The sequence below is a fragment of the Phoca vitulina genome, unplaced genomic scaffold (genome assembly GCF_004348235.1).
Source record: "Phoca vitulina isolate PV1807 unplaced genomic scaffold, GSC_HSeal_1.0 scaffold10, whole genome shotgun sequence".
NCBI lineage: Eukaryota > Metazoa > Chordata > Mammalia > Carnivora > Phocidae > Phoca > Phoca vitulina.
In genome coordinates this window covers 48,470,007-48,542,095 of record NW_022589713.1, presented here as the reverse complement: position 1 = coordinate 48,542,095, position 72,089 = coordinate 48,470,007, and the positions used below count along the sequence as shown (strand labels likewise).

At 35.4% G+C, this 72,089-nt stretch overlaps 1 long non-coding RNA gene and 1 other non-coding gene across 3 annotated transcripts; one reads left to right on the top strand and one right to left on the bottom strand.

The window, feature by feature from the left end:
- Positions 1-6,067: 6,067 nt before the first annotated feature.
- LOC116635369 lies at positions 6,068-6,170 on the bottom strand. The gene has a single exon (XR_004300151.1). It is a non-coding gene; the product is annotated as a U6 spliceosomal RNA (small nuclear RNA).
- A 12,268-nt stretch (positions 6,171-18,438) lies between these two features.
- On the top strand, positions 18,439-47,057 carry LOC116635322. 2 transcript variants are annotated; one of them, XR_004300135.1, is made up of 3 exons: positions 18,439-18,526; positions 29,570-29,717; positions 46,976-47,057. It is a non-coding gene; the product is annotated as an uncharacterized LOC116635322 (long non-coding RNA). The 2 variants fall into 2 exon arrangements; XR_004300134.1 differs by lacking the exon at positions 46,976-47,057 and adding an exon at positions 35,121-35,246.
- The last annotated feature ends 25,032 nt before the right edge of the window (positions 47,058-72,089 follow it).

Genomic DNA, 72,089 nt, shown 5'->3' with positions numbered 1-72,089 from the left:
ACAACAGATAACTCAAGCAGCTGGGACATTGGTAGCCTATCGAGAAACTCAGCCTTCCTTTGTGAACTTTACCTTCGATTTGTAGATGTTTGCCTTTGGAGGTCTCATATTCTTTCTCTTGAGAGGTTTTGGCAACTTAGATCAGTATGCACCAACTTAGGATCTGGGAAAATGTTCCAAAGGGAACTAGATACAACCAACATTTTGACATTATACATATTACTGTCCTTGCTTCTATACAGACTCAATAGACCCAAACAAGAAATTAAATAAATTAATCTTTTATACTATCTGAATAAACTGAAAGGTAGTGGAGAGTGAGTTGTGTTACTATTTAGGGAAAAAGCAATCTAGTCAAGAGACATCAAGGATGCATGAATCTTAAGACGAGAGCACAAGGAATGTTTGACAAACAACACAGTGATGTGTCTGGCAGGAGAAGAGAGAGCAAAAGGAAGAGTGGGAGTGGAAGCTAGAACACACAGGGACACATATGTCTTTGTGAGGCTTTTGGCAGCTGTTCTGCATGACATGAGAAACCATTAAAACGTTTTTAATTGAGGTAAAATGCACATAACTTAAAATTAACCATTTTAAAAAATAATTTTTAGGTATAATGAACATATAGTGTTATATTAGTTTCTGGTATACAACACAATGGCTCAACATTTCTATATATTACTCAGTGCTCATCACAATAAGCATACTCTTAATCCCTTTTATCTATTTTAAAATGAACAATTCATTTAATACATTACAGTGTTGTGCAACCACCACCTCAATGCAGGTCCAAAACATTTTCATCAGTCCAAACTAAGACCCGAATACATTATAGAATTACTCCCCATGCCTTCCTACCCTCAGCCCCTGGTAACCATCAATCCACTTTCTGTCCTATGGATTTACCTATTCTAGATAGTTCATATACATAAAGTCTTTCTGTGACATTTTGTGACTTACTTTTCACTTAGCATACTGTTTTTGAGGTCCATCCATATTGTAGCAGGTATCAGCACTTCATTTCTTTTTATGGCTGAAAAATATTACATATGAATATACAACCATTAGTTTATCCATTCATGTGTTGATGGACATTTGGGTTGTTTCCATGAACATTCATTTACAATTTTTGTTTGAACACCTGTTTTCAATTATTGTGGATATATACCTAGGAGCAGAATTGCCTAGTTACATGTAATTGTGCATTTAACTTTGTAAGGAACCAAAACTTGTTTTCAGTGAAGGGTTTTTGGTCAGAGAAAGCACCTGATATAATTTATGATTTAAAAGATTATTTTTAGTGCTATGAGGAGAATAGTTTTCAGAGGATCAAGGCAGAAGCAATGAAACAATTCAGAATTTAACTTCAGTCATCTTCCTTGAAGCAGCATATAAGCAATGGAGAATAGAGAGAAGTGTTCCAATTTAGGGTATTAAGGAAGAGCCATCAAGATTTGTTGATGGTTTAGACATGAGGGAAAGAAAGGTTGTAAGGATGATTGTAAAATATCTGGCTTAAGGAATTAGAAGATATTGACCAATATTTTATAAAAGGGAACTTGTGAAGTACTAGGTTTAGGGGATATAAACAAAGGTTCATCGTTGTATATCTTAAATTAGCAATATCTCCTCAACATCTGTATCAGATACCTATAAATATGTAACAAACTGCTAACCACAAAACTTTGTGGTTTATTTAGTTATGAATCTTTGTGTTATCAACTGGGTCTGAGTTCAGTCAAGTGGTTCACAGGCTTCATTTGGGGTCACTTGTAGCTGCAATAGGCTAGTGGATTAATTGGGGCTTGTTGACCTACGGTACCTCAGATGGGATGGATCATTCTCCTCCACATGGTCTTGTCCTCCAACAGACTATCCCAGGCTTTTTTTTTTTTTTTTTTTAAGATTTTATTTATTTACTTTGGGAGAGACAGAAAGAGTGAGTGAGAGCACAAGCAGGGGGAGGGGCAGAGGGAAAGGGTAAAGCAGACTCCCCGCGGAGCAGGGAGCCGGATGCGGGGCTGGATCCCAGGACGCTGGGATCATGACCTGAGCCGAAGGCAGATGCTTAACAGACTGAGCCACCCAGGCGCTCTGATCCCAGGGATTTTTATGTGGAAATTTCAGGGCAAGAAAAGAGAATGGAAACTGCAAGTTCCTTTGAGTTCTTGGCTCGCATCGTATATAATGTCACTTATACTGCATGCGACTGGTCAATGAAGTCACAGGTTCAACCAAGATTCAGTGGGGCAGAGAAGAGTCAACCTCTTGATGGGACCATCAGCATCACATTGCAAAGATGTATATAAAGCAAGGGTAGAATCAGTGGCTTTTTAAAAATAGTCTAATCTATCACACCGTCAAAGTTGAGATATTGAAAACATAATCAGTCACAAGTTCCTGAAGTTCAGGAGGGAAGACTGGGCTGACAAGTGAATGGAGATTGATGAAAAGATTCTTTCCAAATGCTGATCCCTGATGTCTGAAAATTTAAAAAACAATGAAATAAAGAGGAAACAGAAAAGTGAATCAGAAGGATCTATCAGTAAGGTAAGAGGAGACCACCTAAAAGTTGTGTTCAGGAAGTTAAATTTGGCATTGAAATACACCAAAGGTGACTGTGCATGTGTTGTTTATGCAGTACATAGTAGCTTTTCTGACAGCTAAGTATCTTTGAAGTTACCTGACCAACATAGTGACTGTTTTCTCTCTAGCCCTAGGCTGAGAGAGGGGCAGGAGTTTATGTGACTACCAAAATTCTTCCTGTACCAAGCTCATTAAAAGATCTGAACTTCCATTAATATCCAGGGAAAGTAGGCCAGAAATTGTCTGCAATGCTAATGGGAGCTATGAATTTGAATGTTCATTGAAGTAATAAGGCCATGGGTTTTAAACAGTGGTAAAACTCAGTGGCAAGGGCAATTGAAAGACATTCACCTTATAACTATGTTGAAAAGCATAATATTTATTAAACATCTTCCTATTCATAAAGTTGTTCTAGGTCCTCACAATTACACGAAATTGAATGAAGCACTTGATCATGTTTTTCAATGAGTTGCCATTTAAATAAGACTTCATAGATAAGATAATAAATTGTATAAATTGCTAATGAGAAGAGTGATCATATTCATACAGAGACATATCTATGCAAATCGTGGAAAGATATGCTTAGTAATAGAGTACAGAAGAGAAGGCATAGTAAAAAAAAAAAAAAAAAGAGTAAGCACCGGGGGGCCAGAGCAAAATCCTTACCAATTAGTAGTGTCTATAAACAAGTCTCTTAGTCTAATAAAAACATCAGCTGCTATTTATGGTTTTTACAATGTTTGGAGCACCATTCTAAGTACATCCATATCAATTTACTTAGTACTTAGTACTCACAACAATCAATAAGACATTCTTTTGTGCCTGTACCATATGCGATTGGCCCACTTGTATTCAGCGCACTTGGCCAGCACCCACCTCCCACAAATGCCTGCTTTGGTGGCTCTCTGCTTTCCTGCCTCCCAGGCTTCCTCTGAAGTCTTAGAGCCACTCAACCCGCATGCAGACACAGAGCAGTCCTCAACCAATGGGGGACAGGAGTCAGTGGATAAATACCTCAGCTTTCCTCCCTTTGGAGGAATCATTTTGAGATGCATTCTATGGAGTCCCCTGCACAATTCCCAGAACAATTGAGTTTTAGTTGTCCTCCAGGGAAACTAGCTTAGAGATGCATCTTTCATTACCTTTTCTTCTCTTACTATTTCATTGCTCACTGCTTTCTGTGATTACCTTCCAGATTAACTGTATCCAAATCCATGTCTCAGGCACTGTTTGTGGAGAACCCAGACTAACCCAAACAAATTGTTCTGCACTTTAACAGATATAAAAAGGAGCTTATAAACATTTAAGAACTTGATCAAAATCATCTACAGAAATTATTAGAATCCAGATTGGCCCCTAATCTTCCAGCATTAAACAATACTGAATCTCTCAGAATCAAGGGTTTCATGATTTAATTTTTACAGACAAATAAAATATTTATAGACCCCACTGTGAGATTCTATGATTCCAAATTATAATTTCTTATGCATAAAAAAAGGAAAATATATTTCCTTGATAAGAAATTAAGACCTAGAACATTAAATATTCTGGGACAGAAAAGCTCTTATTTCCCTACTCTTCTCAAAATAAGTTATCAAAGGAATATTCTATTAATCTGAATGTTTTACTGCAATAGATAATGCATTGAAAGACCCTGATTTTAGGATTTGTAAAAGGTTTTCTTTGCAATCTCTAACTCTTGGTTAAGATCCTTCCTCCTGGATTTACAGGGACTTAGATGACAATTATAGCCTGCACTTATATGCAATTTCATTGTTTAAAGTGCTTGCACACATGTTATTTCCCTTAACTGTTACAACAACATTATGAGGTACATGAAATCATTTTACAGATGAGGAAACTTAATGGCAGTGATTGAATCTTGCCCACACTAATGTACTTGGCATATAGCAGAACCAGGTAATGAATCCACATCTTCTTATAACCCAAGGCAGGGCTTTGTCTCCTGTAGCATTGATTATTATGTCTCCTATTAGCATTGATCCTGAAGACTTTGATTATGGCCAATGCTGAGGAAAACAGTAAGGAATAAACTCTCTGGGTGGGCCATATGGAAAGGAGATGGTTTAAGTGAGTTTATAAATAGCTACTTCCTATGAATTGGAGCCTTTTATTCTCTGCATTTCCAAAGTCCATGTAGATGCATGGAGAAATTGGGTTCTAATAGAAGTTACAGAAAAGAAACATAGTGTTGCATTACCAAGTACTCACGTTTTAGACCCTGACAGGAATAGGCAATTATTCAACTCCACTGGAAATGCCTACCCCTTGTAGTTCTTCAGTCTCGCCTCACCCTCAGTTTGTTAATCTTTAAAGTGATACTGATAATGTTGTTTCAAATAAGTATAAATATGAACTTAACTTGAAACCATAAAACAGAGTCAAATCATAAATGGCTGTGGTCACCTTTTGCTAATTTCTAGCTTCTGGTTCTCAACATACATGAAAAGGAGAAAACAAGAATCTGTGTATGATTACTTCACATTGGTCCTTTCTTAAAAGTCAGTGAAATCATTTTTAAATTAGTTTTTTTCAGTCTTTTATATCTGCATGACATTTTCATGTGATATTAACAAGCCAACAATACCTACTCTGATCTATAATACCCCAAGTTCTGTTCTAATCTGTTGACACCATGTCTTCTTTTTTTTTTCTACAAGTTACTGATACCTTTTAAAACATTTATTTAGGTAAAATACACATAACATAATATTGTCATCTCAACTATTTATAAATTTATAGTTCAGTGCCGTTAAATACATTCACATTATTGTGTAACCATCACCACAGTCCATCCCCATAAACCCTTTCATTCTGCAAAATCAATACTTTATACCTATTAGACAAAAGCTCCTCTTCTCCCCTCTCATCAGTCCCTGACAAGCACCATTCTACTTTCTGTCTCTGAATTTGACTACTCCAAATACCTCATATAAGTGAAATCATGCAGTATTTATCTTTTTGTGACTGACTTATTTCACTTAGCATTATGTCCTCTAGGTTCATCCCACATTGAAGCATGTATCAAAGTTTCCTCCCTTTCTTTTAGAGCTAAATAATATTCTACGGTATGTATAAACCACATTTTGTGTATCCATTTATCCATTGATGATCCTTGGATTGCTTCAACCTCATGGCTATTGTCACTGCTCTGAACTTTGTTGTATAAATATCTCTTCTAGATCCTCCTTTCAGGTTTTTGGATATAGAAGTAGAATTGCTGGATCATTTAGTAGATCTATTTTAATTTTTTGAGAAAACTCCATGCTATTTTCCAGAAAAGAGGTTGCACCTTTTTTCATTCCTACTGACAGTACACAGGAGGCATGAGGTGCCTGCTCATTATAGTTTTGATTTGCAATTACCTAATAATTACTAATGTTAAGTATCTTCACAGGCTTGTTGGCCATTTGTATATCATTTTTGGAGAAATCTCTATACATCTCCTTTGCCCATTTTTAAAAATATGGAATATTTCATGTGTTTGCATGTTGTCTTTGCACCAGAGCATGTTAATCTCTGTATCTTTCTAATTTTAGTGTATGTGCTGCCAAAGCAAGCGCCTAAGTTGTTGATTCTTAATTTGAAATTTTAGTGTTTCATTAACACATTTTCCTCTTCCCAACAAACCACCATCCCTCTCTATGCACCTACACTCAACAATTTTTTCCATAAAAAATATAAAAGAAGATTTGCATATATTCTTAAACTTATTTCTTTTTACGTGCAAGTTATTGCCTCTTTCCATTGATTGATTACTGATAGTCTTTGAGTTTTGTTTTGCTTTGTTTTGTACTTTTTCATGTCCCTAGGTTTAGGGAAGTAGAAAATTTAAAGGTCTGACTTAATGATGCCACGTTAAACAGCCTGATCAAGGTAGAGATGAAAAGGAGCAATATTTCAACCTTGCATCTAAAGGGGATATTAATCTTGCTCTTTTTTAAAATTTTTAATCAGAAGTTCCTAATTTTCTCACCATTGATGTAAAGATCATTTATGCTTGCAGCACAACCAACATAAATCACTAACACAAAAAAGAATAGTAAGCAATCTTTAATCAATATCACTTCCTTCTATGAGACACAGTGGAAATGAAAGAATACAATTTGTCATTGATCAGGTGTCTTGCAAACATTTAGCCAGGGCCCCATATCTTCCCAGTACTTACTTTGCTCTAGCCATGCTGGCCTTCTTTATGTTTTTAAGACAAATTGAGGTCATTTCCTTCCCATGAACTAGGCACATCTTGTTTCTTTTTTTCATTTCATCATTTCATTGAGGTTTTAGCTTAATGCCATCTCCTTGGAGAGGCCTCCTGACACCTAACCCAGTGGTGCTGCTTCCTGGACACTTTCTATTGTTGCCTCCACTTTTTATTCACAGCACAAATGATTTTCTGGAATTATCTTATTAATTATTTATTGGTGTGCTGTTTATTTTCAGCCACCCTCCCTCATTATGATATATGTTCTATAATTGCAGAGGTCTGTGTCCTTGGTTCACTTCTAGATCCTTAGTGCCTGACACAGTGCCTGATTAATAGCATATGTTTAATAAATATGTGTTGAATGAATACCTGGTTACAATGTCAATTAGGGGTCAAAAACTTTTTATGTAAAAGGCCAGATATTTTAGGCTTTGTAGGGCATATGGTCTCTGTTACAACTGCTCAAATCTGCTACTATAAATCAAAAGCAGCCATTAAATAATACAAAAAAAAAAAAAAAAGAATAAGCTTGACTGTGTTGCAGTAAAATTTTATTCACAGAAACAAGGCATGGGCTAGATTTGGCCTATGGATCATAGTGTACAGACTGCTAAACTAGATCACCTCTTGTCAATTTTGGTGTCAGAGCACACTTGGATGTTAATTAATTCATTTTCGCTAATTTTGGCTAGTGTTTGAAAAAAATGTTAATAATAATAAAAAAAAGATAAAACTGGATTTACTTCAAAACTATAGGTAATAATTAAATAAAGATTAAGAGAATATTCCCGATTTTTCTGTGGAATAGTATGATTCTTGTTCAATCAGCAGCTTCAGTGAGAAAGGGCAATTGATGTTAAAGATAACGTGTTGGTAGGAGGGAATATTTGAAATCATCTTTAGTGTATAGCAGTGGTTCTCATATTTGAGTGTGCTTCCAAATCATCAGCGATTGCCCGACTACACCACAGAGTGACCAGTAACTCTGGGGTGATGCCTGAGAATTTGTGTTTCTATCTAGTTCCAGGTGATGCTGATGCTGGTGGGGTAGAGGTCGGAAAGCGGAGAGGAGATGCATGCGAAGATGTGAGTGAGGTGATACAGGTGAGCAATGGTCTGTATGATGGTAGAGGCTGTGGAAATGATATGCAGGGCACAAATGAGAGGGAATTATCCAGGAGAGTAGCATACACAGGAGTTAATTTATGGAAAAGCTGAATTTATGGGAAAAAGATGAAATGGCCCTTGGGGGATGTATTGAACAAGAAGAGCATAAAGCCTCAGAAATAAACTGTCAGACTAACTACATTTTCTTCTTTAACTGAAGTACTAGACTCTAGTCATATAGCTGCATTTGATTAAGCATGACATTTGATGGTATATTTCCTGATATTATATTGGATGAATTGAGCCACTCACTTTGACAATATATGGCATTAATACCTGGTTTTATGAATGTAGGCAAAGGATATTGACACAAGGGCAGAACAATGTGATGGAGGATGACTAATGGTGGCAGTGTCTTCCCCTAGCTACATCCCATTGACAGATATGTCAGGATGGATAAATTGATGTTTTTGACATAAAACTAGAGGAAATGTGTTAAATGAGAGAATGTTGGTGACATGATGGAGTAAAAAGTTAAATCTCATCTGATCAGGATATTTTTAAATAAACAAATCTAGCTCTTCCTAGAAGGAAGAGAGAAAAAAAGAACAGATGGAGCTGAAAGATATCAATACTAAGATGAGATACACAAATTTAAGTGTTTATGTAATCTTATTAAGTATAAATGGACCAAACTTTCCAATTAAAGGAAGAGAGCTTCAGACTGGCTTAAAAAAAAACTAAAATTAAAAGTTAAAAAAAGTCAAGACTGAACTATATGCTGTCTACATGATAACTTCAAAACAAGAGAATAGAAAAAATATGGCATACACACTATAACAAGAAGAAAAAATACTAAGCAAAGTATACTTTAAGACAAGTTTTATTACCCAAAATAAGGTGGAATATTCTATCATGATAAAAAGGGAAGTTTATTAGGAAGATATACTGATGCTAAAGCCTCAATATGCAAACAGCAAAATTATCAGAATCAAAGGGAGAAATAGAAAAATCTGCAATTAAACTTATTAATTTTCATTCCTCTCCTTCAGTCATTGGTAGAACAACTAAAAAACAATTCAGTACAAATATAATGGACTCAACATAATCAGCTTGAATTAATTGACATTTAAAGAATCTTCTGAAAGATCAAAAGCTATAAACTTTTGCAGGAAAAGCAACAAATCCCTGAGTGGCTCTCCACATTTTTTATTTTCCAGGCATATCAGACATGGCTGTAGGGTTATATATCTTCTTCAGGACCTGTGCACCTTCTGTAGCCCACTTCTTACTGAGAGCTGTTTTAAGACTTGCCAAAATAATAACAGGATTTTCAGATGAAGTTAATGTTCTTTGGCAACTTAATTTCTTCAAAACCTTATTAATTTTCTTATTTTTTACTTCCAGTCAGTTTTATGTATGAGTAACCACACCAAAATTTATTTTTGAAAGAGATCTCAGATGGTCTTCATTTACTTGCTTTCCAGTTTCCTTATACAGCTCAACTTAATAGCAGCTACCTGAGGAGATGAGGCCTGAATATAGCACACCTCAAATCTGATCACTTTATTGAAGTAAAAATTCTCATAATGTCTTTGTCAAGACAAAACAACAACAAACAACAACAACAACAAAAAACAGCTTCTAAATGTTCAATTTCTAGTTCACTCCTGAACAATGTAATTGTGGAGGGAAGTTCCATATCCAAAATAATTATATTTTCTAACTATTGACAAAGGAGATAAGTTCTGCTTAACAAGCACTTCATTTATCTGTTGCTATTAAATTATTTGCAAATAACAATTTCATTTAGTTACATAATTTTATGGCTTAGGAATGTGGGAAGGGCTCAGATGAGCAATTTTTCTGCTCCATGTGGTTTTAACAGAGTCATTCAGTGCTGTTTAACTGGCAGGTGGATTTGACTGGAGCATCCAAGATGGCTTCACTTATATGGCTGTTGTCTGCAAGGCTGATCTTAACTAGAACCTCTCCCTATCAATGGAATCATAGGGTTCCTTTGTATTATCTCTCTATCAGAATAATGGAACATTTTCCAGGTGGCTCAGGTCTCCAAGAGAAAAAGACAGAAACTATCAGTCTTCTTAAAGGCTAGACTGGCATAGAATCACTTCTGCCATAATCAACGCAAAGGAAATATTCTTGTTACCTATATTTTGCATAGGAGATAGTTTTGTAAAGGGGACATCTTGCCACATGTCCAAGCTTGCAGGCAGAATTAATCAGTTTAGCATATGCTCATGAAAGGGCTCAATGCTTTCTTTAGCAAGTCAGCATTTTCAGAAACAGAAACCAAATAGCAACCAGGCTTGAAAGCGTGAAATTCTGTTTTTCTGATCATTTAATTTCAAACAATAGAAAATATAAGAAATATCACCCATGTATTCAGACAATTACTCAAACAGCACTCTAAATTATACCTTATTTTGGAAATTGAGAAATGGAGCACAGCCATATATGAAACCCCACATGGGTGTAATCCAGGGGAAATGCTGTTCAGTTCAGGCATATGTTTAGCTTTTGTGCCTTTCCTTCAACAATGCAGAGAATCTGGGAAGCTTTAAACACTAATATGATCTAATTGGGGCTACAAAATCTTAAGCCGTTTACCTTGTATCTGAAGTGTATCTACCACCCACCCTTTAACTTGCAACACCCTTAACTTGTTCCTTGTCTCAGCTCACTAAGCCTTCCTGATATATCCCCATCCTTCTTTTAAGAAGCTTATTATTATCATTATTATTACTTTGCTTTAGTAAGAGGTGGGAAAGAAGTCTTCATTATGTAAAATGTGATATATAAATCTGTGTGGAGTGCTTCTAAAAGTAGAATGTCTGCCAAGTTCTCTAGCAACGTTACCAGTGTATAATTAAGTACTCATTTAAACTATAGTTTATGTTTGTGTGAAGGGAAAGTGTGGAACTCAGAAATAGAAGTTGTTGTGGGGTGGGGTTTTTTCTGTATTTTTAAATTATATGTTAGATTCTGTTTTTGACAACTATGACTTTTAAAGTAACAAAGCTGGATTTTCAGTTCTAGCAATATGGTGGTCTTGGTGACCAGAGCAATCCTTGTGAAATACAGTACATAAAAAGTCCTGGATAAAATATAAGATGTAGTATGATATAAGACAATCTATAGAGGCTAGAGATTGAGAAAGAAAGGAAATTTAAAACAGTGCTGAATATTGACTATGGCACATTTTCCGGAGCATTGATCATCTCTGATGGCCTAGAGCTAAGTATTTAAGTCAGTCTTTCTGTGTTAACTGGAGATAAAGCCAGAGATCCATGCAATGCACGAGGGATTCATACAACACCTTGATAGTAAGTCTGCATTTATGAAAGCCAAAACGCATAGTAAACTGAAGAAAAAATAATATAGGGGGAGATGGACAAGATAGCTGTGTCTCATCCTTGATTTTGAATGGAGGGTATAGTAATATATAATAAAGTAAATATAATTAAATATACATGCGCACACATACACAATTATTTTGAGAGTTGCTAAAAATAGAGATAAATTTAAATATCTGTGTAATGAACCCCTCTCAAAGACAGAAGGTCATTCCACATTGGTTAAATGCCCCTAAGTGAAGAGAAAAGGAAATAAAAATACCCTGGAGAAACATAACTTAGAACTTAACACCCAGGAGCCAAAGATGTTTTACAGATGAGGTTTCAGTAAGTGTGACTTCACAATAGCAACAATAGTAATAATAAATAAAAATATCTAATATACAAAAAACCAAGCCACTATGAATAGAGATTCTGGTGAGAGATTAAAAAAACAAAACAATGAGATCAGATATATTAAGACAGCAGCAGCAGATCTTGAATTTATCAGATAGAATATATTTAATTAAAACATATTGGTATGACTATTTAAAATTCCATTATATGTATGAAGAAGGAATAAATAACATCGAATTAACAGATGTATTTGTAAAAAAGAATAAATCTTCTAACAATTATATGTACATGGATATAGATAGAGATAAATGTATAGTTTTAATTTTTATTTTCATTTCAGTTTATATATATGTAGTATATATGTAACTGGGAAATGAACAATTTAGAGAGCATATTAGACAGAGTGAGAGAAATAGCCAAGTGCCGATATGTCTGATAATGCAGCAGATTACAGACATTAAAGACATGACAAAAATACAAAGAAAAATGTTAAATGATACTGATGAGTGAGGAGTCTAACTTTCAGACAAATGCAATTCTAAGGAGAAAACCTCAGTGGGAAGAAGAGTTAATATTTAACTGAAGATTTTCCCAAATTTTGAAAGAAAGAAATCATCAGACTCAAGATAACAAAAGAATCCCCTAAACTCATTTTAAAAAAATCAACTAAAATAAAACAATAAAAATACCTATACCAATATATCATAATTTAAGTAACAATACCAAAGCAACAGAAACCATAAGTAACCAGAGAGAAAAATAGATTATCATAAAACAATAAATAAAATGAAAGTTGACTTCTCAAAAACATTAAAAGAAGGCCCAAATCAGTCTGATAAACCATCAAAATATGGAAAGAAAAAAATTGCAAATCTGCATATATATTTAACCTTACATTGTGGTAAAATGTTGACATTTTAAAAAACTGAATATATTTTTGTATTTAAAGACACTCGATGAAATATCTAAAAATGTGTTTCTGAGATGAAAGAAGGCTTGTTAAACAAAGGAGATAGTAAATATGTGAATAAATCTAAATAAATGTTTACAACAGCACTAAGTGTCTTTTAGTGTTAAAAAATAACAAGGTAAGGCACACCCGGGTGGCTCAGTTGGTTAAGCAGCCAACTCGATTTCTCCTCAGGTCATGATCTCAGATCCTGGGATCAAACCCAGCATAGGGCTCAATGCTCAGCAGGGGGTCTGCTTGAGGATTTTCTCCCTCTCCCTCTGCCCCTCCCCTGCTCATCCGCTCTCTGTCTCTCTAAAATGAATAAATAAATCTTTAAAAAAAAGAAAAAATAAGGTAAATTTTAAATGTACGCAGCCTATAACATAAATAAGGGAGGGATTCAATTAGTATTAATGATATCTAAGATCTTTATTGGAACTTTAGACTTGTCTAAATGTGTAAATTCTGATCTGTCTTTACATTTGTTTTCCTCTCTGTTTCGTTTTGGACATTTTCCTATTGAAGTGTTTTCAAATTTCTTAATCCCACCTTTTACTGTGACTATTCTATTTTTAAACATATTTCCCAACTTAGATATTGTATTGTTCATTTTTGGAATGTCCCTTTAGTTCTTTAATATAGACCCCAATCCTGTGTTGAAATTCAACCCTGTTATCCACCTTTTCTTCTATTTCCTTTTACCTAATAATTGTAATTTTTAAGTGGGCTAGGTATATTGTCAGCCCTTTCATTGATCATAAATGATTTATTTCCTTCTTTACCTACCTAGTAATTTTGAATTTTATGCCAGACATTGTAACAAAAGAGCCCTCTAAGCTATAGATTTCTGTATTTCATCAATGAAAATTCTCTTTACTTTTGCTAGGAAAAAAGAGAAAGAAGTTAATACACTTAGTTCAATTTTAAATTAACTTAAGGCAGGGGTACAGTATAATTTAAAAGACTCAATCTTTTGAGTTTGACCAACCTTTGGATGAGCCCAACCAGGATTTTAACCCACTCCTTGTGTCTTGTGGGTCTCAGTTGCTTCAGCTTTAAGGGGTGGACCAGAGGTGGGTGTGGGAAGGGGGAAAACCATAGGAGACAGTGTTCTGTCATCTGTCATTCAGAGTTTCCAGCTCAGGTTCCTGGTATCCTAATGCTGTAGGTCTTTGTTTCTTAGAAGCACAAAAGAGATTATACTCTGTCTTTCAGAAACTTTTAACTTGAATCTCTAGCTTTCCAAGCAGCCATAGCACCCATCAAATGTCCCATAGGAAAAACTGACCATGATTTGAGTTCTCTCAAATTTCTAATTTGTCATGCTAGCACCATTAACTGTTAAATAATTTGCAATTTCTGTAACTCCTACTAGAGTTTCCCTGCCTGAACAAGCTGGATCCTCAACTTGCATCCAGAAACAGAAAATTTTCTGAGAATAATTTTTTGAAAGTTAGAGAGTTCTAGCTTGCCTCAGAGATGTTCTCTACCCTGTGAAATTTTAATTTCTAACGTTCATTGCTTCCATTGCTCTACAATGCCTTTAAATTATGAAATTTATATATTTTTTTCTAGTTGTTGCAGGAAAATTGTTGTTCTGCAATGAACTTTTACATCCTACCTAGAAATCTTGAATTTCCTTGATGGCTAATGATGTTGAGCAAATTTTCATAGATTTATGACCATTTGGATATCCTTTTTAGTTTCTCTTGTCCAGACTTTATTGTTTTTTCTTTAATATCAGTTCTTGTTAATTGATAGGCATTTTAAAAAATATAGTGAATGATTCCTTTGACATTTATAGATGTTGCAAATATCTTCTCCTGGTTTAGAGCTTGGCTTTTTACTCAGTTAATTGATAATGAGTTTCTAGTTACAATTTACTTCAAATGTGTAAATTATTTTCTTAGTAGTTAGTGATATTTGAGTCTAGTTATATATACCTTTTCCTATTACATGATCATTAGTATATTCTTCTATGTTAAGTCCTTGAAGATTTATTGTTTCATTTTTCACATTTAAGTAAAAAATTCACCAGGAATGATTTTTATATAGGGTGACCTAGTTACATTACATTGTTTTTCTATGTACATATCCAAATAATCCAACACAATTTGGTGAGAAGACTGCCATTTTTACTGTTTACTTACCAACTATATCATAAGTCAAAAGTTCATACATGTGTGAGTCTGCTACCAAACACTATTGTTTCATTTGTCAGTTTGTTTATCCTTCACCAGACAACATACTGTCTTAATTAATATAAATGTTTTATATCTTAGTATATAGTATAAGTCTTCCAACATAATTCATCCTCAAGATTATCATAGCTTTTCATAGCTCATTTCTTTTTGTGAATGTGTTGAAATATTATTTACTCAGAGTAAAATGCACATATCAGTAACTGTATAGCTTAATAAAATTTTACATATGTGTACACCTATATAACTATCACAATAAACTCAATTTACACACACAAAAAAATAGTTGCTGGGATTTTGAATGGGTTCTGTGGTAGACTGACTTCTTTATTGGCCCTAATTATTGATCTCCCTCAATCCATCCTATGTAATGTAACTTCACAGTTTATCTCAAGAAATAGTCTATTTCTACTCTTCTTAAATCTGGGGTAGCCTTATAATTTGCATGGCCAATAAAATGTAGCAAAGGTGACACTGTACCAGTCCAAATCTGGGCCTCAGGAGGCCTTGCTTACTTCTAGTCAGTCTTATGAACCTCTTCCTTTCCATGAAAGAATTGCCAGACTAGTCTCTTGGAGGGATATAAGAGCAACACCAACAGTGAGCAAATCCCTAGAAATAAAGCTACCTAATTGTGAAGCATAACAGAGCCTAGCTAAGATAAAGAGTGTCCAGCTACACCCACACACCAACATATAGAATTATGAGCTATACAGGACATTGTTATTTTATGTCACTGTATTTTGGAGGTACCACCCCACACATTATTTTGGCAATAGATGGACAAAATTGGTTTCCATTATTGCATTATAAATCATTTGAATATAATCAACATCTTTATGATATTGAATTTTCAGTTTCATGAATATGGATTACTCTTCCATTAATTTAAATCTTTAATTTCTCTCAATAAAATGCTGTATGTTTGTGTAGAAGGTTTACATTACACACAACCTTTTAAATTTAGTTCTAAATATTGATTATTTTTATGCTGTATCTAATCATCTCTCAGACTTAGTTGATGATCATTACTATAAGATAAAATATAGTGTGTGTATTGACATTGTATTTCATCAAATTGCTAAATTCACTTATTAACTATAACAATGTATCTAAATTTTTTTATTGTCTATATAAAGAAAATCTTTGCAATTAATGCCATTCTTTTTGTTTTGTTTTCAATCCACATATCTTTTTTTTTTTTTTTTTTAAAGATTTTATTTATTATTTATTTGACAGAGAGAGACACAGCGAGAGAGGGAACACAAGCAGGGGGAGTGGGAGAGGGAGAAGCAGGCTTCCCACGGAGCAGGGAGCCCGACGTGGGGCTCGATCCCAGGACCCTGGGATCATGACCTGAGCCGAAGGCAGACGCTTAACGACTGAGCCACCCAGGCGCCCCCACATATCTTTTTTTAATGTTTCAAGTTTTTATTTAAATTATATCTAGTTAACATATAGTGTAATATTAGTTGCAGGAGTAGAATTTAGTGATTCATCACTTAACATATAACGCCCAGGGAATTACCAACTTCATCACATCAAGTGCCCTCCTTAATACCCATAACCCATTTAGTCCATTCCCCACCCACCTCCCTCCATCAACCTTCAGTTTGTTCTCTATGCTTTGTTTCTCTCTAGCTCTCTCTCTCTTTTCTTCCCCTTCCTGTATGTTCATCTGTTTTGTTTCTTAAATCCCACATATGAGTAAAATCATATGGTATTTGCCTTTCTTTGACTGACTTATTTCACTTACTATTAATACTCTCTAACTCCATACATGTCATTGCAAATGGCAAGATTTTGTTCTATTTTATGGCTGCATAATATTCCATTATATATACACCATTTCTTCTTTATCCATTCATCAATTGATGAACATTTGGGCTCTTTCCATAATTTGACTATTGTTGATAATGCTGTTATAAACATCAGGGGGCATGCATCCCTTCAAATCAGTATTTTTGTATTCTTTGGGTAAGTACCTAGTAGTGCAATCCTGGTTCATAAGGTAGTTCTGTTTTTAACTTTTTGAGAAACCTCCATACTGTTTTCCAGAGTGGCTGTACCAGTTTGCATGCCACCAATAGTGTAAGAGGTTTCCCTTTCTCCATATCCTCGCCAACATCTGTTGTTTCCTGAGTTGTTAATTTTAGCCATCTGACAGGTGTGAGGTTAGATCTTATTGTGGTTTTGATTTGTATTTCCCTGATGATGAGTAAGGTTGAGAATCTTTTCATGTGTCTGTTAGCTTATCTGGATGTCTTCTTTGGGAAAGTGTCTATTCATGTCTTCCACCCATTTCTTGACTGGATTATTTGTTATATGGCTGTTGAGTTTGATAAGTTCTTTATAGATTTTTGGTACTAACCCTTCATCAGATATGTCATTTACAAATATCTTGTCCCATTCCTAATGTTGCCTTTTAGTTTTGTTGATTGTTTCCTTTGGTGTGCAGAAGTTTTTATCTTGATGAAGTCCCAGGAGTTCGTTTTTGCTTTTGTTTCCCTTGAGTCCAGAGACATGTCTAGTAAGAAACGACTACTGATGTCAAAGAGGTTGCTGCCTCTGTTCTCCTCTAGGATTTTAATGGTTCTTTGTCTCACATTTAGGTCTTTCATCCATTTTGAATTTATTTTTGTGTAAGGTGTAAGAAAGTGATCCAGTTTCATTCTTCCACATGTTGCTGTCCAGTTTTCCCAACACTGTTTTTTGAAGAGACTGTCTTTTTACCATTGGATATTCTTTCCTGCTTTGTCAAAATTTAGTTGACTATATAGTTTTGGGTCCATTTATGGGTTTCTATTCTGTTCCACTGATGTCTGTTTTTGTGCCAGACTATACTGTCTTGATGACTACAGTTTTGTAATATAGCTTGAAGTCTGGAATTGTGATGCCCCCAGTGTTGCTTTTCTTTTTCAAGAGTGCTTTGGCTATTCAGGAAATCAGCAAGGAAGAAGTCAAACTTTCACTATTTGTAGATGACATGATATTCTATGCAGAAAACCTAAAAGACTCCACCAAGAAATTGTTAGAAGTATTTCACGAGTTCAATAAATTTGCAGGATACAAAATCAACATACAGAAATCTGTTACATTTCTATACACAAATAATGAAGCAGCAGAAAGAGAAATCAAGGAATCAATCCCATTTACAATTGCACCAAAACCCATAAGATACCTAAGAGTAAACCTAACTAAAGAGGTAAAAGATCTGTATTCTGAACACTAGAGAATACTTATGAACTAAATTGAAGATGACACAAAGAAATGGAAAAACATTCATGCTCATGGATTGGAAGAACAAATGTTAAAATGTCTATATTACCCCAAACAATCTACACATTTAATGCAATCCCTATCAATCCACTCATCTTCATTATTCTACTTACTTCATTGTACTGGCACAGATTTCTAGTCCATTGATAAACAGACCATTCAAAAGGATGTTTTTGTTAGTCATTTACAGATAACGCTATATGAGATTAAGAAAGTACTCTTTTATTTCTGGTTTTCTGAGAGTTATTTTTTCATAAATTTCTGATAAATTTTATCAAATGTTCTATTTGTTTCTGTAAGATGGTTAAATTAGATTTATCTACATCCATGGGAGAAGTTGGTCTATATTCCTCTTCTTTTCAGATATTCTGTCGGGATTTGGGTATCAGGTTCTGCTCTACTCATAGTTACCTAAGAAGACATCACAGATCTGTGTGGTAGTATTTACCACTGAAAGTAGGTAAGCATTGAGATTTCCATGTTCAAATGACTCACTTGTAGAATCAATTAAATAGCTATAGAATAAGTTGGTATTTTATTTCTTCTTATATTAGTTCTTAGTATTTATCTGTTTTTTGGTCAATTTTCAAATGCATTGCCATATTTCATATTTTTATGAAATTTTAAATGTTAGTTGATTAATATTTCTGTCTCTATTATTCTTCCTGATATCAGTCACTTAAAAAAAATCTGTCTTATAAGAATTTTTTTTATTTTTAATAGTCTTTTAGAGCATAATCATTTGGCTTTGATGGTTTTCTCTAGTGTTCTATATTTTATTAATATCTAATTATTATTTTCTTCTTTTTATTTATTTTAAGTTTACTTTGCTATTCTTTTCTTTTTTCTTTTTTAAAGTAAACTCTACACACAAAATGGAGCTCAAACTCACGACCCTGAGATCAAGGGTCACACACTCCACTGACTCATTCGGCCAGGTGCCTCTAATTTGCTATTTTATTTCTAACTTCTCTAGATGATAGATTTTTTTTAACCTTCCTTTTCTTATAATACATGCATGTAAGGCTATACATGTCCTTGTACACACATCTTTAGCTCTTTTCCAATTTTTTTCACATATGCTATGTTTCTTTCACTGAATTCAATGTTTAAAATATTGCCTAATGTTCATTATTAGTTAATCTTTTATCCATTCATCATTTAGAAGCACAGGACCTAATTTCCAATTAGTTCTGAACTTTTATGTTGTTCTATTTGTTATCAATTTTTAACTTAGTTCTATTTCCATAAGGGAGTGTCTCCGTATAGTTTCGATCATGTGAAATTTGTTAAAATCTGCTTTGTGGTCTAGCATAGTGTTAAATTTTCTAAGTGTTTTATGTGTGCTTAAAAAATATGTATTCTACAGTTTTGAGGTTTGGTGATTTATATATCAGTTACATTTATTCATGTTACTCAAATCTGGTACATGACTTGGGTTTTTTTGCATTTATTTGATGAGTTACTGTGTGTTAAAATCATCCACTATGTCTTCAATTATTATGTTCAGAAGGAGAAAAGATAAAGAGGTACAATAAAACTTTCAAGAGTGATAGATGTGTTCATCATTGTGATTGTAGTGGTGATCTCAAGAGTGTATACACGTTACAATTTTCAAATGATATGCTTTTAACAGGCCAAATTTACTATATGTAAACTATATCTCAATAAAGGTTTAAAATGAGCCATCATGTTTCATTACTTAACAAAGTAAAGGAGATAATGCACAAGATCATCACAATGGATACAAAAATTCATTTGATAAATTTTAACATTCATTTGTGAAAGAAGATTTTAGTGTATTAGAACTTGATAGAAAATTTCTTAATCTGTTGTAGAAAATAGTATACATACATACACATGCACAACTATGGCTATCATGATGTTTAGTGATGGAGTATTCAAAACCTGAGAATGAGTTAAGGTCACCCTCTATTGCTATATATATTATATATTAAACACAGTACTAGTTAACTTATATATAGTTAAACCTATACACAAAGTAGTGATTTAATAAATATTGACAAATAAATAAATAAATGCATAAAGGGTCAGAAAGTATATTTCTAAGAATACTTCTAACCTCTAGCAAACCTTTTTAACTGTGTTTTTTATTTTGTTTTGTTTTGTTTTAGATTTTATTTATTTATTTGACAGAGAGAAACACAGTGAGAGAGGGAACACAAGCAGGGGGAGTGGCAGAGGGAGAGGGAGAAACAGACTTCCCGCTAAGCAGGGAGCCTGATGCGGGGCTCGATCCCAACATCCTGGGATCATGACCTGAGCTGAAGGCAGACATTTAACAACTGAGCAACCCAAGAACCTCTTTAACTGTGGTTCTTAAAAGGACTAAGCTTTAATGCCCTAAGTCATCTATTATGTTCAATGAATGAAATTCCATGGATCTAGGTGGGCACTAGTTCTATATCATTATTAGAAGAACCTGGAAAGTAGTCACTGTAATCATTTTCTGTGCTCTAAGGCTCAAATGAAGAACTCAGGTTGAGTAAGGTTGATAGAGACCATGATTAAAGATTCTATTCACACATTTGTGAAAATATCTTAGTACAGCTCTTCCTTGACTTATTATGGGGTTACATCATTGTTTTTAAAGATTTTATTTATTTATTTAACTCACAGAGAGAGAGAGCACAAGCAGGGGAGCAGCAGGCAGAGGGAGAGGGAGAAGTAGACTCCTTGCTGAGCAAGGAGCCCGATGTGGGGCTCGATCCCAAGACCCTGGGATCATGATCTGAGCCGAAGGCAGACACTTAACCTACTGAGTCATCTAAGCGCCCCTATGGGGTTACATCCTGATAAACCCATCCTAAGTTGACAAAGCATTTAATACACTCAAACTAAAGAACATAGTTAGGCCCAGCCAACCTTAAATATGCTCAACACACTTACATTAACCTAAAGTTGGGCAAAATCATCTAACACAAAGCGTATTTCATAATAAAGTGTTGACTATCTCATGTAATGTATTGAATATTGTGGAAGTGAAAAATAGAATGATTGTGTGGGTACAGAGTGGTTGTAAGTGTATTAGTGGTTTATACTTGTGATTGGGTGGATGATTGAGGGCTGAAGCTTCCTGCCACTGCCCAGAATCATGAGAAAGGATCATATTACATATCACTAGCCTGGAAAAAGAACAAAATTCAAAGTATAGTTTCTACTGAATGTGTATCACTTTGGCACCATTATAGAGTTGAAAAACTGTAAGTAAAACCATTGTAAGTCAAGGACCATCTGTACTATACCTGTGGGTGTAGAGCAGTTATTATGTTCAGTGACTCCTCTTCTAAGGTTTACTTTACTTTTTTTTAATTTGATTTTATTATGTTAATCACCATACATTACATCATTAGTTTTTGATGTAGTGTTCCATGATTCATTGTTTGCGTATAACACCCAGTGCTCCATTCAATACGTGCCCTCTTTAATACCCATCACCAGGCTAACCCATCTCCCCAACCCCTTCCCCTCTAGAACCCTCAGTTCGTTTTGAAGAAGTTTCTTGGTGGCACATAGAACATAGGGTACTGATACTTAAGAGCAAGTAAAATAGCTACCAGTCATTTCATTAGATGATATTATAAATCGAGTGACAGTCCCCAGAAATATTTATGAGTCTTTCCTTTAACAAATGTTTCTATTGTTCTGAATCTCCTCCACCTCCTCGAAAACTTTTGAATACTTTTGCACCGCCCTCAGTGTTTTGTCAGCAAGAAAACTTTATAAGTTTCTGCTCAAATGCAACAATCATTACTTGTTATTTTTCAATTCAATTTCAGTATAAATTAACTTATCTCTGTGCAAGTAGCATTAAAGCTAATAACCCTAAAAAGGATTAAGATTAGAAAGTAATGCTGTCAGTGACAAAGCTCATTAACAGCCTTTATCACTACAAGCTGATGAACTACATCTAGGATAATTGGTCTAATTATAATACATTTGTTTCTTTAGCCAGGTATTCTTTGCTTCACTCTCTACTGATTACTTATGGGTCTCAGTTTGGCCAATTAAATTTCTCTTCCCACTCTATCCATTTCTAAAATTGATAGCGTATAGCTCAGATGTCAGTATACCTGTGCTCTTAATAGAGCAGCATTAAGGAGACAAGAAATAGAAAGGCAAAGGGATAGCTTTATCCTAGGGCGTGGGCCATAAAACAAGATATACAGTGAATAACAATTCTTTTAGGGTTTCCACACTAAAATTTTAAGTGGAGTTGCTAAAATGTATTTAAAACTTAACTATACAATAGACCCTTAATATATTCTACTTGATTCATTCCCGTAGAACACTTTCAGTTATTTTATTTTCATGACAAGCAACAGAACACCCACATAAAAGTGACTTAAAACAAAAAGAATTAAATTATTTTATATAAGAGATAATCTGGAGTTAGAGATTTTCAGATTTGGAAAAGTAGCTAATGAGTATCTCTAAGATTTTTCCTAGGCTTCTACTCTACTATCCTCAGGATATCAGTTTTTCTTTTTTGTGCCTACAAGTCCTCACTGTCTCAAGATTATTTCCATAGCTCCAGGTATCTGGATCACACTCAAAGGCTAGAAACAAGGCAGAAATGAGAACAGAGAAAGTGAATCATCACATGATTTTCTTTTCTATTATCAGAAAAGAAAAATAGTTCCACAAGACCTTCCCTTACATTTTGTTGGCCAAAAATTGATAATATATTCATGTCTAGTTGAGTGACATTGGGAAAATTCCTGATTTTTCAGTGTTTTTACTTAGAAAGGCATGGAATAAAAGTGCTTGGTAATAACTTTTGCGTTTCCATCTAAAGGTGTATTTAAGAGGAAGAATGTCCCTTTTTTAGTAAATGGAAATCTCCATGGAACTTTATTTCTCCCTATTCATCCTGAGTGTATTGTGTGTGTTATAAAAGGATGAATTTGAATTCAAGTACTTGGAGATAGATCAGTATTTCCAGCTGAGTTCTTCTTGAACATTAGGATTCACTATAATGAGAGTGATCAAGTCATTCATTGTCCAGAATAGACATATTTGAGACTGAAAATGGGGACTAATTACTCTTGGACAAGTGAAAGCTCAGTAATGTCCCAAGCAAACTGGTACATGTGGGACCTTATCTTTAAAAGCCCTATTTATATCAGAGCCACAATATCACTGGTTCCTGACTGTTGGTTTTATGACCAAGCCAGGTAAAAATGACAGATTAATAACAGATAAAACCCTTGGTGAAAGAGAAAAGCAACTGCTACCAACTGGTGTGAAAATACATAAGTGATTAATATAAAAAATCAGCCTAAAGCCTCTCCTCTGTCCTTCTCATTGCCATTGTGAACCAAAAGAATAGGTAAATCAAAGGAAAAGTTTCCAAATCTGAAGGTCATCAATACTCCTCAGGCTGCCCCTGACAAAAGCTCTCACTCTGACTACAAGGCTTATTCATGATCTAACGAATAAACAGTGGGATACATAGATAAAAGTAAAAATACCACTTAAACTAGATTTAAAAAAGTGGTTACCTGCAACCCAGACCTATCTTTGGATTGATCAATCTATCTCTCCACTCAGCCACATTCAATTTAAAAAAAAAGAGAGAGAGATTGGTAATATCTTATATCAGGGTTTTAAACCATATTTTATCATAGGTTTGCCATGTGCATGTTTCAGTTTCAGTAAATGTAAGTACACATAAACTTTATTAATGGGTATGTTTAAAAAATTGCTATTTATCCTTTGATTATACCTAAAAACCTCACTTCTCTAAGAAAAAAGCTCTATAATAAATGCTAAAGAAAGTTTTTCTGAGAGAGGAAATTCATCATAAGGAAACGGGTCTATAGAAAGAAATGAGAAACAAAGAACATGACAAATATGTAAGTAAATATAAGATATTATACCTTGTTCTTTCTTTTGATTTCTGTATATGACAATTGAAATTTTTAAATAAAAATTCATAACTTTTAAGTTGTTATATACAACATATAAATTAAAGGCTCATGGCAACATTACCACAAAAAAACAGTGGTAGAGGGATAGAATTATACCATTGAATGTTTCTTACACTTTAAACAGCGTGGTACAATATTAATTCTAAGTAAACAGAAGTAAGTTAGGTTACATATTATAGTCCCCAGGTAAGACACTTAAAACACACACATATACACACACACACAGAGGATCAATAACAACAACTAAAAAAAGTCAATAGAAGTGTTAAAATGTTGAAAGTAACATGTTTAAGCCAGAAGTAGGAATAAAATAATGAAAAAGGAACAGGAAACAGAATGGTCCAGTGGAAAAAAAAAATCAACATGTTATATTAAATCACAAAGACATCATGCATTAAATGTAAATGAGCTAAATATTCCAAATAAATGCAAGGATTGTTACACTGGATTAAAAAGAAAAAAGTCAATATGGTTTGTTATAGAATACACACCTTAATGACACATAGTTGAAAAGTAAAAAGATGGAAAAGAATGTATTTTTTAAAAGCATGAAAAACCATTTGTTGTTCTTAATATTAATCAAGGTAAAATTCTAGACACTTAGTATTACCAGAGGAAACAAGGGGAACTTTATAACACTAAGAGAATCAATTTGTCAAGAAGATATATCTACCCAAAAGTGTACACACGTAACAACATTCAAAATATATGGAACATAAGTGAGGGAACTAAAAGGAAAAAGACAAATGCACAATCCCTAACTAAAGTATTGATAGAACCAATAAAATACCACACTAGTTTTCCCTTTAAAATGCCCATTCCTCATATTTTGCATGGCTGACTAAAATGCTTTTTTCTCTCATCAACTGGGTCTTAGAATTCTGTATAATCCCAAACAGCTTCCCTTAACAACCCATTTAAAGAATCATGGCTGACTAGTATTTTCCCATGTGTTACTTTTTATGTAGAATGTATTAGTAGCAGGCATTTCCTTTGTTCATTTTGTCCTTGCCAGTTTCTCCTCTGCCCAAATGTAAGCTCCATGACAGAAGTCTTCTCTGCCTTACTGCACTGCACTGTTGTGCTCCAGCACCAGCAGTAGGGTCTGACAGAGAGAGGCTACACAATAAATTTGTCCTGAATGGATAGATGCCTGAATGAAGAATGATAAGTTTATTATCTAAGTTTTTTATTGAAGATAAAATTTGCTAATTATGAAGAAACATGATGTAAGTATCATAAATATTTAAAGAAAAGCTACATGGCATAATAAAAATTTTAAAAATGTGGGTGTGTAAGAAAATATAGAGTACTAGCAATGTAAATAGAAGAAAACAGGATGCGGGGTGCCAGGGTGGCAAAGCGGGTTAAGCATCTGACTTGATTTCAGCTCAGTTTGTGATCTCAGGGTCATGAGATCGAGCCCCCTGTGGGGCTCTGGGCTGGGCATGGAGCCTGCTTGAGATTCTCTCCCTCTGCCCCTCCCTCTGTCTCTCTGTCTCTCAAAAAAAAAAAAAAGAGAGAGACAGAAAGAAGAAAAAAATAGGATGTTAAGTTTAAACGTACTAATTTCATTACCTTTCATAGTAGGAAATTATTATACTAAAAAGTTGATCAATTAAGAAATCGAGATTTTAGTCTCATTAGAAAATACAAAGGCAAGCAGTAATAAATTAAAATTTAGGCTCTATACATTTCAAATGACTAAAGAGAAAATAAAAAGGAAAGCAAAGGCCATATAGCAAATATAATACATATAACAAAAGATAGATACAAAGGAAATAAAGTTACTTCTAACAATGATAAAAGTAAACTGGAAAATTTGGCAAAGTAAATGGGAAAAATATTCTTAGGGAAAGTTATTCTTGTTTCATAAAAGAGACACATGTAAAAGAAAGTGACACATTATTATTGAAAATAAGAAGTATTGGCAAAGACACACAGGCAGATGCAAAGAAATATTAAGCACGGGTCCTGACATTAACATCACGTGAGAGTTTAATTAAAGGCCAAATGCACTGTATGAGACAAATGTGGTGTCTGCCTTATAATTATAATACATGAAATCTACAGAAATATGTAACAGTTATGAATCTTTTTATACACCAAACAACTTGGCATCAAAAATATAGATTCAAAACTGGATGAAATTAAAGGATAACTAAAAGCTCAATCATTCTTTCAGCCAATAGTGGATGAAAAAAATTAAAATAAGTAAGCCTATAGAGGCTTTGATTAATAATTCTTTAAATAAAACATGTGCTCTTTTATTCTTAAAATAATTTAAAATGGCTATATATTAAGCCACAAAAAAATCACAACAAATTCCAAAATCTGAAAGCATATGTTACAATCTTTTTTTTTATTATGTTATGTTAATCACCATACATTACATTGTTAGTTTTTGATGTAGTGTTCCATGATTCATTGTTTACATATAACACCCAGTGCTCCATTCAGTACGTGCCCTCTTTAATACCCATCACCAGGCTAACCCATCCCCCCACCCCACCCCCAGAACCCTCAGTTTGTTTCTCAGAGTCCATAGTCTCATGGTTCGTCTCCCCCTCTGAAAAGTAGTAGGAAAAAGTAGTAACAAATTGAAATAACTCTATGCGATTTAAAAATATCTCTCTCAAAGAATTCTTGAGTTAAACAAGAACTGTTTTTATCATTTATTTATTACATCTTTAAAAACTTTATTTATTAGAGCAATCTTAGGTTTACAATAAAAATGAGAAAAAGGTGCAGAGATTTCTCACTCACCTCTTACCCCACATATGCATAACCTCCCCCATTATCCACATCACTCACTAAAATGCTACATTTTTACCAAGGATGAACCTACACTGACACAACATAATCACCCAAAATCCATAGTCTACGTTAGGATTTGCTTTTAGTGTTGTATAGCTTATAGGTTTGGACAGATGTAGAATGATATATATTCATCATTATAATGCTATACAAGGTACTTTCACTGCCTTAAAATTCCTCCATGCTGAACCTTTTCCTCTCTACTTTTCATACAATTTATTTTTTATTTTATTTTTTTAAAGGTCTTATTTATTCATTTGAGACACAGAGATACAGAGAGAGAGAGAGCATGAGCTGGGGGGAGAGGCAGAGGGAGAGGGAGAAGCAGGCTCCCCGCTGAGCCAGGAGTTCGATGTGGGGCTCGATCCCAGGACTCTGGGATCATGACCCGAGCCAAAGGCAGACGTTTAACCATCTGAGCCACCCAGGCCCCCCAATTTATTTTTTAATATAAGTGAAATATACCCAAACCCACAGAGTGAAAGTAAAGCCAGTGTAAAAAGGAAATTTTTGCCTCAAACATTCACATAATTGAAGAAGAAAGAATAGAAATGTGTTAAAATAGTAAATTTAATTTGTTTAAGTTAAAAAACAAAAAAGAAAAAGAAAAAACCCAGGAGGAAGGAATTTGCAAATATAAAAACAAACGCTCATTTGTTTATAAGCAAGATAATCATAATATAATAACAAGCAAAGTGATTTAAAAGTGCAGAGAATTCTTTGGAAAACAGAGAAGAAAACAAGTCACTAGATAAATAAAAAGAAAGATAAAGTTTATAGAATGAGAACTGAGAATTCAGAAATAATTACAGACAGGGATTTGGAAATAAGTAGTGAGATGTATTCTCCAAGTCATGCAAATACATTTGGAAGTCTATACAAAATAGATGGTTTCTCAGAAAACATCAGTGACAAAAAAATGACTCAAGAAGAAAAAGAAAATATAACTAGATCAATAATTACAGAATTACAGAATATATTAAGGAAGTTAAAAATAGTGCCAGGCCTAGGTGTTTTCGCAGTTGAATTATTAAAACCTTCAAAGAGCAGGTATTTTGAATGTTATCTATACAGGGCATAGAGGAAAAAAAAAAAAAAAGCTTGGAAAAAAAAATTCTAGGAAGGCAACAAGGAACAAATAACAAAATAAGCAAAATAACAAGTGGTAAAATGTAGACCTGCACTGCCCAATATGGTAGCCACTAGCCCCATGTGGGTTTATTAATTTTAATTTAATTTAAGATTCAGTTTCTCAGTTGCGGTAGTCACATGTCACATTGCAACTGTTTAATAGCCACATTTGGCTAGTGGTTACCATGTTGAGCGATGCAAAAATAGAGCACTTCAGACTTCACAAGTAGTTGTAGAAGAAAGCCCTAGTGAGTTCCTCATTCCTGAACACGTCACTGAAAAACAAACAAACTGGGACAGTCTAATTGGCTAAACCTGGTCCATCTACACACCTCTGAAGCCAGAGAACAGGGATACAGGGAGACTCTGTGATTTATGGTTCCTGTAGAATCTCAAGAGAAGACAAACAATCCGTGTCACCACACACTTTCAAATACACTATACTTCCTTGGCACAATAGCTTTCTGAGATGCATAGGTATCCCATAGAATGCAAACAGAAACTCACAGAGACACTAGGAAATTGCTCAGATTCACTCTGCTGATAAATGCCAATGCAGGCTCTTAAACCTAGCTCTTCTGAATATAGGCCCCCTGTAGTCCTCATGGTACATCACAGACTCTTGCTTAAAGCAGGTATTTTGGTGCTTAGAATTATTGGTATAGCATGTGTCCATGTTACTGAAAAGTAATTTGTAATCTGCAAGAGCCTGCAAACTCTAAGTGCTATTAAGAATCCAGCATGCAGATTTTCAGTAATAATATTGGCGATTGTCATTTGCCAGGCTTGATAAAAATTATAACATTTAGTATATAGTATACAAAAAGAAAAAGAGACAGAAGTGGGGAGGGAAATCGTTTGGTGAAAATAATAATATAAAGGAGATTGGAGAACATAATGTTGATCCAATTTTATATGGAGACAGATTGGAAAATAAAAGAAAATACTCTTTGTGAAAATGTCTAGCACACTTACACATAGTAGGTACTCAAAACATGTCTGTGACTGTGTACTGCTGGTGAACTTTAGTGAGGTGAAATATATTACCCATACTTTACAAATAAGTAATGGCCTGTTTTTCTTGGAAACCAGATATCTTAGGGTAGGGACTAAGAAGAAATTAAGGAACAGATACCATATACATGTAATATTTGTCAATCTAGTGGCCTCCTTTTTGCTTTAATTATATAGGGTCAGTCTCAGTGGAATATTTGAGCTGAACTAAAACAACACAAACTGAACTCTAAAGTAAAATACCCCCATTGCAATTTGCTGCCACTCATTTCCATAGCAGCACCCATGCCCAAAGCACATACAATGGTAGATCTGATGCTAGCAGAGTGGGGAGATGACCAGAGTACAATGCTCATGTAATACATGTGTTCTGACTCTGGGTGTTGACATAGCTGCAGAGTGTACCACCAGGAAGCCCATTTCTGTGGAAGGGGCCAGAAGAGTTTTCCTCTTAAGCATCAGTGGAAGACCCAGGAGCTGAGTTAACCATGAATCTAACTGGAAAATTGGGGTGAGGAAAGGGAGGGAGGTGTATTGATGAGTGATGAAGTTCACCATTCTGAAAAATTTCATATTGCTCCTCCTAGGTCTTGGGCATGGTTCAGGAAGATATTAAGCTGGCAGGATTCTACCAACACATTTGGAGAAGGGAATGTCATAGCTAAGAAGACTAGTGAGAAGACTAACAGTTTCAAAATGCATGCTACAGTGGGGTTGGGAAGACAATGGATCAAGGTAAGAGACATCAGCAGTGTGATGAATTGATTTATTCGCTCAACCAAAATTGATTATCTATTATATAGAAAAACTCTTTTTTCAGTGAGATGCTATGACAAAGAGGTGGAAAAATGTCCAAACACCTAGAGCCTATGTTTCAGGATGTCACAGACTAGAGTAGATAAAGATATGTCAAGAAATAATAAAACTATACTGATAACTTCCATTTGGTAAAATCTATGATGAATAAGAAGAAACAAAGTATAATAGTGATGTTTCTAGGCAACATGATGAGAATTGACCAAAGAAGTAGGTTTCCTATAACAAGATAAGGGATTTGCTTTTGTGTATTAGTTTAAGATTCCAGAATAGTCATGTGTGCTAAAAGTATGAGCAGGGGAAGAGACATAAATAGGATGAACTAAGAGGCAAAATCAACACAAAAAAAAGCTGAAAAGTTTATTTTTATCTCATTTTAACACAGAATATTGCATTTGAAGTACCAGTGAAAAGCATATGTTCATACCAGTATATAGTGGTAAGGAGGAAATATTTATGGCATAAAAAACATATGCAGTTCTAGTAGTGTGGATTGAGCCTAAGAGAAATTGCTTATTAACTTTAAAAATTCATTTAAAAATCATAGGAAGTCAACTATGCCATTTTTGTTAATAAGGAAAGTTAAATGTTACTTAGAAAAAAAATAGGCACAGGTGGTGAATGCAGCTGCAGTATTTCCATGTTGTGATCATAGATGATGCATTTCTCTTAAATGGCATCCTTTCCCACAGGTGTAAAAAAAAAAAATGGGGATCAGCACACTCATCATGATCCTATAGGACATCAAGAACTTTAAAAAGTGTATAAGTGTATGAAATTAAAAATGCTTTCAATTACTTAACAGCATTTTTAATTTTTTTAATTTTTAAAATTTTTTAAATTATGTTCAGTTAGCCACTGTATAGTACATCATTAGTTTTTGATACAGTGTTCAATGATTCCTTATTTGTGTATAACACCCAGTGCTCATTACAACACGTGCCGTCTTTAATACCCATCACCCTGTGACCGCATCCCCCTATCCCCCTCGCCTCTGAAACCCTCAGTTTGTTTCCCAGAGTCCATAGTCTCTCATGGTTCGTCTCCCTCTCTTGATTTCTCCCCCTTCAGTTTTCCCTCCCTTTCCCTATGGTCCTCCGTGCTATTGCTTATGTTCCACATATGAGGGAAACCATGTGATAATTGTCTTTCTCTACTTGACTTATTTCACTTAGCATAATCCCCTCCAGTTCCATCCATGTTGATGCAAATGGTGGGTATTCATCCTTTCTGATGGCTGAATAATATTCCATTGTATATATGGACCACATCTTCTTTATCCATTCATCTGTTGAAGGGCATCTTGGCTCTTTCCACAGTTTGGCTATTGCAGACATTGCTGCTATGAACATTGGGGTGCATGTGCTCCTTCTTTTCACTACATCCATACCTTTGGGGTAAATACCTAGTAGTGCAACTGCTGCCTCATAGGGTAGCTCTATTTTTAACATCTTGAGGAACCTCCATACTGTTTTCCAGAGTGGCTATACCAGCTTGCATTCCCACCAACAGTGTAAGAGGGTTCCCCTTTCTCCACATCCTCACCAACATTTGTTGTTTCCTGCCTTGTTAATTTTTGCCATTCTAACTGGTGTAAGGTGGTATCTCATTGTAGTTTTGATTTGTATTTCCCTGAGGGCTAGTGATGTTGAGCATTTTTTCATGTGCGTGTTAGCCATTTGTATGTCTTCTTTGGAGAAGTGTCCGTTCATGTCTTCTGCCCATTTCTTGACTGGATTATTCATTTTTTGAGTGTTGAGTTTGAGAAGTTCTTTATAGATCTTGGGTATCAGCCCTTTATCTGTAATGTCATTTGCAAATATCTTCTCCCATTCTGTGGGTTGCCTCTTAGTTTTGTTGACTGTTTCCTTTGCTGTGCAGAAGCTTTTTATCTTGATGACGTCCCAAAAGTTCATTTTTGCTTTTGTTTCCCTTGCCTTTGGAGACGTGTCTTGAAAGAATTTGCTGTGGCCAATGTTGAAGAGGTTACTGCCTATGTTCTCCTCTAGGATTTTGATGGATTCCTGTCTCACATTGGGGTCTTTCATCCATTTTGAGTTTATCTTTGTGTGTGGTTTAAGAGAATGGTCCAGTTTTATTCTTCTTTATGTAGCTGTCCAATTTTCCCAGCACCACTTATTAAAGAAACGGTCTCTTTTTCCACTGGATATTTTTTCCTGATCTGTCAAAGATTAGTTGACCATAGAGTTGAGGGTCCATTTCTGGAGTCTCTATTCTCTTCCATTGGTCTATGTGTCTGTTTTTGTAACAGCATTTTTTAAATTGAAATGGCCAAATCAGGCAGTGGAAATTCAAAGACAAGTAAAACACAGTTCAACTCTTCAAAAGTCCAATTGAGAATTAAAATACACACATTAACAATTATGTATGGGAAAACAAAATGCTTCATTAAAGGCATTTTATTTATGTTTGCAAAACACGTTTTTCTTTTTTTTTTAAGATTTTATTTATTTATTTGAGAGAGAGAATGAGAGAGAGAGCATGAGAGGGGTGAGGGTCAGAGGGAGAAGCAGACTCCTTGCTGAGCAGGGAGCCCGATGCGGAACTCGATCCCGGGACTCCAGGATCATGACCTGAGCCGAAGGCAGTCGCTTAACCAACTGAGCCACCCAGGCGCCCGCAAAACACGTTTTTCTTTAACCACTTAATCCTGGCACTAATGCAGAGAGATAACAATTTAGTAATAATAGATTTATCATCCTTATCTTATGACACAGATGGGGAAACTGAATCAAAGAGAGGTTTATTGAGTAGACAATGGTTAGAATCCCTGCAGGACAAGAATCCAGGTTTTCTAACAGTGAATGATTGAGTTTTGCATTCAAGTAGTAATAGGCTTCCAAAAAAGAAGTGGATTTTTCCTTATTATTGCAATGGTGAAGATACCAAACAAGACACCATGTCTATAGAAAACCAAAAAATCAGTCACATCACTTGATGACTCAGTAAATTATCTGTAAATATTGTCCCCATGATGTCATTTATCTACATTATTTGCCTTGTTTACTGATTTGGCCAGACAGTTGGCATGGCCTCAACATGGATGTATGGCCTAACAATGGAAAAATATTTCAATCAATGACTCCAAATGTCACTTACATGAACTGCCCAGATTGCCTTTCTGCCACTAGCACATATTCCTAAACTGAAAAATATCAGACAGAGGTAAGAAGGACAGCATATTTCAGGCAGATGGTTAATAAATGATAAAGATTAGGTTTTGTCCAATCTTACTGCCACTTCAGTGATGGCAGAGAAGAGAGAATGTAGTGAGACAGTGAATCTTCAGGGGATTTCCACATCCAGACCTCCATCTCCAGACCAGGGGATCTTCACATCCCTTTCCAGCTCTTCAACTCCCTAGTTACCTTGGAGAGAATTTCAGATATGTGTTATATTGTTCATCCCTTGCTCATCCCTTGTATGACTTTGGATTAAATCTGAAGATTAATGTGAGGTCCTGCTACCAAAATTTATCTTCAGCATTGATGAAAAAGATAATAAAACTTGATATTTATCAAGTGCCTACTGCATGTTAGGGCCTTGTACCCATTTAAAATATTGTAAGATAGATGGTGATGTGTGTTTTTAATTATAAATATAAGTTCATGATCCCTTGAACATGAAAGCAGTATAGTTTGACTACACAGTTAATATTTGATTTCCCTCCATAAGGTACATTAAGCTGTCATCCAGCTGAGTAAGCTCCTCTATTTTAGGCTTCTGCATTATTTGACATTTCCATTACCTCCTATGCCACATTTCACATTTTTCTCTCCCCCCCGCACCCCTTATTCCATCCACTGCTGCAGTGGACACCTAGATACAGGGGTAAATTGACAACATTTTGTCTCAGTTGTCTGAGAGTATATATTTCTTCCATAGGCATTTGCAAAGATCACAGAAGATCTACTGGAAGCCCCTCACACTCATTCATACACAGATATGGAAATGTGAGGGATTTAACACCTCTTGTGGCAACTCTGACCAATGGGGCATGGAAACTAGCAGAAAACTGCTCCATTTCTTGAGCAGAAAATTCTGGGGCAAGCTATACATGACTATTTAGAGGAATCCAGCAGGACTGAGTCCCAGTTGCCAGAGCAGTGACAAGCTCAACAATGCACCCTTGGATTTGCTTTCTCTCTTGTCCTCTTTTGTACCCGCCTTTTCCCCACTCCTGTACCCTTGGATTACTTCCTAAAATAAACTACCCACTTGTGTACTTTTTTCTTTGGCTTTGTTTTCTGAGACCCAGACTAGGACAGGACACTCACCAGCCATCATGAAGAAAGACCCTTTCCAATCGTAACTTATCATGTAGGGTCACCTCAAGGCTTTCTACTCTCATTTACATGTCTGATTTAAAAGGGATTCATAGTGTCCAATCAATGGATGGATGTGTGAAACCAGGGAAGTAAATATGGCCAAGTTTCATGTGCTTCAAATTAAAGTAATCTCTAAGATTGAAGAAAAGAGCCCAAAGTAATGTCTTCCAAAACTAGTTATAGGCAAAGTGTGAAATATGAAGGGGCATAGGGTTTATTCAGTTCCCACCATGACACTTTAGGATCCCAGTAACATAACACTAGTGAAAAACCAATTAACCTGTATTGTGGACCATAAGAATCATGATTTTAAAAATATTTGGTGCTAACAATTCGGAGGCATACTTTAAATAAATGAACTCAAAGACTGTGGTAATAAAATCTGTAGGAGGTCTCTCTTTATATATATAAGCTAACATAAGATTAAAGAGTGAAAATAGGAATATAAAGAAACTATGTGTGGTAAGGTGGAGTTCTGGGGATAATAACAAATATGTCCATTTATTTTTACCTGAGAAAGACAATCTCTAGTCTTGAGTCTACATGTATCTGTGTTAGTGCTAATCCCATTGAGACTTGCAACAGTTGGAAATGTGCCTGCTAAGCAATAACTTCTTACTGTTGGATTGAACATCTACCAACTGGAAGTCAATGTGACAAACAAAAGGGTATATTCAAGATGCTAGACTCAAAGGGAAAGGATTCACTGGACTTTCAGTCAAAATACTTGATTTGAGTAGCTTAGTAGCGGTGTGTCTTGAACAAGTCACAGACTCCCAAGGTCTTGCTTTGCTGTTGATAAAAGAGGGTGTTAATTCTTGGTTGACCTGTCTTACAGGGTTGATAATGGTATCAAAGGAATATATGTGTGATAGGGAATTTTGATCATACAATATCATATACATTTGAAGTATTATTTCTTAATTGGAGCCCTTCCAGATCAGGCACTATGCCTAAAGTTTGTATTTTCTAGGGAACCTGGAGCAGACAACTGGAGAAATGAAGTCTTTTTCATTGAGTCCTCAGAAGATTAAGAAAATAATTCAAAGGCTGAAGGGACTGATCTACAAGGCAAGATTAAAGGAGGACATGTAGTTTATCATTCTGTTAGGCAATGCCTAATGGAGGGTCAGGACTGCAAAGATATATTTCAAAGGGGTAAACATTGAAGATGGGGAAGAATTATTTCTGTTGAGACAAAAAGAAATAAGTAAGATCATTGAAAATGAAATGAAAAGTATCTGGATAGCAGAAAATGGTCAAAGTTCTTTTATTTGGAATCTTTTAAGCTAACATAAAAAAGTCTAGATTTTTCCGTCTTTGCTCCAGTTTATCATGGAGGTGGTCTCCAATGGTATTGCTCTGCCCCACTGACCCCCTTATTAGGTAGATACTCATCCTGAATCACAATCTTATCTTTTGAATTCAGATGTTCATGTGAGAAAAGTCATCAAAAAATATGTTTGTTCCAAGGTATCAAATTCTTTTCCACTTGGCTTTTTAAATTTTCTTACCACAAACTTCATTTCATATTTTCCTTAGGGAATGCTTCTGTGAGTGTACGAGTGGAACTAATTGAAAAGATCAAATTTAATAGAATTTAAACTTACTGAAGGGGGAGATAAGTTTCGTCGCAGCCTGGAGAGAAGTGAAAAGACCAAGTGAGATCCTAAGAACTAAACTACTAGAACAGCTCTGTAAGTGTTGTGAAGGCAGGGGTCTGCTTTTATATTATTTGAAAGAAGATTGAAGCAATTCAATATAAGTTGTGATAATTTTTTTTAATCCAGAAGGGCACACATCAGTATTTTTTTTTCCTGGCAAAGAAATTTGATCCAAAATGGGAAGGAAAAAAAATTAAATTCTTCCCACTCTCAAAATAGCAAGACTATGTTTCTCTTCAGATTCAATAAAGAATTGTTTCATTTGAACAAGGCAATAGTTTATATGATAATCTTTAAGGGATAATCCATTGGCAAAACTGTGACATAGGGCAAGTTTGTTACCTGGATTCCCATTTAGGTCTGATCTCACTGGGTGGGCCCTGCTGATAGTAAATGATGATGAAGTCTTGCTGTACAGCTTAGTGCAGGCTTGTGCGTATTTGATTTTCCCAGTAATACTAGGCATGTTGATTCCTAATTCAGAGGTCCCTCCACTTGCTACCATTGTACTAAAGTTTCATTTTCTGGTTCTTTTGATTCTGGATCTTCACTGCCATCAAAATTAGCCATTCTGTGACTTTTTTCATCTGGGAACTGTCATCTGCTAATCCTGGAGGATGTAGGAATTTAGTTTCTATTTTCAATGTTGCCAATAACCATTTGTGAGTTCTTCCACTAGTAACCCACTTCTTTGACTCTTTTCTGCATGTAATTTAATGACACAATGATTTTTAAACATTCTGTCCAATGACCTTAAACCAGGACTTTTCAACTTCAGCACTATTGACATTTTGGGCTGGAAAGTTATTTGTTCTAAGAGGATGACCTGTGTGTAATAAGGCATTTAGCAGCATCCCTGAACTCTACCCAGTGGATGCCAGGGGTAAACAGCACTCCTCCAACAGACATCAAAAAAGTATCCAGACATTGCCAAATATTTTCTGGTGGGGCCAGGGGTGGGGGTGCAAAATGACCCACAATCAAGAGCCACCAATCTAACTTCATGTTAAAGAAAGCATTTCCTCTTACAAAATGATAACACAGGTCTCAGGCAATTATCTTGAGGAAATTCCTCAAGCATAAGGTGACTTAAAATATGAATTCCACATTTAGTAGACTTCCATTGCCCCCCTACCATTTCTGCAATATGGCAGAAACATCTTTTCTCTTTCTTCCCTGTTTCATGCTGCTTCTGCATTGCTAGATGTGGCCTGATCAAGGCTCCCCTGACAATGTGTTCTGAGACAATTTGCCACAACTTGCCCTGCTACATTCAGTTATAGTCTCTATCTGTGGCTACAAGTAGGTCTGTTTCAATATCAGTCTTTGTGCCATCTGGTTATGTATGCTCCTCTCCTCCCTGAAGTCCTATCTGCACACTCACCTCACCCTACCCTGCCCCACCTGAAAGAGGTTCACAGTTTCCTTTTTGTGGTTTACCCACCCCCACCACGACTATTGAGGGGAACCATATCCGTGAAGAACTGTTTCTCCACCTGGACTGTGTCTGGGAGTGACTGTGCTGCTGTGTTCTCTGTGTGATGTGCCCACATTTCAACACTGTGCTGTCAGGGAAACTGTATGAATAATAATCAGTGCATGTGCAGCCTGATGCTATGAAATGAATATTTGAAGATCCATGCCTTATATTTATACACTTTTTAGTTTTAATTCCAGGCATGCTATATAATGTCAAAATTAAAAATCATTCATAAGCATTATTTTATGTACTTGCTAATAATAACCCTATATGGATTAGAAATGTGTTGATTTATGTTGAAGACTAGAAACAAAAGCTTTAGTTTTCTTTTTGCCAACAATGCAAAAAGAATCTTTTGGATTCTTTAAATAATTATTTATTTTTTTTTCTAAGACCCTGTAGGAGGGTCATTTCATTTGAATTACTAGGGTACAAAACTATGTCATAAATATAGTCTCTGGAAACATTACATGGATAGATTCACTCATGTGACAGTCAGGCCATGAGGTAAGCCAGGCAAAAGAGATCTCTACCTACCTAGAGATTTAATAGGTTGTGGAAGCTCTGACGGGCAGTAATACCTCCACTCCACATGTCCTCATTTCTCTAATACTTCCACCTCCACTTGTAAACATTAATGAGAAGAACTGTTGTAATTAGTAAGTACACTGGTGTCTCTTAGCATGATTATTGCGTTTAATAATTTCAGAGTTGATTGATGGCCTGTTTGCATTATCAAACCTGCACCAAGGCAAGGCTAACTAGGACTGGACTTTTCTTTCATTTCACTGGGCCATGAAGAAACCAAGGAAGGCATCTTGTCATTTACCAGGCACAAAATGGAATCCTTAGTGTGAACTAGAAGAAGCAGAAGTCTGGATCCAGCCATTGATGTGTGTTCTGAATTCCTCAGCTCTAGGCAAAAAGAACTGCCCCAGAATAGTGAACAATCTAGTGAGACACACAGACTAAGCACCAAACACACACAGGGGAGAAAGTCAGGGGCATATGTCCACATCCAGGTGCAGTTCTTCCCTGGATGGGATGGTCCAAACAGTAAGTGGAAATAGTTATCATGAGGAAGATAGCACCATCTAGGATTCATTTTCAGAGATAACAACTCCATCCTTAAAATTCAACTAGAGTATTTCCCATCTCTGTAAAAAGACCCTCATAGTATATACAGTCCCTTGGCTGCTCTTAAATAACATTTTGTAAAATATCTTTATATCTCAAGATATTTAAGAGCAGCCAAGGGACAATTCACATGTCATAAAATTCACCCATCTAAAGGTATACAATTCAATTATCTTTGGTATATTACATGATTAATTTACGTAAATTGTGGTAAAATGCATGTAACAAAATCTGTCATTGTTACCATTTTTAAGTATATAATTCATTGGCATTAATTGCATTTACAGTGTTATGCAACCATGACTCCTGTTTCTAAAAGTTTTTCATCATCCCCTCAAGCAATAATCTCTCCATTCTCCCTCTCTCCAGCTCCCGGGGAAGGGGTCTAATCCACTTTCTGTCTCCTTGAATTTGCCTATTTGAATTATTTCATATAAGAGAAATCATATAATATTTGTTCTTTTGTGTCTGGCTTATTACTATATTTTCAAGGTTTACCCATGTTGTAGCTTGTTCTGTTACTTCATTCCTTGTTACTGCTGAATAATATTACATTGTGTGTATATTGCACATATTGTCATTTGGGTTGTATCTACCTTTGGGCTATTGTGATTAATACAGCAATGAACCTGGATATACAGGTACCTGTTGTAGGCCTGCTTTCAGTTCCTTTGGGAATATACCTAGGAATGGAATTGCCAGGTCACAGGGGAATTCTGTGTTTAGCTTTTGGAGGAACTTCCAACTCTTTTCCATAGTAGCTGCACCCTTTTACACTTCAGCAATGCATGAAGTTTCCAATTTCTCTATATCTTTGCTACAACTTGTTATTTTCTTTTTTATTGTGATCATCCTAGTAGATGTGAAGAGGTATCACATTGTAGGATTTTTTTTTATTTGTCTTTCTCTAACAATTAGCAATGGTTGAGGATCTTCTCATAACTATTGGTCATTTGTATATCTTCCTTGGAGAAATATCTATTCAAGTTCTTTTGTCATTTTTTAAACTGGATTGTCTTTTCATTGTTGAGTTGTAGGAGTTCTTGATATATTCTGGATATTAGCCCCTTATTAGATATATGATTTCCAAATATTTTCTCTCATTCTGTAGATTGTCTTTACATGTACTTAGTAATATACTTTGATGCATGAAAGTTTTTAATTTAGATGAAGACTTTTTTTTTTAAAGATTTTATTTATGTATTTGACAGAGAAACAACAAGAGAGAGAACACAGGCAGGGGGAGTGGGAGAGGGAGAAGCAGGCTTCCCACTGAGCAGGGAGCCCCATGCCGGGCTCGATCCCAGGAGCCTGGGATCATGACCTGAGCCGAAGGCAGATGCTTAACAACTGAGCCACCCAGACATCCCTTAGATGAAGTCTTTTATCTATCTTTCTTATTGCATAACTTTTAATAAAGCAAGAATTAAGTAGAAGATGTCATTGGGACTTCTATTTTCCATATTTTTTTGAGCAACATTATTTTGAGGTTATTCTTCCACCTGCTTATCAAAAACTTGAAACTTATGTTATAGTAACACATGGATATGTCAGACTACTTCCCAAGCAGATAATTCAACATCCTTATACTTACCTTTTTTTCACCAAACATTATTTAAGTATATCAAGGGCTTAGCAATACATTAGGCACTGAGGGAAAAAAAGAAATACAAAAATTTTAAGGTATTACCCTTACTTTGAGGGAACTCACATACTAGCAGAGAGGATGGATATATAAACAACCTCTTAAAAGTAAAAGGGTAAATTCTACCACTGATATTTTATAAAGTACAAAAAAATAGAGATAACGGGGCGCCTGGGTGGCTCAGTCGTTAAGCGTCTGCCTTCGGCTCAGGTCATGATCCCAGGGTCCTGGGATCGAGCCCCGCATCGGGCTCCCTGCTCAGCGGGAAGCCTGCTTCTCCCTCTCCCACTCCCCCCGCTTGTGTTCCCTCTCTCGCTATGTATCTATCTGTCAAATAAATAAATAAAATCTTTAAAAAAAAAAATAGAGATAACAAAGTAACAAATGAATTCCAGTTGTTGGGGGGAAATAAGCAAGTAACATTTAAAAGCAGACTTTATTTTTTTCTCAAGTTTTTTCTTAATTCCAGTAAGTTAACATAGAGTGTAATATTAGTTTCAAGTGTAGAATTCAGTGATTCATCACTTACATACAACACCCAGTGTTCATCACTACAAGTGCCGTCCTTAACCCATCACCCATTTAATGCATCCCCCTCCCCACCTCCCCACCAGTAACCCTCAGTTTGTCTCCTATAGTTAAGAGTCTTTTTCCTGGTTTGCCTCTTTTTTTCCCCCGTATGTTCTTCTGTTTTATTTCTTATTTTCACATATGAGTGAAATCATACGGTATTTGTCTTTCTCTGACTGACTTATTTTGCTTAACATAATACTCTCTAGCTCCGGGCACCTGGGTGGCTCAGTTGTTAAGTGTCTGCCTTCGGCTCAGGTCATGATCCCAGGGTCTTGGGATTGAGTCCCACATCGGGCTCCCTGCTCGGCAGGAAGCCTGCTTCTCCCTCTCCCACTCCCCCTGCTTGTGTTCCTGCTCTCGCTATCTCTGTCTCTCTGTCAAAAAAAAAAAAAAAAAATGCTCTCTAGCTCCATCCACATCCTTGCAAATGGCAAGATTTCATTCTTTTCAATGACTAATATTCCATTGTAAATATATATCACATCTTCTTTATCCATTCATCAGTAGGTGGACATTTGGGCTCCTTCCATAAATTGGCTATTGTTGATAATGCTGCTATAAACTTTGGGCAGCATGTATCCCTTTGAAACAGTATTTTTGTATTTTTTCGGTAAATACCTAGTGGTGCAAGGTATTGCTGGATTGTAGGGTAGTTCTGTTTTAACTTCTTGAGGAACCTCCGTACTGTTTTCCAGAGTGGTTGCACCAGTTTGCATTCCTACCAACAGTGTAAAAGGTTTCCCTTTCTCTGCATCCTTGCCAACACCTATTGTTTTCTGTGTTGTTAATTTTAGCCATTCTGACTAGTGTGAGGTGATATATCATTGTAGTTTTGATTTTTATTTCCCTGATGATGAGTGATGTTGAGCATCTTTTCGTATGTCTGTTAGCCATCTGTATGTCTTCTTTGAAGATATGTTTATGTCTTCTGACCATTTTTAAACTGGATTATTTGTTTTTTAGGTGTTGAGTTTGATAAGTTCTTTATAGATTTTGGATATTAACCCTTTATCCAATATGTCATTTGCAAATATCTTCTCCCATTCGGTAAGCTGACTTTTAGTTTTGTTGATTATTTTCTTCACTGTGTAGCTTTTTATGTTGAAGAAATCCCAGTGGCTTGGTTTTGCTTTTATTTCCCTTGCCTCAGGTGACATATCTAGCAAGAAGTTGCTGTGTCTGAGGTCAAAGACATTACTGCCTGTGTTCTTCTCTAGGATTTTGATGGTTTCCTGTGTCACATTTAGATCTTTCATCCATTTTGAATTACTTTTGTATATGGTGTAAGAAAGTGATCCATTTTCGTTCTTTTGCATATTACTATCCAGTTTTCCCAACACCATTTGTTGAAGAGACTGTCTTTTTTCCATTGGACATTCTTTCCTGCTTTTTCAAAGATTAGAAAACCATATAGTTGTGGGTCTATTTCTGAGTTCTCTGTTCTGTTTCATTGATCTGTGTGTCTGTTTTTGTGCCAGTACCATACTGTCTTGATGATGACAGCTTTGTAATAGAGCTTGAAGTCTGGAATTGTGATGTCTCCAGCTTTGGTTTTCTTCTTCATGATTGCTTTGGCTATTCAAGGACTTTTGTGGTTCCATACAAATTTTAGGATTGTTTCTTCTACTCTGTGAAAAATGTTGGTGGTATTTTGATAGGGATTGCATTAAATGTGTAAATTGCTTTGGGTAGTATAGACATTTTAGCAATATGTGTTCTTCCAGTCCATGAGCATAGGATATTTTTCTATTTCTTTGTGCCATCTTCAATTTCTTTCATCAGCTTTTTTATAGTTTTCAGAATAGAGACCTTTTACCTCTTTAGTGAGGTTTATTCCTAGATATCTTACATTTTTTGATACAGTTGTAAATGGGATTGATTCATTGATTCCTCTTTCTGCTGCTTCATTATTGGTGTCTAGAAATGCAACAGATTTCTGTATGTTGATTTTGTATCCTGTGACTTTACTGAGTTCATGTATCAGTTCTAGCAATTTTTTTTTTTTTTTTTTTTGGTGGAGTCTTTTGGTTTTTCTATATACAGTATCATGTCATCTGCAAATAGTGAAAGTTTTACTTCTTCCTTGCCTATTTGGATGCCTTTTATTTCTTTTTGTTGTCTTATTGCTGAGGCTAGGACTTCCAGTACTATATTAAATAACAGTAGTGAGTGGACATCCCTGTCTTGTTCCTGACCTTAGAGGAAAAGCTCTCAGTTTTCCCCATTGAGGATGCTATTAGCTGTGGGGTTGTTTTTTTGTTTTTTGTATATGACCTTTATTATGTTGAGATATGATCCTTCTATCCCTACTTTGTTGAGAGTTTTTATCATGAATCGTTGCTGTACTTTGTCAAATGCTTTTTCTGCATCTATTGAGGGGATCATATGGTTCTTTTCCATTCTTTTGTTAATGTTGTGTATCAGGTTGATTGATTTGAGAATATTGAACCATCCTTGCATCCCAGGAATAAATCCCACTTGATCATGGTGAATGATCCTTTTAATATACTGTTGGATTTAATTTGCTAGTACTTTGTTGAGAATTTTTGCATCATTGTTAATCAGGGATATTGGTCTGTAGTTCTCTTCTTAGTGGAGTCTTTTCTGGTTTTAGAATCAGGGTAATACTGGCCTCATAGAATTCATTTGGAAGTTTTCCTTCCATTTCTATTTTGTGGAATAGTTAAAATAGGTATTAACTCTTTAAATGTTTGGCAGAATTCCCCTGTGAGGCCATCTGGCCCTGAACTTTTGCTTGTTGGGAGATTTTTGATTACTGATTCAGTTTCTTTGCTAGTTATCAGTCTGTTCAAGTTTTTTATTTCTTCCTGTTTCAGTTTTGGTAGTTTATATGTTTCTAGGAATTTGTCCATTTCTTCCAGATTGTCCAATTTGTTGGCATATAATTTTTCATAATATTCTCTTATAATTGTTTTTATTTCTGTGGTGTTGGTTATTATTTCTCCTCTGTCATTTGTGATTTTGTTTATTTAGGTCTTTTCTCTTTTCTTTTTGACATACCTGGCCAGGTGGTTATCAATTTTATTATTTTTTTTTTTCATAGAATGAGCTCCTGGTGTCATTGATCTGTTCTATTGATTTTTTAGTTTCTATATCATTTATTTCTGCTCTAATCTTTAGTATTTCCCTTCTTCTGCTGGCTTTAAGCTTCATTTGTTATTCTTTTTCTAGCTCCTTTAGATTTAAGGTTAGGTTGTTTATTTGAGATTTTTCTTGCTTCTTGAGTAGGCCTGTATTGCTATATACTTCCCTCTTAGGACTCCCTTTGCTGTATCCCACAGGTTTTGGACTGTCATGTTTTCATTTTCATTTGTTTCCATGTATTTTTTTAAATTTCTTCTTTGATTTCCTGGTCAATCCATTCACTCTTTAGTAGCATGTTGTTTAACCTCCCTGTATGTGTGGTTTTTCCAATTTTTTTCTTGTAGTTGACTTCTAGTTTCATAGTGTTGTGGTCAGAAAATATGCATTGTATGATCTCAATCTTTTTGTACTTGTTGAGGTCTGATTTGTGACCCAGTATGTGATCTATTCTGGAGAGTCATCTTTGTGCACTTGAAAAAAAATGTGTCTTCTGCTGCTTTAGGATGAAATGTTCTGAATATATCTGTTAAAGTCTATCTGGTCCAGTGTCATTTAAAGCCATTGTTTTCTTGTTCATTTTCTGCTTAGATGATCTGTCAGTTGCTGTAAGTGGGGTGTTAAAGTCCCCTACTATTATTATGTCATTATCAATGAGTTCCTTTATGTTTGTTAGTAATTGTTTTATATATTCAGGTGCTCCCAAGTTGAGGGCATAAATATTTACAATTGTTAGATCTATTTGTTGGATAGACCTCTTTACTGTGATAGAGTGTCCTTCTCCATCTCTTGTTACAGTCTTTGGTTTAAAATCTAGTTCATCTGTTTTAAGTATTGCTACTCCAGCTTTCTTTTGACTTAAAAAGGGACTTTAGATTTACAAGATAAATAATAGGTAAAGAACATTTAAGCTAAAGACATAAGCTGGAGCAAAGTGTTTCCTTAGCTTAGAAATATGGGATGGAGATTACTAATGGTGATAAAGCAAAACATCTTTATTCTTTGGTTTTTCAGTTTGTCATTTTGGCGGTCATTTTTCCTTTTTTAAACATATTTGTTAAGATATAATTCCCATACCATAAAATTCACTCATTTAAAGTGTACAAGTTAATGCTTTTTAGTATATCCAAGAGGTTGTGCAACTATCACCAAAAACTAAGTTTAGAACTTTACCCCCCAAGGAATGCCATACCCATTAGCAACAACTACACATTCTTCCTATCTTTCCTCTCCACACCTAGCCTTCAGCAACCACAAATGTACTTTTTGTCTCCATGGATTTCCCTATTTTGGATATTTTGTATAAATGGAATCTTACAATTATGTGATCTTTTGTGACTGGCTTCTTTCACTTAGCATAATGTTTTCAAGGTTCATCGTGCTGTGGCATGCATCAGTACTTGATTACTTTTTATTGCTGAATAATAATTCATTCACAGTTAATGTTATGATTGATTTCTTTATATTCACATCTGCCATTTTGCTCTTTGTTTTCTGTTTCTTGTTTTAGTTATTCCTCTATCCCTCCATACACTGAGGCTGGCTACCTATGTGTTGCCTCTGCATCAGCATAAGCCAGTTGTTAGTGAAAGGTTGTCCTTGTGTCCCCTAGCTATTTTTTACCTTTTAATATTGGATGTGCTTGGCTTTGAGACTGTTATTCCATTTTATTTACATTTCTGCCCCATGTACAACCAGGGAATGGTAGTTTGGAGTTTCCTCTTTAATTGCTCCAGAAAGGGCAGATTGGGGCATGTACACAGTCTTACAGACTGTTGAGAATGAGTGCAATTTTTTTTTAAAGTCTGGCTTCCTAGAAATTTCCACTGGGTAAGAACAACTTACTATTTAACCAGGTTGGTCAAAGGTTATGTCTACATTCGGTGTCAGTGAGGCTTCACCCTAGTTGATGGATCTGTGGGTGACATGGGGAATGCTTGCAAGTCTACTTCATGTCATACTCTGATTGCTCCTGAGTAGATGAAGCCTCACACAAGTGCATGGTCTCCCCAATCTCTAAGGTTGTCTGTGATCCTAAAAGTCCTCTTCTTTGCTATATCCTTTATCCTTTCCTGGTTCTCTCTATTAAATTTCTAGCTGCTCTGCCATTTTATATGTTGCCCCAGAGTCATTTCTGGGAGAGTTAATTTTACTCCACCAAGATGTCCATTCCTTGACAAGGCTTCCATTGTTTAAACATGGAATTCTTTAAATGATGTTCCAAATAGTCAGTCCTCTCAGTAAAGCTGCAGAGCTCTCCATCTTTAAGGCCTGCTTCTCACCTTTGGGCACAACCCCTATGCAACTAAACCAGAGCTAGGAGTGTGAACAGTGGACTTGGAGAGCTTCAGTATCCACAGCCTGTCATGTCTCAGGAGATATTTCACCCTATAAGTAGGGGCTGTGAGGTGGAAAAAAGTCTCAGTCCTTTTTGTTTTTCCCTCCAAATTTTTTTTTAATTATGTTATGTTAATCACCATACATTACATCATTAGTTTTTGATGTAGTGTTCCATGATTCATTGTTTGCGTATAACACCCAGTGCTCCATGCGGTACGTGCCCTCTTTAATACCCATCACCAGGCTAACCCATCCCCCCACCCCCCTCCCCTCTAGAACCCTCAGTTTGTTTTTCAGAGTCCATTGTCTCTCATGGTTCGTCTCCCCCTCCAATTTCCCCCCTTTCATTCTTCCCCTCCTACTATCTTCTTCTTCTTCTTTTTTTTTTTTAACATATAATGTATTATTTGTTTCAGAGGTACAGGTCTGTGTTTCAACAGTCTTACACAATTCACAGCACTCACCACAGCACATACTCTCCCCAATGTCTATCACCCAGCCACCCCATCCCTCCCACCCCCCACCACTTGTCCTTTTATCCATGCCCTCCAGAATAGAGCTTCTGCAACACCAGGCTGGGGGGAGGGTAGAGGGGGATGAGAAGAACCAGCATCTCCTGGGTTGAAACCATGTAACCCTAGACTGGGAGACCCTATCTCCTTGGCTGTACCCACTGGTTTCCATAACATGAAACTGGGTTGAGAGATAAAGGGACACAATTTGGGTATCTCCTATACCACCTATTCCCACTAAATACATTAAATTCATTAAAATTAATGAAATGTAGTAGATTTTGTTGAATAAGTGTGTTTCTGTTTTCTATGTGCTTTTTGGAAAATTTCCAGAAACTTTAAATAATCGTGGTTTTTTTTTATGATTTGCACCAGATAAATTGTTGTTTTGCTTGGGAGAGTTTCTGCAGAGCTCCTTGCTCCTCGATTCTGTAGCTCCAGCTCTCAGTAAGTTTCTAATATATAGCCAAATAAAATTGTTCTGATTAATAATTCTTCTTCCTTCAATATCTAATTCCTGAATCATTTCACTGTCTCTGACCTCACTGAGGACATAAATAGCATGGTTATGAATTTGGTAGACACCCATTTCTTGAGGTTTCCTATCTTGGACATATTGCCCCAATCTCTCCACTTCTATTTTACCTATTATTTAGATTTTAGTTTTCCCAATTCCTTCACATATTTGTTAATCTTCTCTCTGATTCCCTAATATAGCCATAAGGGTAATGTGAAGATATATGCTTTTGCTGTTCATAACTTAAGGGGTCATCATGGATCTTGTCAAAGGAGACCCATATCAATTGTTGTTAAGACAAGCACCTTCTTCTTATCCAGAGGGTTTATAATTAGGGGATTTCAGATTCTATAGAGGGGAAGGACATGACCCTAATTTCATTTCAGTTAACTTAGCATTTAAATTGGTAATCGTTTATCAAGGTGCTAAATTTCTTGTGAAAATAGATAAAATTTTCAGTAATTTTGCTTGGATACAAGCTTTATGCCCAATATTTTTAGAAAACCTTATCTAGTTATTCTTGTGGCTTAAAATTTTTTATCAACTAAGAACGTCCTTAAGACTTGAATAAAATTAATAATAATGTTCACATAATAATTAACTTTCACCACTATTCATCAAGTATTTTCTCCACAACAGCTCTATGATGCATATATTTTGCATTTTTTGATGAAAAAATTAAAGCATAGACCACTGTTCAATTTCACATATTGGTAGCAGAAGTCTGTCTGAAGCCTATCTTCAAAGCCTATACTCTTAAGTATATCCTAAAGTGATTGTTACAAATGGAACTTGCCCTCAACACTATTGCGCATCTGGGAAATAGGAAACAAAGACCTTGTGCAAAGACACAGAGGGATAGAAAATGAACTGCTTTGAAACAACCTGCTTATAGACGGGAGCCCTTGAAGCCCAAGCAAGGCATCAGGGTCCTTCCAAGGAGACCTTGGATATTATCACAGTTTATGGAAACTAATTCTTTTTTTTAAGATTTTTTAAAATTTATTTATTTGAGAGAGAGAGAGGGAGAGAGAGAGAAAGAGAGATCATGAGCAGGGGGAAGGGTAGAGAGAGAAGAAGACTCCCTGCTTAGCAGAGAGCCTGGTGTGGGACTCTATCCCAGGACCCTGGGATCATGACCTGAACTGAAGGCAGCCACTTAACTGACTGAGTCACCCAGGTGCCCGGAAACTAATTCTTTCGGAAAAGGTACAATCATCTAAACTCACAATGAAGTAGTTAATTAATTCAAAGATTTATATCATGAGTCACCATCTCTCCTCTCCCTGTTATCCTTGGTGCCCATTCTCTTTACCTGGATAACATGTTCTTTTTCACATCTTACTTAGGACTGTCTCTCTAGTAAGTCAGCTGTTCGGCTCTGTAATTTACCCTCATGGTGCTGATCCCATGACATTAGACTTGTTTACCATTTCCATGCTTCAGCTGGACTGGTGAGGTCTGCTAGGAGAATCTCTGAAAGTTATCCCATTGCATCAAAAGCATTCAATACAAATTTATTCAATACAATTACGAATAAAAGTAATCCCTCCCATATTAAATGCTGAAGATAATTGCAGATCTTAGAGTTTTCATGTCTCTGTAGAAACACTTGCAACTTGTTATCCTTCCCTCTTATTTTCTAATTTTCTTCTTAACTTCCCCTGATTTTATATATTATTAATGAGGTTATTTGACTTTCCTTCATTAAGGGTACCTCTTTGTTTAAACAAAGTAAATAATGGAGTTATTACAGACTTTTTGGACTATCCCCCTCAGCGATCTAGATTGCCTAGAATATGAACTTAGATTTTTAATGATGAATATAAACCCTTTTCTCTTTAACATAATCTCTTTAAAGATTTTTTTAGAATTTAATTCTTAAAATGCTTTCTCCTTTTATCTTATTAATAAACACTCATCTTTGTTTTTAAGTCCAATATATACATTTATTAATGACAATAATGTGAAAAGTACTTTGGTTGTTGATGCTGGTGATTAAAAGGCAAATAGGACATGCATATGTTCTCCAGGACCTTACCATCACTGGGGAGCCAGACAAAAATAAATCACACTACACACACAAACACACAGACACACACACACACACACACACACACACAACAAGTTGTTGCAAGTATTCTGAAAGATGTTCCTCAGTAAAACAAGGTGACCTGTGTTCTAGCATTAAAGTCTGTGACTCCTGATCCCATGCACAGTACATGATAGGAAAAATACATGATTCCAGACTCTAGGCAGATATGTCCTGAAAATATGATGTCAGGAAGGAAAATGAAATCACTTGGCATGGAATGTTTACTGAAAAGAAGAATGGCAGGGTAGGCACAATGTTTTGGAGGGTGGAGAAGAAGAGCACTTTCTTTTTTCTTCTTCTTCTTTTTTTTTTTTTTTTTTTGCCATAAATGGTTATATATCCTCCTTTGTGGAAGAACTGCATTTCCTTGACCATATACTACAAAGAACATTCCCCAAACAGTAATATTTATCTATATGCTTGTGGCCAAAACAATGTAAATCTATACTTCTATTTCTGCTGTAAATTCTTTATTTCATGATAAACTCCTATGTTCTTTGTTGCTTCAACTCACCAGTGTTTTCACTGAGCTTTCAACCTAAATGTTATTTGAACTTGGGTAAATTCAAAATTGATGCCAGGCTTCAGTTCAGCTCATTTCCCTAATAGTCCACTCCTCCATCTCTTCTGGGATCATCCACTAGAACACTTGTAAAGAAAGGTTTCCCAGCTTTACTTGTATGATTCAGAATCAGTCTTCTGCTCCGTGCTCTGGAAATATTAAAATCCATCTCAGCCATTTCTTTAATATATGCACTAACACTCAAGGACTATTCTCAACTGGAATTTCCAGTAAACATAAATTGAGTCTTCCAACATTAAAAAAACAAAACAGAACAGAACTAAGTTTGAATGTTACAGGCAGAAACAATTTTTTTATTGCTCTTGGGTTTCTTGGTTATCAGTTTAGTGTTTTAAAATTATATACAGTCTGCTTCTCAGAAATCAAGGCCTTAGTTTCTTCTTGATATTACATTTTTTGGCACACAAAACAGAAGTTTGATTTTCTCTTTTCTACATTTAAAGTCATGGTCCTTTAGTTCAGCTTCATTGTGTAGCTGGATCCTAAATGTATCAGAGCAGTATTGTTTTCAAGAAATAGGAATTCTCAATTTCTCCCACTTTTTAAGGATTATATATTTAGTCTTGAGATTTCTATTTCTTTAAATCAGAAAATTGTTTCACTCCCATTAGAGTAATGACTCAGTAAGGTGTTTTTTGTAGTTGTTATAACCCAAAACTGAAAGACTGTAGAAAATCACAGATTAAATGTCTCTATCGAGGAGCATGTAGCTATATCTTGAAATTGCTAGCCTTAAAAAGTTCTCAGACAGCATTTCACTTTGAGAAACTGCTCTTTTGATTCATAGTTGTGTTGTAGTTACTTCTTTAATTTGGAATAAGTTAAGACTACCTTTCAGTGTTATTGGTTATATTATAGATATTGGCTTCAGACATACTATGACCTATAATATAAATAGAAGAATTATTTCACAGAGCACTATAGCTCACATTTGGATTAAATAGAAGCTAAGCCCATCAAAAGTGCACATCATTAACAGAGAAGAAACTATCCAATTATGTTTTAAGAAAACTACTAAAAGGGTAGAATGCATGCTTAAAATGTATTGTTATTCTATTTCTTCCCCCGCTCTGCCTCCCCACCATATTTCACTGTGTTGCTCATGCTTTAATATGGAAATAATGAACTCACCATATTATGTGCACTTCCTAAATCTATGGATTTCTCTAGACTGACATATTGCACTGCTATATTTAACCCAGGTGGCAAGAGGTTTGAAGAAAGAAAGAAGATGCACCCTGAGGTCTAATGGGGAGGAAGGTCCCTCATTCTTGAATCTTTGCTATTATCTATAACGAATACAATTTATACTGTTAATTTCTCATTCTTCCTTTAAATGAAGCATAATACCAAAGAGCTATTTTTAAAGAAATATTGCAAACCAGTTAGCAACATGTTAAAGGAATCCATCAGTTTAAGCACTTGAGAGTGCTGAGTGATACCCTTTCTTGTCTTGTGAAGCATGGATAATATACAGAAGGCTGACAAGAAATCCTGCCAATCTGGTACCTCCAGATGGTTGGGAGATAGGAATTTATCAATCAGATTGCTACCTTTACCAAACACATCATACATTGCTGGTCATTTTTCTCCTTATGATATGCCTCATTAAGTAAAAGATTTTAAAGATGCTTGGATAAAATCGTGCATAAGTTGGTATCCAGGTGTCCTGAATAACTTGACTCAGCTTCCCCATGAATCTTAACTTGCAGATTTTCTCAGCCTTTGGACATTCTATTTCTCTGAAACTTTGAGGTATTAACTAGCATATGTGTATCCTCTTAGGAAAAGTTAAGGAACACTACATTGCTTTGGGAATATTAAATTTGTCTTCTCATCTGATGTCATTGAGTTAAACCCTTTGATATTTTTTTACCCCCAAATCAGATATAGCTATCCATACATGTGGTTGGGTTATACATATATGGAATTCAAGAGTTTTTGTGGACAATTGAGTTGAAGTAAGTTTTAAAATTTCAAATAAACTCAATGTAATGCAGCCATAGCATATAATCACATTACTATCATTGCCCTACTACCAAATAATTGACATAAATTCAAGTGACAGTGACATAAATTAAAGTTTCTATTTGTAGCTTAACATACCATGTGCCCTCATTCAGTAGGAGATGGATGAAAATGAAGCTGAACTTGGAAAGAAATATTATAGCTATTAAGTTTCATCATGGAATGTGCAAGAACTGACCATCACACATCAAGCTGAACTACATAATGAACTTTCTTCTAAATCTAGTTTTCCGAAAACTTGATCCAAATCACTAATGAGTATATTGGACCCCTGATATCACCAATACATTTTCCTGACACATTTTCCTGGTCAGTTTAAGGGAGACCACCAGGGAATGGTGGAGCATCTTAGGGTGAATGGCAGAAGGAAGCAACTGTCAAATGTAAGCCTGATGGGATAAATAGGAAAGGGTGTTACTACAACATAGCCCAGCTGTATGGCTGGGCTCCCAGCAGGATGTGGCCTGTCAGAAGGAAATACACCGACCACCAACTCATAGAGGAAGAGATCCAGGAAAACGAATATGCGAAACTATGTCTCTTGTTCTGATCATCTGCTTAAGCCTCCCATTGACTACACACAACCTGACATCTTAGGACTGTTGGGTCAGTCTCCTGGGTTATGGAGCATGGTAGGGACATATGAAAATTAGGTTTGGCATTTGAAAGTTGCTAAAGTAGTAAATCCTAAAATTCATTATCAAAGAAAAAAAAAGTTGTATTAGCTATATGAGGTGATGGATGTTAGGTAAACCTAACGTGGTAATCATTTCATGATGTATACATATGTCAAGTTATTATGCTGTATGCCTTAAACTTAATCAGTGTTGTATGTCTATTATATGTCAATAAAACTGGAAACAAATAAAAAGAAAAGTAGATTTGATGTGGCAAACAGGGACTAATACCTGGATTCAGGGACTGTGCTAATTCACAATCCCAGGTGTGGCTGGAATACATCTTTCACATTATAGTCTTAAAGGTATATTTTGTCTGACCTGTTTATTACTATTTATAGAAGTCCCATTTATGGAAAGCAAAAGTGACCTCTGTTCTCTAAGCACACATCTGGAAACAAAAATAGGGTTACATTAATAGCTTCAAAATAGATTCTTTGCAACCCACTTAAATATTCATTCTCCTTTTCCATTGAAGTACTTCCCACTTCATGATTTATGATAGTTCAGCAGGGCCTGGACTAGGCTGAGGCAAATGAGACATTCATATGAGGTGTAAAATTAAGAATAGAGCAAAATCTCAGTAATCAAGATAATATCTTAGTGCAGTATCTTAGCACAATATTTCAAATTACCAAAAACAATGCAAAAATCCATAATGAACATTATATCACAATTTTAAATGAAGATAAGATGAACTGCATTGTAATGGCAAAAGTTTAAGCATGACACCAAAGCAAATATGTAATGGGAAGGAATACAAGAAAAGTTGTCAATTAACTAGAAGATATATAGTGGATGAGATCAATTTTAAAGAAAAATCACATTAAATTATAGCCTACTACACTAAAAGTAAGATTTATGAACAGAGTCCTAGAAATGCTCAAAGCTGAGTCAACAAATGTAAAGTCAAAAATTTTTCAAGTGTAAAACAATCAAATGGAAAAAAAAAAAAAACTAGAAGCCAACAAATGTAAAGAACAAGAGAGATCTTACATAGAAGAGTACATGACAAACAGTTGAGAATTTTCCCTGAACTATTTTAAACTAATTTAATTTTATTTCACTGTTTTATAGAAGTAGAATATTTTCAGTTAAAAATTCAAATAATAGAAAAGACCATATGATGAAAACTTAATAAAGAAAGTCAGGTATGAGAGAGAAGAATGAGGATATATAAACAGAACAAGCAATGCTACATAAACAAGAGAATAATTCAAGGAAGGAAATCTTAATTTGATAGATTCCAGGAGATATTGCAGAAATAAGAAGTAAGAACAGGATACAATTGAAAGAAGCAAACAGAAAACTAGAAAAACATCTTAGAAATTAACATTATAATTGCCAAAATCATTTAAAAATTTAACACATAGGTTGAATAAATGTACTTTTAGAGATGACAACTAAATTCATTCAAAGGTAAATTCAGTCATATTATGAGAATCCAGATTAAAAAGGCAAGGAGTTCCTGTTACTGTACTTCAAACTATTTGCTGCATAAAACAACTTTGTCTAAAATCCATGTCCTTAATAAAACTAATTCAGCACTTCTGAGAAGCTCTTGTCTAACCAAAGATTTAAGAACCCAGGCTTCTTCCATCTTCAACTCACCATCTTATGGCTTCCAAGTTGCATTGCCATCTGTCAGCTTTCAGATGAAGGAAAGAGAAAACATGAGATAAACCACTTGCTATTTACATCAACTTGTACTGAAAGGACACAGGTAACTTTGTTAATGTCCCAATGGCCAGAACTAGTCATATGCACAGGGGCACTGGGAATTGATGTTTTATTGAGTTTCAGTGGGAAATGACATGGTTTAGTGACCATACAGCCTTGTATCCACCACAGAAGGAAATAGATAACCTGAGAGAGAAATGTAGAGGTTTGGAGAAAATATCCAAATAGTCCATCATCCTTTTAATAAGAATTCTAAATGGAGAGGAACAGAAATAAATGAAAAGAAGAAATAATAATTAGAAGTGTTCTGGAATGAAGAAGTAACTATATAATGAGGTGGCATATTGAGTGGAAAACAGGATTAATGAAGTATTGTCCACATGTACATGCACTGAAATTCCATAACCTCAGAGACAAAGGGAACATTGTAAAAGCTCCCAGAGAGCAACAGAAATATTCATAAAGTAGACAGACATCTATCCACTTTCTCAACAATATTGGATACAAAAAGAATGAAAAATGTCCTCAGATTTTGAGGGGGGAGAATCACTTTTGGACCTGTTCTGTCCCCAGTCAAATGTGGGAACAAAGTAAAAATGTTTCATCCATGAAAGAGGCTTAGGACTTGCATGATCAAAACACTCTTTATAAAACATATTCATCAGGATGTAACTTTAGCAAAATTAAAAGTAATTTAACATAAGGAAGGACACGAGCTAAAATAAACAATGACAATTGAGCATGATACAGAACAGGAAAGCTAGAAAAAAACCTGTAACTTAACACACTGAAATACAAGTACAATTCATGTTAGTAATTTCAAAAATTTATAGGATTAAGATTAATTTTCTTCTATGTGATTTCAACTACAGGATCTCATTTTATGAATGAGCTACACATGTACATAATCATATTATGAATTCTGCTATTTTTTCATTTTTAAAATCAAAATATAGACAAATCACAAATAATTCAATGTTATTTAACAGAATAAAATGTATATGCTGTAAATCTTATTAATGTAAAATATAATATTTATAATAATTGGAATAAGGATGTGAGGTGGGAGAAACAGTAAGACCTTTATTCCCTTCTCTTTTATAGTAGGGAATTAGTAGGTACTTCAAAGTTTAATAAACCAAGAAGTGGGAATTAAAGTTTAGTATTTAATCCTAGAAATGTCAACCTTTGCAAGAAACACAAAGAATAGTAATATATTCAAAATTATTGAGCGTGGAGGGTGGATGGGAAGAAGTGGGAAGATGGGAAGTACTGTATGAACCAATTTTCTAAAGCAGAGAGGTAATAAAGCTTGTCTAGAAAACAAGAATCAGAAATGGAAGTATACGTGTATTACACAATGTAAAAATGATAACCAAGGAAAAACTAAAACCAAAAATGTTTACTGTGTTTTTTCTCTAGGAAATGGGATTTAAGAAGAGACCTATTTGTCATTCTATTTCCCTCACCATAGTTGGCACTTTTTCATTGTGAAAATGTCTCATTTTTATACCTATAACATAAAAATGATATAAATATCCTCAAATAATGTTGTTAGTCCTCAGGGATTATTTTATATATAATTCACACAGATTCTGTCATTTTTTCCTACAAAGACATATGCTCCACTTATAATTTTTTGTGTCCTGGGAACATTCATTAATAATGCTTATTTTAGCCATATGACACTTTCTAAAGATAGATGCTATAAATTAAATGGTGCTCATGGAAATGAATCATGTCCATTACTCCCAATTGCTCATCCTTTGAGAATGCAGTTAGGAGAAACTTGTAGGTTGATGTCATGAAAGTTAAAAATAAAACTTAAAGAAAAGTGAAGCAAATGACTGGGACATTAAGGCAGAGTGTGAAAAAGTGCAGAAAGCTAATGTCCAAAGAGGAAGAATTTGAAAGTCAATGAAGACAGAGTTTGGAGAAGAGTGGAAAAGATCCAGTTAAGTGCTTTGCCTCAATATCATTGGGTTGCAAACTGATACTTTCTTCTCTGACTTAAGAACCAAGGTCAACTTTCATTTCTGGGCTGATATTAAAAACTCATTTAAAAAAAAATAAGTAAATAAATCCACACATGTCAAGAGGTTGTGATCTTTACATTTCTTTGAAGAATGTAAACAGCACACATGTATTGTCATGATTGTATCTTTCTGCAATTTCAGTTTCGACTTCATCTTTGTGTTTCATTAGGTTGGTCTGTTGAGGTTTTTTTTTTAAGGTTTTCCATAGGAATGATTTTGTAAATTCTTCATGAGTGGTTAAACAGAGGCTTTTACGAGAGTATAAAGCTTTCACATATACTCATTTATTCAACTTTATTAATTACTTTCTTTAGGCAATCTGCATCTCAATTTCACGATATGTATAAGACGTTATGAGTAAATATTTCTATAGTGTTTCTGTCAATTTTTTTCTTGCAATATCTGTTATCCATTTAAATTGATATATACTCTGATGCCCATAGATGGGTTCAAATTGTATATTTCACCCTTATCATTTTACACTTTCTCTTGTTTAATATTTTTGACCTGAAATCAAATTCATTGGCTCTTTTTATTGCATTCCAACTATCTTCTTTATTAACATAAATTTAGCAATTGTTTTTCTATTCTTTTAATTTTGAAAATTTCTGTATTCAGCATACAGGTTGAGTTTAAAATTTTGAGAAAATCTAGTTATTTTAAGATGTATGAATATTCCATTTATATTTTATAATTAAGTCTGTCTTTATTACTTCTTTTCAAATCTTTTTTATACTTCTATTGTTTTATACTTCCATTGTTTACCATATGAATATTCCTCCAATTGTTTTGTGGTACATTTATATTTGAATAAGCATATTCCCCTGCTAATTTGGAAGGTATGGATTCCTATAAGAGCTTCTAGTAGTTACTATTGTAAACAGGAGTGGGCTCTACTCATCTAGCTCTTGTCTTAGTCATCAGAATATATGGTCTGCTAGGATACACTAGGAGAACAGAGAAATTTAGCACAATCATATCAGTCCCACTTCCTCTCCCTATTTTCTTTTCTTTTATTGAGGTAGACACAATGTTACATTAGCTTCATTAGTTTCAGGTGTACAACATAGTGATTGGGCAAGTCTATACATTAAGCTGTGCTCACAAGTCTAGCCACCATCTGTCACCATACAATGCTATTACAATACTGTTGACTATGTTCCTGATGAAAGGTACAGCATGGGGTTATAGATATAGCCTATATCTCCCACTCCCCTTCACCCATTTTTCTCATCTCCCACTCCCTTCCCCTCTGCCAACCACCAGTTTGTTCTCTATATTTGTGGTCTGTTTCTTCTTCATTTGTTTAGTTTTTTAGATTCCACATATAAGTGAAATCATATGGAATTTGTCTTTATCTGACTTATTTCACTTAGCATAATACTTTCTACATTCATCCATGTTGCAGGTAGTAAGATCTCATTCTTTTTTATGGCTAAGTAGTATTTCATTATATATATATATATATATATATATAAATATATAAATTTCATCATATATATATATGATGACTTTTTTATCCATTCATCTATCCATGGACACTTGTGTTTCTTCCATATCTTGGCTATTATAAATAATGTTGCAATACAGGGATGCATATATATTTTTTCAGATTGATGTTTTGGTTTTCTTTGGATAAATACTTGATAGTGGAATTACTAGATTATATCATATTTCTATTTTTAATTTTGTAAAATAGAAATGGCATACAATCTACCTATTTTCATTTACTGGTTTTATGTGGTTATATTCTTAGTTTCAGTTTTGTTTTTTTTTTTCTGGAGTTTCTTTCATTACTTTACACAATATACTTAAACTTTTGTATTTTTTTTTTAAAACAATGCTATTACATTTTCTTCCTTTTTCTATCTACTCTGAGGGTTTGTTACAATGTCTTTTGAAGATTTATTTATTTATTTAATTTTAGAGAGAGAAAAAGAAAGTGAATGAGTAGGGGGAGGGGCAGAGAGAGAGAATCTTCAAGCAGACTCCCTACTGAGTGTGGAGCCCAATGCTGGGCTCAATCCCATGACCCATGAGATCATGACCTGAACTGAAACCAAGAGTCAGATGCTCAACCTACTGAGCTACCCAGTGGTTTGAATTTGCATTTTCAAGATTTATAATTTGTACTTTATTAAAAAATATTTTGCAAAGTTGATCTGTCACTAGATCTACATGGTTATAGATCCAAAGGAAATGAAAATTGAATCTCAAAGAGATATGTGTACTCCCATGTTTATTGCAGTGTTATTCACAATAGGCAAGGTATGGGAACAACCTAAGTGTCCATCAGTGGATTAATGGATAAAGATATGATATATGTATACACACATGCACCTATTATGTGTATATATATGGCATAAATGTAATGAAATATTATATATTATATATATATGAAATATTAAAGAGACATGAGAAAGAAGGAAATCCTGCCATTTGCAGCAACAGGGATGGAATTGACAGCATTATGCTAAGTGAAATAAGTCAGACAGAGAAAGACAAATACTGTGTGATCTCACTTATATGTGGAATCTAAAAAAGCCATCAAATTCATAGAAACAGAGACTAGAATGGTTGTTCCTAGGAGCTAAGAGGTGGGGAAAATGGGGGATGTTGTTCAAAGAGCACAACATTCTAGTTATAAGATGAATAAAAACTGGAGATGTAATGTATCACATGGTAATTATAATTAATAATATTGTATTATATACTTGAAAGTGGCAAAGAGAGGAGATTTTAAATGTTTTCACCTCAAAAATGAAATAATTATGAGGTAAGATAGAGGTGTCAGCTAACACTATGGTGGTAATGATTTTGTAATATATATGTATCAAATCAACACTTTGTATACCTTAAACTTATACAATGTTATATGTCAATTACATCTCAATAAAATGGGAAAAAATACAAACAAATAAAAACCCCACAAATGTCTATTTGTCATTTTAATTTTTTTAAATTTTATTTGTCATTTTAAAAAAGTAATTTAATGATAAGGTTACTTTTAACCTAATGTCAATATATGCATTTATTGACAAGCAAACTGACGAGTATTGCTTGTAGAATTAGAGATCATTAGAATTTTGAGAACTTTTAGGAATCATCTACTATCCACGCAGCCACAAAGTTAATTGCCTAAAAGATGAGTAGCAGATCCCATAACTGTGAACAGAGAGTGTTTTTCAACTCTGGGCCAGCCAATCCAAATCAGTCTGAGGGTCAGTTTGTACACATGGCCTTCAGAGAAGAATAATCATAATGCAACTGCCTCCTTTTACTAATGACAAAATTGAAGTCAAAAATCGGAGATTATAATGCAATTGTCAGTGCCATTGTTATTGCTAGATAAGGGTAAGACATGTAAGTTCCCTTGTCTTCTAATTTTTCCCCCAGGACACTTGTCAGTGAGAGAATAGAAAATTTATGTGTGTATCTTCCAGACAATCCATCCCCAATTTTTCTGTTAAAACTTTACATATCCTACACCAAAAATTAAGGCATACAAATGATTTTTTTTTAAGATTTTATTTATTTATTTGACAGAGAGAGAGAGAGACAGTGAGAGAGACAGTGAGAGAGGGAACACAAGCAGGGAGAGTGGGAGAGGGAGAAGCAGGCTTCCCGTTGAACAGGGAGCCTGATGTGGGACTTCATCCCAGGACCCTGAGATCATGACCTGAGCTGAAGGCAGACACGCAATGACTGAGCCACCAAGGCACCCAAAAATCATTTTTTTATTCATCCCTTTAGTTACTTACGTACAAAATGTACTGTGAATATTTTGCTTTATTGAAAGCAAATCTACTAAATGACAGATCATAAAAATCATATACTGATAAAAATCCTTAAACTGTTAATTTCACCTTTACCAATGATCTGGTTCTGCTCTTTTTCTATTTTAATGATAATTTTCAAATTCAAAACTGCTTTCAACTTACACATTTACATATGTAATAACTGCTGGTGAAAACATCAATTCTGTAGCTTAGTCCCTCTTACATGAGTACTTATTTTATATATGCTGTGGTCAGCATGAAAATATTCTTGATTGCTGAGAGGTCAGAGGGCATGTTCATTCATTCATTTAACAAGTGGTGTTTGAACATCTACTCTGTGCCAGCCCTGTGATAGGTAGCCATTACTTTCACATTTTATTTATTTTATTTTATTTTATTTTTTAGGGGTGGAGCAGAGGGAAAGAGAGACAATCTTAAGCAATTTCCATGCCCAGGGCACAGCCTGACTCAATGGAATATTATGCAACCATCACAAAAAAAAAAAACAAAAAAAAAAACAATGAAATCTTGCTATTTGCAACGACATGGATGGAACTAGAGGATATTATGCTAAGCGAAATAAGTCAATCAGAGAAAGATATGTATCATATGATCTCACTGATATGAGGAATTCTTAATCTCAGGAAACAAACTGAGGGTTGCTGGACTGGGGGGTGGGGTGGGAGGGATGGGGTGGCTGGGTTATAGACATTGGGGAGGGTGTGTGCTATGGTGAACCCTGTGAATTGTGTAAGACTGATGAATCTCAGACCTGTACCTCTGAAACAAATAATACATTATATGTTTAAAAAAAAAAAAAAAAGATAGCAGGAAGGGAAAAATGAAGGGGAGTGGGAATCAGAGGGGGAGATGAACCATGAGAGACTATGGACTCTGAGAAACAAACTGAAGGTTCTAGAGGGGAGGGGGGTGGGAGGATGGGTTAGCCCAGTGATGGGTATTAAAGAGGGCACGTTCTGCATGGAGCACTGTGTGTTATGCACAAACAATGAATCATGGAGCACTACATCAAAAACTAACGATGTAATGTATGGTGATTAACTTAACATAATAAAATTAAATTAAAAAAAAGAAAAAAAGAAAGTAACATGTCTGTTGGAAGACCTAAAATAGCATTAAAAACAGGTAACATGGGGGCTGCCTGGGTGGCTCAGTCGGTTAAGCATCTGACTCTTTGGATTTTGGCTCAGGGTCCTGGGAACACAAAGGATTTCTACAGTTGCATACTGCATGCAGTGCAGAGAATGACTAAGGCCAATATTGTAAGGCCTAAAACGACCTTCTGAGATGAATGGATTTGCTTTGTCCTCATAATGAAGATGTAAGGAATTAATTTGTCTTAGCAAGTAATGTAGATTGCAGATAGGCCTGAAATAAACATTATTATGTAACTGTGGGGGAAAGCTCTGAAATGGATTCTGAATGACAAATTGCGGCTAAAGAATATAGACTCTATTTTCTAAGTGACACCTATTGAACTCATTAGACAATTAATACAAAATGGGATTATATCCTTTGATGCTATTTGCAGAAGTGACATTTACCAGCTTCAGATTACTAAATGAATCTGAGTTAATAAAAACAAAAGAAAGAAATATGATAATACTGCAGAGCTGTGTATATTTATATAACATACATATGAAACAGTATATAGTGATATAGTACATAGATTAAGTTATATATTTAAGAATCATGGTTTGTTTTTTTGTTTGTTTTGTTTTTGGTGGAGTGGTGAGGTGAAGTGGTCAGAAGCAAAACATTTCAAGGAAATCATGAAATAAATCCAAGATCAGGTTGCTAATAAACTATTCCTTTAGAGGAATACAATGTGAACTTTTGACATATACAACATTTCAAACCCTGTTCATCTTTTGTCCAAATTTTTTTATTATTACCCTAGCCTGAATGGCTCCAATTAGTTATGCAGTGAAAAATAAAGCTGTAACATTTAACAAAACAGGTCTAAGGGGAAGACTGAGAATCCCAACCTTCTGATGTTTCAAAATCAACTAAACTTTAGTTTCAGGAAAAAACAAACACACAAACAAAAAAACTGGAAAATGATCATATACAATAAATGTGAGTAAAAATGATATTTACTTTGTTTTGAGGGTGTAGATGAGTTCAGTTCTGGATAAAACTGTACTATAAAAATAGGACCTAGAATATACAGTTTGTATTATAGATTAATTCCTCCTAAAAATTGCTAACATGATTAACAAAACTCAGCTATTTCAGTCAAGTTAAGATACAAAGGATTTCAACCACATATTGCTAGTTAAATTATATATACAATAAAAAATTTGTCAGCTGAGATTGCATTTTCTTTTCAAGAGACCACTAACCATTCAATTTTAGGAAATCTATTAAGATACTACATTATTTAAAAGGTTAAGGAAGGGGAAAAAGCAATTATCTTCATAGATGTAGAAAAGGTGTTTGATTAAATTCAACATCCATTCCTGATGAAAACTCTTAATTTAAAAAGTAATAGTTACTATTTTAACATTAAAAATATATATGTCAAGCTGAGATATGTATTTCAAGCTGAGAGTTGCAATCATGCTTATGACCACATTAATGGAAGCATTCTTGTTAAATACAAAATATGACAAGTAAAGATATTATCTCCATTGATACTGTAAAGCTTCTAGGACTACTCTCTAATGGAATTATACAAGAGAAAAATTCAAGCTCTGCTAGAATTTAAGCTCCACGAGGGTTACAATTTGTTTCTAATTCAGTATATATTTATTATTGAATTAATTGCCAAAGTACATAAATTAAAAATAAAAAATATTTGTATTTTCAAATTACTATGATCATTTAAACACCCCAGAGAAGCAACTGAAAGGCAATTAGATATAAATAATTAACAACAACAACCACAAAATTTAGGATTTAAATAAAGTCTAAGGCAAATAAAGAATATTTGAATAAATGACATAAAAGACCTAATTTGGAGCTAGATGATATTCATATGTTAAAAGTAGTAATCAATGCTAAATTAATTGATAAATTTGGTTTTTAACTATTAAAATTGATTAATCAGAGAAAGACAAATATCATATGATTTCCCCTATATGTGGAATCTAAAACACAAAACAAACAAAAACCAAACAGACTCTTATTTTTTTTAAAGATTTTATTTATTTGAGCGACAGAAAGAGATAGTGACAGAGAGCACGAGTGGGGAGAAATGGGAGAAGCAGGCTCCCCAGTGAGCAGGGAGCCTGAGTGGGGCTCGATCCCAGGACTCTGGGATGACAACCTGAGCTGAAGGCAGACGCTTAAGTGACTGAGCCACCCAGCTGCCCCCAAACAGACTCTTAAATACAGAGAACAAACTGGTGGTTTGCCAGAAGGGAGGTAGGTGAGAGAATGGGAAAAATAGATAATGGAGATTAAGAGGTACACACTTCCAGTTATAAAATACATAAGTCATGGGGATGAAAGCTACAGCATAGGGACAATAATCAATAATATTATAATAACATTGTATGGTGACAGACTATGACTACACTTATCTTGGTGAACACTAAATATGTATGGAATTGTTGAACTGATATGTTGTCACCTGAAACTAATATAACATTGTATGTCAAATATACTTCAATAATAATAATGACAATAAACTATTATAAATTAAATATGAAATAAGAACGTCCAGGAGCAAGGTATATCCTACTGGGCAATAAAATGTGTTATAAAGTTGCAGTTAAAAGAATATGTTAATAGTTCAGGAATATACACTTTGAAACAAACAAAAAAGTACAGAAATAGACTCAAGTAGTTATAAGCATAAAATGAGATTTACAATCCAAATCAATGAAAGAAATGGATCAATTAATGAAACCCACAGCTCAAGTTACCAAAGGCTTGATTATTCTAACCTAAAGAAATTCTGGCTAACTTGATTTATGAGCTGTTCTGTAGTAGTTGACCCACCACCCATAAGACTACCGAAGACTGGAGGATATGGAGAGAATTCTTGCAGATGCCAGAAGGGACCAAGAGAGAGAAGGAAAGTAACTTCACAAACCCTGAGATTTCTCCCTTCCCTCCTGCTAGTGCCGCCACTTTGCGCTTAACAAGGCGTATACTTGCCTATCGGTGGGTGGCGCCTGCGCAGACGCAGCCATGTCTTCCCTCTTCCCTCACCTTTTCCCAACCTCCGATCACCTACATCCACCTTCAAAACCCGGAAAATCCATAAATAATCAGCTCCCCTTCGTTGTTACCCTGCTAGCATTTTGTTCTCTCATTAATCTATTCTCCTCCGCACAAAATGACAAGACAGAAAAAATCACCTCAACAAAAAGAACAAGAGGTAGTACCGACTGCCAGGGACCTACTCAATACGGACATTAGTACGATGTCAGATCTAGAGTTCAGAATCATCACTTTAAAGATACTAGCTGGGCTTGAAAAAAGCATGGAAGTTATTAGAGAAACCCTTTCTGGAGAAGTAAAAGAACTAAAATCTAACCAAGTAGAAATCAAAAAGGCTATTAATGAGGTGCAATCAAACATGGGGGCGCTAACTGCTAGGATAAATGAGGCAGAAGAGAGAATCAGTGACATAGAAGACCAAATGACGGAAAATAAAGAAGCTGAGAAAAAGAGAGATAAACAACTACTGGATCACGAGGGCAGAATTCGAGAGATAAACGATACCATAAGACGAAACAACATTAGAATAATTGGGATCCCAGAAGAAGAAGAAAGAGAGAGAGGGGCAGAAGGTATAATGGAGCAAATGATAGCAGAGAACTTCCCTAATTTGGGGAAGGAAACAGGCATCAAAATCCAGGAAGCACAGAGAACCCCTCTCAAAATCAATAAAAATAGGTCAACACCCCGACATCTAATAGTAAAACTTACGAGTCTCAGAGACAAAGAGAAAATCCTGAAAGCAGCTCGAGAGAAGAGATCTGTAACCTACAATGGTAGAAACATTAGAGTGGCAACAGACTTATCCACAGAGACCTGGCAGGCCAGAAAGGACTGGCAGGACATATTCAGAGCACTAAATGAGAAAAATATGCAGCCAAGAATACTATATCCAGCTAGGCTGTCATTGAAAATTGAAGGAGAGATAAAAAGCTTCCAGGACAAACAAAAACTAAAGGAATTTGCAAACACGAAACCAGCCCTACAAGAAATCTTGAAAGGGGTCCTCTAAGCAAAGAGAGAGCCTAAAAGCAACATAGACCAGAAACAACATAAACAATATACAGTAACAGTCACTTTACAGGCAATACAATGGCACTAAATTCCTATCTTTCAATAGTTACCCTGAATGTAAATGGGCTAAATGTCCCAATCAAAAGACACAGGCTATCAGATTGGATTAAAAAACAAGACCCATTGATATGCTGTCTGCAAGAGACTCATTTTAGAACCAAAGACACCCCCGGATTTAAAGTGAGGGGGTGGAAAACCATTTACCATGCTAATGGACACCAAAAGAAAGCTGGGGTGGCAATCCTTATATCAGACAAATTAGATTTTAAACCAAAGACTGTAATAAGAGATGAGGAAGGACACTATATCCTACTTAAAGGGTCTATCCAACAAGAAGTTCTAACAATTGTAAATATCTATGCCCCTAACATGGGAGCAGCCAATTATATAAGGCAATTAATAACAAAAGCAAAGAAACACATCGACAACAATACAATAATAGTGGGGGACTTTAACACCCCCCTCACTGAAATGGACAGATCGTCTAAGCAAAAGATCAACAAGGAAATAAAGACTTTAAATGACACACTGGACCAAATGGACTTCACAGACATATTCAGAACATTCCATCCCAAAGCAACGGAATACACATTCTTCTCTAGTGCCCATGGAACATTCTCCAGAATAGATCACATCCTAGGTCATAAATCAGGTCTCAACCGGTACCAAAAGACTGGAATCATTCCCTGCATATTTTCAGACCACAATGCTTTGAAACTAGAACTCAATCACAAGACGAAACTCAGAAAGAACTCAAATACATGGAGGCTAAAGAGCATCCTACTGAAGAATGAATGGGTCAACTAGGAAATTAAAGAAGAATTTAAAAAATTCATGGAAACCAATGAAAATGAAAACACAACTATTCAAAATCTTTGGGATACAGCAAAGGCAGTCCTGAGAGGAAAGTATATAGCAATACAAGCCTTTCTCAAGAAACAAGAAAGGTCTCAAGTACACAACCTAACCCTACACCTAAAGGAGCTGGAGAAAGAACAACAAATAAAGCCTAAACCCAGCAGGAGAAGAGAAATAATAAAGATCAGAGCAGAAATCAATGAAATAGAAACCAAAAGAACAGTGAACAGATCAACGAAACTAGGAGCTGGTTCTTTGAAAGAATTAACAAGATTGATAAACCCCTGGCCAGACTTAACAAAAAGAAAAGAGAAATGACCCAAATCAACAAAATCATGAATGAAAGAGGAGAGATCACAACCAACACCAAAGAAATACAAACAATTATAAGAACATATTATGAGCAACTCTATGCCAGCAAATTAGATAACCTGGAAGTAATGGATGCATTCCTAGAGATGTATCAACTACCAAAACTGAACCAGGAAGAAATAGAACACCTGAACAGACCTATAACCACTAAGGAAATTGAAGCAGTCATCAAAAATCTCCCAAAACACAAAAGCCCAGGGCCAGATGGCTTCCCAGGGGAATTCTACCAAACATTTCAAGAAGAATTAATACCTATTCTTCTGAAACTGTTCCAAAAAATAGAAATGGAAGGAAAACTTCCAAACTCGTTTTATGAGGCCACCATTACCTTGATCCCAAAACCAGACAAAGACCCCATCAAAAAGGAGAATAACAGACCAATATCCCTGATGAACATGGATGCAAAAATTCTCACCAAAATACTAGCCAATAGGATCCAACAGTACATTAAAAGTATTATTCACCACGACCAAGTGGGATTTATCCCTGGGCTGCAAGGTTGGTTCAACATCCACAAATCAATCAACGTGATACAATACATTAACAAAAGAAAGAACAAGAACCATATGATCCTCTCAATAGATGCAGAAAAAGCATTTGACAAAGTACAGCATCCTTTCTTGATCAAAACTCTTCAGAGTATAGGCATAGAGGGTACATACCTCAATATCATAAAAGCCATCTATGAAAAACCCACAGCGAATATCATTCTCAATGGGGAAAAACTGAGAGCTTTCCCCCTAAGGTCAGGAACGCGGCAGGGATGTCCACTATCACCACTGCTATTCAACATAGTATTGGAAGTCCTAACCACAGTAATCAGACAACAAAAAGAAATCAAAGGCATCCAAATCGGCAAAGAAGAAGTCAAACTCTCACTCTTTGCAGATGATATGATACTTTATGTGGAAAATCCCAAAGACTCCACCCCAAAACTGCTAGAACTCATACAGGAATTCAGTCAAGTGGCAGGATATAAAATCGATGCACAGAAGTCAGTGGCATTCCTATACACCAACAACAAGCCAGAAGAAAGAGAAATTAAGGAGTCGATCCCATTTACAATTGCACCCAAAACCATAAGATACCTAGGAATAAATCTAACCAAAGAGACAAAGGATCTGTACTCAGAAAACTATAAAATACTCATGAAAGAAATTGAGGAAGACACAAAGAAATGGAAAAACGTTCCATGCTCATGGATTGGAAGAACAAATATTGTGAAGATGTCAATCCTACCTAGAGCAATCTACACATTCAATGCAATCCCCATCAAAATACCAACCACTTTCTTCAAAGAAATGGAACAAATAATCCTAAAATTTGTATGGAACCAGGAAAGACCCCGCATAGCCAGAGGAATGTTGAAAAAGAAAAGCAAAGCTGGCGGCATCACAATTCCGGACTTTCAGCTCTACTACAAAGCTGTCATCATCAAGACAGTATGGTACTGGCACAAAAACAGGCACATAGATCAATGGAACAGAATAGAGAGCCCAGAAATGGACCCTCAACTCTATGGTCAACTCATCTTTGACAAAGCAGGAAAGAATGTCCAATGGAAAAAAGACAGTCTCTTCAGCAAATGGTGTTGGGAAAATTGGACAGCCACATGCAGAAGAATGAAACTGGACCATTTCCTTACACCACACACAAAAATAGACTCCAAATGGTTGAAAGACTTCAATGTGAGACAGGAGTCCATGAAAATCCTAAAGGAGAACACAGGCAGCAACCTCTTCGACCTCAGCCGCAGCAACTTCTTCCTAGAAACATCGCCGAAGGCAAGGGAAGCAAGGGCAAAAATGAACTATTGGGACTTCATCAAGATAAAAAGCTTTTGCAAAGCAAAGGAAACAGTCAACAAAACCAAAAGACAACTGACAGAATGGGAGAAGATATTTGCAAATGACGTATCAGATGAAGGGGTAGTATCCAAAATCTATAAAGAACTCATCAAACTCACCACCAAAAGAACAAAGAATCCAATCAAGAAATGGGCAGAAGACATGAACAGATGTTTTTCCAAAGAAGACATCCAAATGGCCAACAGACACATGAAAAAATGTTCAATATCGCTCAGCATCAGGGAAATCCAAATCAAAACCTCAATGAGATACCACCTCACACCAGTCAGAATGGCTAAAATTAACAAGTCAGGAAAGGACAGATGTTGGCGGGGATGCGGAGAAAGGGGAACCCTCCTACACTGTTGGTGAGAATGCAAGCTGGTGCAGCCACTCTGGAAAACAGTGTGGAGGTTCCTCAAAAAGTTGAAAATAGAGCTACCATATGATCCAGCAATTGCACTACTGGGTATTTACCCCAAAGATACAAAAGTAGGGATCCGAAAGGGTACGTGCACCCCCATGTTTATAGCAGCAATGTCCACAATAGCCAAACTGTGGAAAGAGCCAAGATGTCCATCGACAGATGAATGGATAAAGAAGAAGTGGTATATATATACAATGGAATATTATGCAGCCATCAAAAGGAATGAGATCTTGCCATTTGCAACGATGTGGATGGAACTGGAGGGTATTATGCTGAGCGAAATAAGTCAAACAGAGAAAGGCATGTATCATATGACCTCACTGATATGAGGAATTCTTAATCTCAGGAAACAAACTGAGGGTTGCTGGAGTGGGGGGTGGGGTGGGAGGGATGGGGTGACTGGGTGATAGACACTGGGGAGGGTATGTGCTCTGGTAAGCGCTGTGAATTGTGCAAGACTGTTGAATCTCAGATCTGTACCTCTGAAACAAATAATGCAATATATGTTAAGAAAGAAAAAAAGAAGAAGAAGAATGTAGCAGGAGGGGAACAATGAAGGGGGGGAAATCGGAGGGGGAGAAGAACCATGAGTGACGATGGACTCTGAAAAACAAACTGAGGGTTCTGGGGGCGGGGGTGGGAGGATGGGTTAGCCTGGTGATGGGTATTGAGGAGGGCATGTTCTGCATGGAGCACTGGGTGTTATGCACAAACAATGAATCATGGAACACTATATCTAAAACTAATAATGTAATGTATGGGGATTAACATAACAATAAAAAATTAAAAAATAATAATAATAATAATCAGCTCCCCTTATCCTCCCAGAGGCGGATTTGAAAAATTTCGTCCACTCCCCTTGCTTGACGCCCTGCAATGACACCTTTTCTCTGCTGCAGAAACTAGTGTTGGTGTGTGCCTTACTGCATACTGGGCAGTCGACCTTCTTAGGGTAACCTCAACAAACTGAGGCACAAAAACCTGAGGACAGTTAAAGCAATTTACATTACTTATTTCTCAAACAATGATGCATGAAAGCATGAAAATGCTGAAGGAAAACCTGTGAGAACTCAGAAGTCATAACAGAGCGAAAACACGGAAGATGATTACTTTGATTTTTTAAATATAAGGTAATAAACATAAAGTCAAAAGACAAATGATAAAATGGGAAAATAATAGTTTTCGACACATACACCTTAGAGAGGGTTAATTATAGCTTTATATTTAAATCATGCATATTCTCTGACAGTAATAAGGAAAAAACTCCTCCAAGAAAAAAAAAATATGAAAAGACATTTCACAGAAAGTAAGATAAATAAATAAATTCTTTTTTTTTTTTTTAAGATTTTATTTATTTGAGAGAGAGAGAGAGAGAGCATGCCAAATAGCCCGGGGGTGGGGGGGGGGAGGGCAGAGGGCGAGGGAGAAGCAGACTCTCCATTGAGCAGGGAGCCCCACCCGGGCTTTATCTGGCTTTAGGTGTAAAATTTTTTTTTTTTAAGATTTTATTTATTTATTTGTGAGAGAAAGACAGAGATAGCAACAGAGAGCAGGAGTGGGAAGGAGAGGGAGAAGTAGGCTCCCAGCTGAGCAGGGAGCCCGACGTGGGGCTCAATCCCAGGATCCTGGGATCATGACCTGAGCCAAAGGTAGATGCTTAACCGACTGAGCCACCTAGGTGCCCCCAAATATATTCTTATCAATATAATAAAATAATTTTAATGCACTTGCAATTAAATAAATATATATTAAAATAACAATGAGATAGTACTTTTTAACTAAACAGATTGGCAAAATATAAACTATCAATTTTACAAGTGCTGGTAAGCATGTGGAAAACTAATCCTTTCATCCAGTGATAATGTAAAGTGTGCTTGGAAATTTGTTAATCTCTATCAAAATATAAAATGCATACTCCCTTTGACCCAAATTTTGCTTCTAGGACTCTCTTATGGGTACATGTCTTCTGTGCAAGGCTGTGTGCTATTCAGGAGAAGAGGACTCAGTTTAAACCATTCTAATGGGTAATTTTATCTTTTAGTACAATAATATTCCTTTAGATCTGTTCCTTAACCAAACCAAGGCTGCTCTAAAAGCAAGTATTTCTTGATGAGGGTAAAGCTGGGACTGGGATGGGGTACAGAGGTAATTTGGCATTTTCTTACTGCCAATGACCTCAGAAAATTCACTGAAAGCGCAAAAGTCATTCCCTATTAAACATCTAGGAGACAGGGATTGTCCTAGACATTTATATAAACATTGCTTCCAATTCTTCCATTCACTCATCAGGGTAGGTGATCTCATCCACATATTAACAATAAGGGAATTTGCTTTTCGGGAACGGAAAAGCAAGTTTGGACCCCCGAAGGGAAAAGATATGATAAGATAACATGGTGGCATATATTGTGTAAGAAGAGAGTGAAGAGAATTTGCATTCCTGCAACAGCTAATGTCTATAGCTGAGCTTGGAGAGAAGAATTCAGTATCACTTTATGTTAATCTCTAGGTCAATGCAATTAGTTTCACCCTGAGAAAATTTGCTTTCCTCAAATTTATATAAATTAACACCGGAAGCTAGAAGTCAGCAGAAGTTAAATTTAAATTTATAGAAGTATTCTCCTAATCATCTTGCAGAATAAAGAAGGATAAGCTTAGAGGCTCTTTACACTGAAGCTAGACAGAAGAAAATATTCCTGACCAAGTCTGTTTGGTGAGCTGGAATATTTACATGAAGGGGGTTGGGTAATTCCTATTTATGGGAGTCTTGATCTCAGGATGCTTACAACTATAAATATCTGCAAATCCAATAGACATGACTTAAAAAAATAGGAATTTTATAGCCTCGTGTAACAAGTAGAGAGGCAGAGTAGGCCCAAGACCAGTTAACAGATTGGTTCAATGATGTCAGGGCTTCTCATCGGCTTCCCTGTGACTACGTCAGAATTATAAGATGGCTGTCAGATAGTAAGCATACCTAAAAAAGGGAAGGGGAAATCTTATATTTGTGTTTCTCCCTACAAGTGAAGATAACTTCCCAGAAGCCCTCTAACATTTTCTTGTATGTCTCAATGACATGGGTTGTGTTTCATGCTCATATCAAAATAATCACTGGCCAAGTCAGGAATCCCCATGGGCAACTCATTTTAATCAACATTCAGTGTATGGGAATTGTGGGAACCCCACAAAACACATAAGACCAAGCTTGAATAGCCAGTGTCTGCAAAATTTTTATGGAATCCCATTGTTTTTAAATGCAGGATGATTCCTCAAAAATTGGAAAAATTGTTTCATATTTTCCATTCATTTCTCATAAAAGTTCTTT